At 36.0% G+C, this 72089-nt stretch overlaps 4 protein-coding genes across 4 annotated transcripts in view; 1 reads left to right on the forward strand and 3 right to left on the reverse strand.

The window, feature by feature from the left end:
• LOC123566273 (ATP-dependent Clp protease ATP-binding subunit ClpX-like) overlaps positions 1 to 3367 on the reverse strand; it is a 26718-nt gene extending 23351 nt beyond the window's left edge. Inside the window, exons 1-3 of the mRNA XM_053550066.1 lie at positions 3099 to 3367; positions 1930 to 2151; positions 1434 to 1546 (exon numbers count right to left, since the gene is read on the reverse strand). Of these exons, the coding sequence (XP_053406041.1) occupies positions 1434 to 1546; positions 1930 to 2151; positions 3099 to 3153 (390 nt within the window). The 5' untranslated portion in view covers positions 3154 to 3367. The remainder of the gene's footprint in view (positions 1 to 1433; positions 1547 to 1929; positions 2152 to 3098) is intronic.
• An 8288-nt stretch (positions 3368 to 11655) lies between these two features.
• LOC123566271 (ATP-dependent Clp protease ATP-binding subunit clpX-like, mitochondrial) lies at positions 11656 to 47435 on the reverse strand. The gene is made up of 12 exons (XM_053550067.1): positions 47315 to 47435; positions 43232 to 43309; positions 38949 to 39080; positions 38072 to 38191; positions 36034 to 36149; positions 32375 to 32534; positions 30038 to 30196; positions 24868 to 25032; positions 21732 to 21985; positions 17794 to 18093; positions 17196 to 17288; positions 11656 to 16668 (listed from the first exon to the last, which is right to left on the reverse strand). The coding sequence occupies exons 1-12, from the start codon at positions 47418 to 47420 to the stop codon at positions 16513 to 16515; spliced, it is 1839 nt and encodes a 612-aa protein (XP_053406042.1). The 5' UTR covers positions 47421 to 47435; the 3' UTR covers positions 11656 to 16512.
• Positions 47436 to 47572: 137 nt separating this feature from the next.
• LOC123566272 (DNA-directed RNA polymerase III subunit RPC7-like) lies at positions 47573 to 58054 on the forward strand. Its single transcript, XM_045360217.2, has 5 exons — positions 47573 to 47830; positions 49687 to 49882; positions 51267 to 51412; positions 53618 to 53755; positions 56617 to 58054. Exons 1-5 carry the CDS (start codon positions 47714 to 47716, stop codon positions 56701 to 56703), a joined length of 684 nt encoding a protein of 227 aa, XP_045216152.2. The 5' UTR covers positions 47573 to 47713; the 3' UTR covers positions 56704 to 58054.
• Positions 58055 to 70555: 12501 nt separating this feature from the next.
• The window catches only part of LOC123565314 (uncharacterized), a 2088-nt gene continuing 554 nt past the window's right edge, over positions 70556 to 72089 (reverse strand). The window contains exon 1 of the mRNA XM_045359182.2: positions 70556 to 72089. This exon is cut by the window's right edge and continues 554 nt beyond it. Coding sequence (XP_045215117.2) covers positions 70556 to 72089 — 1534 coding nt within the window.

Below are 72089 nucleotides of genomic sequence, written 5' to 3' on the forward strand. Positions count from 1 at the left end.
TCTCTGGTGAACACTGATAGCTGTTATCATTCATGTACATAATATTATACTTCTTGTCATGTTTAATTTATGTCTTTGTTTTAATGCTGAACTTAAAATGTTAATTAGTTTTATGCCATTACTATCATGTTGTAAATACCATGTACATATTTCAAGAGGCTCACAGGGAAGACTGGGCTTGCCCAACTGTGTCGCCTCTATAAATAAAGTCGTTATTATTATTATTATTATTATTATTAAACTGAGGTCAGGTGATGTTTGAAGATGAGGAATGGTCACAGGTTACATCTGTATTAGTATCAATTCATTCTTGTAAGCAGTATTATTGCTAGACGAAACGGTCCCATTTGGTTAACCAAGAGATGGCCCATATAAAGCAACCCAAGTCCAAAATGAGGTCAAGGTCAAACTAATGTCAGGTGATGTTTGAAGATGAGGAATGGTCACAGGTTACATCTGTATTAGTATCAATTCATTCTTGTAAGCGGTATTGATGCTAGACGAAATGGTCCCATTTGGTTAACCAAGAGATGGCCTATATAAAGCAACCTAAGTCCAAAATGAGGTCAAAGTCAAGGTCAAACTGAGGTCAGGCGATGTCTGAAGATGAGGAATGGTCACAGGTTACATCTGCATTAGTATCAAGTCATTCTAGTAAGGGGTATTGATGCTAGACGACATTTGGTTAACCTCGTACGGACGGACGAACAGGACGATCACTATATGCCTCCTGCATCAGTAGATGCCGGGGGCATAAAAACAAACAACCATTTTGTGGGGATGCAAATTTGTGGTCTTTGGTTTTTAAAGAGAAATTCATTCTTTATGAACTGAGCTTCCTTGTATTCATATAACATAAAGTTCTTTTATCATTAAATTAAAGTTTTAACTAACTTGTTTGTAATAGGACTGGGTATGTGTATATTACATACTCCTAAAGTCAGAATAATTTTGTGTGTGTGTGTGATGCTTTTCATATCTATTAAAGTCCAAACTTGATGATGTTCTGTGACCTTTGAAAATGCCAATTCATAATTTGTTTCATTAAATGAGCCAAACCAGCACTAATTCAATAGTTGTGATTTCTCTTGTTTAATAATGTTTAAACCAATTTCTATTTATTTACTATGGTCAATATAGTGGCATTGTATACTTGTCAGTGAATACTTTTTACACAATGTGTATGTATCCAATATTTTTTACAATGCGATTATACAACAAGCACAGTTAAGAACTGCATGAAAGTTCTCCTGACAAAATCCAAACATTTTTGTTCCAGAATTATTTATTATATAGAATGCTGCATGCAGATTTGCAAGTTAACATTCCTTTTCAGTTTATTTGTCAACATCATTCCAAAATAGATTGTAACAAACATTACTTTTTTACTGAAATTGTCACTTCTGGACCTAAAAATGAACATAATATCATACCTCTTTTGGTGATAGAAGTGCCTCTTCTTTTGGGGCTGGGGTTGATTTCGGAATTTCATTTGCCTTCAAGAAGAAGTAATGGCATTCCATGCATCGTAGAAATCTGGGATGACCTGTACAAATGAAACAATGAATGACTTCTAACACAACAGGGAAAACAAAGATTCAAATACATCATAACTTTCTCCCTGTTTCCAACAAGCAATATTTTTAATTTTCCAATAAGCAATATTTTTATTTTTGGTAAGTTTTTTTGTCATTGTACTCAAAATCCTACCAAGTTCGTCTAATAATCAGATACAAGAAATTCAATAAAACAGTTATGTTTCATTTAAATATCTCAACCAAAACTAAGTTTTTGAGCAGAAATGATCAGACTGACGCTGCTCGGACAATTACATACCCCATTCTTACAACCAGGCTCTTTTGAAAAACCTAGTTAGTATCAAATAAAATGTCTTGTTAATTTCTACTCAATATGCTAATTTTGCTATACCTTCAAACTGAGAAACTTCTGTAAATGGGGAGTTGCAGGATGGACAATGGATTAAGCCATCTTTATTGTTTCTCTTTCCACTCCCACCATGACCTCGATTCCGACCAGACCCCGATTTCCTGCTAGCGTGGTATGAGCTGCTTGTGTGGAGCGACAGTGACAAAACAGGAAATACAGACTCTAATGCTCTGCTTGCCAGTCTATAAGGCTCGTCAAATTTTCCTGCAATTAGTTTATTACTTTATAACTTAACTTAGAAAAAGTGACTCATTCTGTGAAAGTTTTTAATATATCATTCAAAATGACAGCAACACTTGTCTTCATTAATCAAAAGCCTTGTAATTAAAACCTAGATGTGTGTCTTCTGTGCCCCTATTTACTATCACTACGGTCATATTACCTTTTAAATTAATATTACCCTGGGTTGGAGGATCAGGAGAGCAGGGATGTATGGATACTACAAACTACTATCAAGAAACATAATTAAAAGGAAACTGTCAGAGAGATTTTTTTAAATCTAGAGTGGAGGGAGAGTAAATCCAAAATAAAACATAAGGTGTATAACATCACACACTTAAAGGCACTGACCTCCAGATTTTGGCTAAAAATGATCTTTTTTTAAACTTGGTGTTTGGTCATATTATGAACTTCAGAAGATGAGTTTTTGTTTCTAAACTATCTTAAAATTTTTATGCCAAATCAAGAAAAAAAAAGATGCCCGTATTGGGAATCAAACCTGGGCTGCTGCGGCAATAAAAACTTTCACGCTGTCTTTACCAGTACTGCCACAGAGGACTGTGTTCAATTATGCATTAAATATTATATATATCTATAATAAAGGCATTTTGCCTTGAGTAAAGCATTACAAACGCTTTTCAATTTATTTTCATTGTTTCCTGTGACTTACAATGTATTTAAAACAATGAGAAAAATACAATTTTTTTTTTTAATAGAAATTATTAGAATGGGAAATGTTTAATCTCAACAGACTGTGTGATGCAGGCGCGGTGAGAAAATGTTTATATGTTTCACCATAACCAATCAAGAATAAAATAATCATTTCATTTGCTTAACATTATTGTACATGTTTTGGAATTCCTGCCAAGTAGGCAGAGGTTTATTTCATATTATTTTTCCACTTTAAATACAATGATGCCTAACCAACTTACTTGTGCAACTCTGAAAGCTCCTCAGTACAGTTGGCATTAGCCTTACCGCAGCCATGTTTCCGACAATTTTGTTTGTTGCACAATAAACTTCCTGTAGATTTATATTTGCTGATTTAACTGTTACTGTATAAAAACGTAGTATTCAATCATGGACTGCATCAAACTGTTCATGTTATTTTCCCTGCATTGTAAGCTGTCACGTTGTAAAAATGAAAAATTATAAAAGTATTCCGCTGCTGTCAGCAAAGCAAAGGTCAAGGTCGTTCAGAGCAACGTGGAGAAGTTATTGCACATTTTTTATTGAATTTGCATCATTTGAAAAAAAGTAGCTTTTTGTGAGAAAAAATATAATGCAGATAAAAAAGAACATTAACCCATAACTATAAAGTGCAAGATAAGATTTCATTATTTCTTTTTTGCTAAGAATTCTTTTTGAATAATAATTGCTCCCTTCAGGGGCGGATCTAGGATTTTTCTGGACGTTATCATATGGTACCGCCAATTGCTGAACTGATATGTCCAACCTTATTCATAGTACGCAGGGTAGTGTAGGAGAGTACGGGGGTATCCTCCCCCGGGAATTTTTTTAAGTGAGAACGGCAAATCATGGTGCATTTTGGGGTCTACAAAGCAATGTCGGCAGTTACCGACACTTTAAGCATTAGCATAGGATAATAAACTGATTCATAGAGGTAGAGAGTTTCAGTTCCTGTCAGGCGCATAGCTACCTATACGCAAAAAACGCAGTTGCGTGCATATGGTTCTCAAGAATTAAAAATACAAAAAGTCTAAAAATGCAATGAAAACTGAAGGAGGAGGGGCATGAGGGTGTCGATATATTTCCTTTCTTAACAGCGATCTTTGTCGCGTTTTCAATGTAATGAAGTAGATCTACATTAGTTAAGTATAGGAAGATTTATCTTTCGTGAAAAGTTTCTTCACTATGAAGTTTAAATATGACCGAATGCCAGTCAGATGGTCTGCCTTATCCAGACGTTTTACATGGGAACCCGAGCCTGAATGATGAAGTTAGGTACAGCGTTCTCGGGGCATACACATCGCAATTACTTCCAATGAATACAATTCATGACGTGAAAGTCAACGTTCTTAATCTTAAAAAATGTCATTTGATTGCTACCAATATAGATCTCTAGTTTTCAGTCGATTTAATAAACATGTAAATTGTTATCATCATCTTTGGACATGTAAATATAAAAATTTCAACCACATAACGCGTGATGTTCTGTCTCATGAAACGATGCGTGTGTGTATTAAAATTATCAGCTTTAAAGCTTGTTTAAAGCTCGACTTTGCATATTTGAATATTCAAAAACCTCCAGTGTTTCAGTCACGTACTATCAGGATCCAATTTATTTTAAATTTGCAAGAAAATTTCTAATGAAAACCGTTAACACTGTAGCATAATTACTGGCTACATTTGCGACTTTGAAAAAACTAGGGTTTCATCGGATTAGTGATAAAATCGCTATTTTAGCCTTATTTCATCGTTCATTTTGTATCAAACGTTGTCTTATACATTGTTCTAAATTCCCTGGAAAATGTATTCAGTTTTTGTTTTTTTTGGTTTATGCTGTTCTTTAATTGTTTGATTTTTCTAGTGCGACGTAACCACTGTATTTTACATCCGTGACAATTCGATATTGTACCATCAGAATAATATGCATATAATATTATTACACGACTTTGTACAAATTAAAGTTATACTACTAAATTTAAGTTAACATTATTTAACAGGCCGAAATATCATTTTTTGTGAAATTAATTTTTTTTTGAGAAACGTCATTAGAAAAACATCGCAGAAGTGAGCATTTAAATGTTTTCTCTACATTTTGAAACGAAAAAGATTTAAGTGACAATCGCTTGTAATGTCCAAAAATCCACTTTGAAAAATAAATGTTATTACATGAAACCGTGGTATTTAACACGTTTTTTTTTTGAAACTATTTCTTGTGAAAATACTCACAGATTGCACCAAAAACGAGAAGGTTCTAGGAAACGAAAATTTTTCGGGGAAGCATGCCCCCAAACCCCCCTAGAATGCTTGCGTACACATTCCCCTGAAAACCAGTTCTTTTAGCAGTTGCTGGTCTACGGTCACCTGTTAGCAGTAACATTATCATCTAAATTTGAGAAGTTTCAGCGTCTCTTTTGCACATTTGACCCTATTGGCCCTTTGCTCCTCGGTTAACATGTGAGGCACCTATAGGGCACAAACCTTTCTTAAACCCAAGTGCTCGGTGAGAATCTCATGAGCTCTCCGGTATTATGTGTACCACTTTGGGTTATATTTATATTGATCACAAAGGCCAGACAATATAACAACACAGAGTTTAATTGCAAGGAGAAATTCACCAAATGTCACTTAGAAGTCTGCTATTGTCATAGGAGTAGTAAATACACCCACTGAAGCTTAGAAAGAACCAAGCAAAACTCTGAACCCAACATCCCAGCATTAATAAGGGGAAGTAACTCTGTAAGACACAGATACTGATAAACTGCTAAATATCCATGTTGACGTAAATGTTTCATAAATCAGCAAATAATGTTAATGACAAATAACTGTAAGCTGATAAATAATTATTATCTTTGGGAATGAAAGGAATATTCAGTCGATAAACTTGTACAGAGTCAAACTAAATTGGTTTAATGCATTTGCAATCTACCAAAAAGGGGCTTACAGTGAAAGAAAATAGTCAGATAGTGTGGGCAGTGTAACAGAACAGAAAGCTTTAGTAAATAAGCATACTTACATGAAAAGGTTTCTATAACATGCAGAAAAATGCCATGCTTTGTGGAATGGGATAAAATTATGTAAAAAAATAAGATATTTATTTGTAAACATTTCACCTGAGCCCAAAACCTACTATAAAACTTTTACGTCTTTAAAGTTTTTTCACTAATAACATAAATCCTAAATGGGCATCAAATTGAGCTAAAAAGACCCAGAAGTCGCATCATTTGCACATAATGTAAAGATGATTCCTGCATGTGTAACTTGAGAATTATTCTTAACTTATGAGTTTTCAGACTTACAATTAAGTTATACCGTTTTATTTACCACTTCTTTTGGTAAAAAAAGAATCTACTGTTGTACATTCTTTTAAGCAATATTTCATTATAATTATCTCCTTCAGTACAGACATGTCAGAATGTGTATTTTTAGCTCACCTGAGCACAAAGTGCTCAAGATGAGGTGTTGTGACCCGTCATTGTCCGGCGTCCGTCGTGCGTTGTCCGTCAACATTTGCCTTGTGAATACTCTAGAGGCCACAGTGGACCCAGTCTTTATGAGACTTGGTCAGAATGTTTGTCTTGATGATCTCTAGGTCAAGTTCGAACCTGGGTCATGTGGGGTCAAAAACTAGGTCAGTAGGCCAGATCATAGGAAAAGCTGTAGAGGCCAAAGTTGTGACTCAATCTTTATGAAGCTTATAGGTCAAGTTCGAATCTGGGTCATGTGGGGTCAAAAACTAGGTCACCAGGTCAAATCAAAGGTAAAGCTTGTGAACACTCTAGAGGCCAAGTTGTGAAACTTTATGAAACTTGGTCAGAATGTTTGTCTTGATAATCTCTAGGTCAAGTTCAAAACAAGGTCATGTTGGTTCAAAAACTAGGTCACTAGGCCAGATCTAAGGAAACTCTTGTTAACATTCTGGAGACCACAATTTAAGTTTGAAACTCATGAGAATTAGTCAGAATGTTTGTCTTGATGATCTCTAGGTCAAGTTCGAACCTGGGTCATGTGGGGTCAAAAACTAGGTCAGTAGGCCAGATCATAGGAAAAGCTGTAGAGGCCAAAGTTGTGACTCAATCTTTATGAAGCTTATAGGTCAAGTTCGAATCTGGGTCATGTGGGGTCAAAAACTAGGTCACCAGGTCAAATCAAAGGTAAAGCTTGTGAACACTCTAGAGGCCAAGTTGTGAAACTTTATGAAACTTGGTCAGAATGTTTGTCTTGATGATCTCTAGGTCAAATTCAAAACTGGGTCAGATCTAAGGAAATCTTGTTAACATTCTGGAGACCACAATTTAAGTTTGAAACTCATGAGAATTAGTCAGAATGTTTGTCTTGATGATCTCTAGGTCAAGTTCAAATCTGGGTCATATAGGGTCAAAAACTAGGTCACTAAGCCAGATCAAAGGAAAAGCTTGTGAACACTCTCTAGAGGCCACAGTTGTGACTCATCTTTATGAAACTTGGTCAGAATGTTTGTCTTGATGATCTCTGGGTCAAGTTCGAATCTGGGTCATGTAGGGTCAAAAACTAGGTCACCCGGACAAATCAAAGAAAAAGCTTGTGAACACTCTAGAGGTCACAGTTGTGACTCAATGTTTATGGATCTATGTCAAAATTTTTGTCTTGATGATCTCTAGGTCAAGTTCGAAACTGGGTCATGTTGGGTCAGAAACTAGGTCACTAGGCCAGATCAGTAGAAGATCTTGTTAACACTGTAGACCACAATTTAAGTTTGAAACTCATGAGAATTTGTCAGAATGCTTGTCTTCATGACCTCTAGGTCAAGTTCAAATCTGGGCAATATAGGGTCAAAAACTAGGTCACCTGGTCAAATCAAAGGAAAAGCTTGTGAACACTCTGGAGGCCACAGTTGTAACTCAGTCTTTATTAAACTTGGTCAGAATGTTTGTCTTGATGATCTCTAGGTCAAGTTCGAAACTTGGTCATGTGGGATCAAAAGCTAGGTTACTAGGCCAGATCAAAGGAAAATATTGTGAACACTCTAGAGGCCACAGTTGTTAAACAATCTATATGAAACTTGGTCAGAATGTTTGTCTTGATGATCTTATCTTGATGATCTCTAGCTCAAGTTCAGATCTGGGTCATGTGGGGTAAAAAACTAGGTCACCCAGTCAAATCAAAGGAAAAACTTGTTTACACTCAAGAGGCCACATTTTTTGGTCCAATCTTAATGAAAAATGGTCAGAATATTTGTCTCCATGAAATCACTAGGTAAAACTTGTTTACACTGTTATGGTGTGTTACTCAGGTGAGCGACCTAGGGACATCTTGGCCCTCTTGTTTGTTGTGTATAATAAAACATTCTGAATTAAAATACATCAATAAAGAAAACAACTGAGAACATCGACTATATGAAAAATTAATTTTGACAAATAATTTTCTCTTTTGAAATACTTGTTCATTTTCGAATAAAAAAGCGGGGGGGGGGGGGGGGGGGGGGGGAGCTTAGAACGCCTTTAATCTCACACTTGTTCTGGTGTTTACCCCAGAGGACCCAGTTTCCAATTTTGGGGCCTTCGTGGCAAAATGGTTAAAGTCGCTGGCTTCATATCACTTGCCCCACACCGATGTGGTTTAGAGCCTCACTTGAGGCGTTAAATTCTTCATGACTTTGTGAGAAAGCCATCCAGCTGGCTTACGGAAGGAAGGGGGTTCTACCAAGGTGCCCGCTCGTGAAGAAACAATGCACAGAGGGGCACTTGGGGGTCTTCCTCCACTATCAAAGCTGGAAAGTCGCCATATGACCTATAACAAAGTTTCCAATTTCACTTCAGTTTCATCAGAACATTCTGACATGGTTTCATGAAGATCGCGTAAATGTAAGGCCAATAGGTTGTAAACCTATTCCTATTACCTGACCTCTTGACCAGTTTTTCACCTCAGGTTACCGAGTTACAAATCATGACTGAGATTTGAGACAATCATTCTGACCAGGTTTTTTGAAGATCACAAGGTCTTTAAATTATTTGTCCTGGCTACCTAATGCACAACAAAACCCATTCTGACCATGTCTCATGAGAATGAGACTCAGCATAAATGTTTACCACATTCAAGTTTGGTACCAAAACCATTGTCTATATTTAGAGTGAGAGTTTACTGGTTCCTCTTTTTTTTTTCTCGAGTGGCATTTCCCAAGCATCACTTCAAATTGTGGAAAAATCTTTTTTTATCTAACCAAGGAGCAACACATTCTATAGGAAAAGCCTTCCTATAATTCCAATATTTGGTTTAGTATCTTTTGAGTATGTATTGTATACATATGGCTGTATAACTTACAAAAATAATGGTTTTCTTACTGAATCTGTTTTCCCAATGGTCAAACCAGAAATTCTGCCTATTTCTGCACATATCACAAGACACATTTATTCAAGTCAACATGTTTATTTTACTATCATATTTTCACAATTCAACATATCTATCATCAAAATTCATCAACACGTTTAATAGTAATATACAAAACATAATAAACATGGTCTATCTTATATAACAAACTTCATAAGTTCTTAAAACAAGGAATCGGTTAAACCGAATGATGCTCCTCGATGCAAGTGCTTGCCTCAATATGGGAAAATAACGTGTAAGACCGCCCCCCCCCCCCCCCCCCCCAAGAAAAATGGCCTCTATCATTTTGTGAAGTTTCAATGAAATGCCATTAATACTTTTTAATACTTTTCAAGTAATGCTCCGGACAAACCTAATTTTGTATAATAAAGGGCGATAATTCAAAAACTTAGTAAGATAGAGTTATGGTTCTTTAACATTGTACTTCCCATTAATCAATGGCCTCTATCATTTTGTGAAGTTTCAATGAAATGCCATTTAATTTAATACTTTTCAAGTAATGCTCTGGACAGGCCTGATTCTGTATAATGAAGAGAGATAATTCAAAAACTAGGTAAGGTAGAGTTATGATTCTTGGACACTGAACTTTGTCTCAATGGCCTTTATGATTATGTGAAGTTTCAATCAAATTCCGTTAATACTTTTCAAGTTATACTCCGGACAAGCCTTATTTTGTATAATAAAAGGAGATAATTCAAAAACTAGGTAAGGTAGAGTTATGATTCTTGGACACTGAACTTTGTCTCAATGGCCTTTATGATTATGTGAAGTTTCAATCAAATTCCGTTAATACTTTTCAAGTTATACTCCGGACAAGCCTTATTTTGTATAATAAAAGGAGATAATTCAAAAACTAGGTAAGGTAGAGTTATGATTCTTGGACACTGAACTTTGTCTCAATGGCCTTTATGATTATGTGAAGTTTCAATCAAATTCCGTTAATACTTTTCAAGTTATACTCCGGACAAGCTTATTTGTATAATAAAGGAGATAATTCAAAAACTAGTAAGGTAGAGTTATGATTTTGGACACTGAATTGTTCAATGGCCTTTATGTTATGTGAAGTTTCAATCAATTCCGTATACTTTCAAGTTATACTCGAAGCTATTTGTATATAAGGGGAATCAAACTAGTAGGAAGTATGATTCTGCACTGACTTTGTCTCAATGGCCTTTATGATAATGTGAAGTTTCAATCAAATTCCGTTAATACTTTTCAAGTTATACTCCGGACAAGCCTTATTTTGTATAATAAAAGGAGATAATTCAAAAACTAGGTAAGGTAGAGTTATGATTCTTTGACACTGCACTTTGTCTCAATGGCCTCTATGAATATGTGAAGTTTCAATCAAATGCCATTAATACTATTCAAGTTATACTCCAGACAAGAGCGTGACGGACGAACTGACAAACAGATGGAAGGACGAACAAAGCGGCAATTATATGTTCTCCCTTCGGGGAGCATAATAAACAAGAGGACCATGATGGTCCTGAATCGCTCACCTCTTCCCACATGACCCAGTTTTGAGTATGACATCGTTTTTTCTATTATTTGACATAGTGACCTAGTTTTTGAGCTCATGTGACCCAGTTTTGAACTTGACCTAGATATTATCAAGATAAAAATTCTGACCAATTTTCATGAAGATCCACTGAAAAATATGGTCTCTAGGTTTTTCTATTATTTCACCTATTGACCTAGTTTTCGAAGGTACGTGACCCTGTTTTGAACTTTACCTAGATATCATCAAGGTGAACATTCTCACTAATTTTCATGAAGATCTCATGAAAAATATGGCCTCTAGAGAGGTCACAAGGTTTTTCTATTTTTATACCTACTGGCCTAGTTTTTGACCGCACATGACCCAGTTTCGAAACTGACCTAGATATCATCAAGGTGAACATTCAGATCAATTTTCATGAAGATCCATTGAAAAATATGGCCTCTAGAGAGGTCAAAAGATTTTAATAATTTTAGACCTACTGACCTAGTTTTTGACCGCAGTTGATTCAGTTTCAAACTTGACTTGCTAGATATCATCAAGATGAACATTCAGACCAACTTTCATACAGATCCCATGAAAAGTATGGCCTCTAGAGAGGTCACAAGGTTTTTTATTATTTGACCTACTGACCTAGTTTTTTATGGCACATGACCCAGTTTCAAACTTAAACTAGATAACATCAAGGTGAACATTCTGGCCAATTTTTATGGAGATCCATTCATAAGTATGGCCTCTAGAGAGGTCACAAGGTTTTTCTATTTTTAGACCTACTGACCTAGTTTTTGACCGCACATGACCCTGTTTCGAACTTGACCTAGATATTATCAAGATGAACATTCAGACCAATTTTCATACAGATCCAATGAAAAATATGGCCTTTAGAGAGGTCACAAGGTTTTTCTATTATCTGACCTACTGACCTAGTTTTTAAAGGTACGTGACCCACTTTCGAACTTGATCTAGGTATCATCAAGATGAACATTCAGATTAACTTTCATACAGATCCCATGAAAAATATGGCCTCTAGAGTGGTCACAAGGTTTTTCTATTATTTGACCTACTGACCTAGTTTTTGAGGGCACGTGACCCACTTTCGAACTTGACCTAGATATCATCAAGGTGAACATTCAGACCAATTTTCATACAGATCCAATGAAAAATATGGCCTTTAGAGAGGTCACAAGGTTTTTCTATTTTTAGACCTACTGACCTAGTTTTTGACCGCACGTGACCCAGTTTCGAACTTGACCTAGATATCATCAAGATGAACATTCAGACCAACTTTCATACAGATCCCATGAAAAATATGGCCTTTAGAGAGGTCACAAGGTTTTTCTATTATTTGACCTACTGACCTAGTTTTTGATGGCACGTGACCAAGTTTCGAACTTGACCTAGATATCATCAAGGTGAACGTTCTGACCAATTTTCATGAAGATCTTTTGAAATATATGGCCTCTAGAGAGGTAACAAGGTTTTTCTATTTTTAGACCTACTGACCTAGTTTTTGAAGGCACGTGACCCAGTTTCGAACTTGACCTAGATATCATCAAGATGAACATTCTGACCAACTTCCATAAAGATCCCATGAAAAATGTGACCTCTAGAGTGATCACAAGGTTTTTCTATTTTTAGACCTACTGACCTAGTTTTTGACCGCACGTGACCCAGTTTCAAACTTGACCTAGATATCATCAAGATGAACATTCTGACCAACTTTCATGAAGATCCCATGAAAAATGTGACCTCTAGAGTGGTCACAAGGTTTTTCTATTTTTAGACCTACTGACCTAGTTTTTGACCGCACACGACCCAGTTTCGAACTTGACCTAGATATCATCAAGATGAACATTCTGACAAATTTTCATAAAGATCCCATGAAAAATGTGACCTCTAGAGTGGTCACAAGCAAAAAGTTTACGGACGCACACACGGACGGACGGACAGACGACGGACGACGGACACTGCGCAATCACAAAAGCTCACCTTGTCACTTTGTGACAGGTGAGCTAAAAATGACAGATTTCTTAAGTGTATGTATATGCACACAAAATCCTTATACGTTACAATTACTGTCTGCTTAAGTTAAAGCAACTGTCAATTTACATGAAATGCTTAATTACCTGAATAGAAAATCACCATTTTCAATATTACACCTGAACTTATTCAGTTAAAGCCATAAGGGGAGGTAATCATAAACAATGGATTCACTAATATTTTCTGCTATGTTTACTGATATTCAATTTTTTGACCTATTTTATGGTTATAACAAACTAGAAATGTGTCCATGGGACACAGATGCCCCCACTACATGACATTAAAATGACAATTTTTTCCTAGGTCAGGGGCCATAACTCCTACAATACTGAATGAATCCTAACCAGAAACCCGAGCTGCATAACTGCACATGCTGACCAACATTCCTGTAAACTGACTCTAGGTCAAACACTTTTGGAGCTACGTGCAACACAACATTAAAATGACCAATTTTTAGCTAAGTCAGGGGCAATAACTCCTATCTGACTGAATGAATCCAGACACAAAACCCAGGGTGCACAACTGCACATGCTGACCAACATTCCTGTAAACTTTTGTGACTCTAGGTCAAATACTTTTGGAGCTACGCACAACACAACATTAAATGACCAATTTTTAACTAAGTCAGGGGCCATAACTCCTACATGACTGGATGAATCCGGATGCGAAACCCCAGGTGCACAACTGCACATGCTGACCAACATTCCTGTAAAGTTTTGTGACTCTACGTCAAATACGTTTGGAGCTACGCACGACACAACATTAAAATGACCAATTTTTAACCAAGTCAGGGGCCATAACTCCTACATGACTGAATTAATCCAGACACAAAACCCAGGGTGCACAACTGCACATGCTGACCAACATTCCTGTAAACTTTGGTGACTTTACGTCAAATACTTTTGGAGCTAGGCGCGACACAACAATAAAATGACAATTTTTACAAAGTCAGGGGCCATAACTCCTACATGACTGAATGAATCCGGACGCAAAACCCCAGGTGCACAACTACACATGCTGACCAACGTTCCTGTAAAGTTTTGTGACTCTATGTCAAATACTTCTGGAGCTAGGTGCGACACAACCGAAGTGGAGGCATAAAAATGTGGCAGCCACATTACAAACAAAGGCATAATGAGCCATTAAGTTATCTTGTGCGTCAATGAAATCATTCACAATAAGTTTTTTCTACAAGTTTTTATAACATGTGTTCAAAATGTTCAGGTTTGCATTTACGAGTACAGTTGAATATGATGTTCTAAATTTTGACACCTAAAATGTTTACTGAAATATTTTTTTAGAAAGAAATCTTACAGGTATGCATACCTATACAAATACGAAATCATAACATTTCTAATATCTCCAACACCTGCACATATAGCATACATTTCTAAAATGCTGTTTGTAAAATTGAAAATCTACACCGACTACAAGGGAAAAGTATATCGTGATTTTTGAAATGAACTTCACTATTTAGGGATGTCTAAGTCATTACAAGTAATGGTAGATTCAAAATAATTTTAAATTTCTATGAACAGAAAAAATGACTTCCCCTGAAAAAAACTATTACAAATAGTAACAGAATTTTTAAATTTCTCTTTTAATTCAGAAAATTACTGCTACCTCAGGCTTCATCTTTAAAGTGAAAATATTGTTGTGAAAACACAAACTGTCAAGATTATAATAACAATAACAAAATAGCTTAACAAAATTATATACATACAAAAGTCTTAAATAGCCAAACACAAATATAATATCATCATGAAATAATTATCTAAAAACCTAGGTGCCATTCAATATATACGAAAATCATTACATTTTTTGAGTAGAAAAATTGTACTTCATAAAGTACTGATTCATTAGTTAACAAAACTGGGATACACTAGTGTGTGTAAAGTCTATTCCAATTTCTTGCCTTTGTTGTGTAATTAAACACTTCACAAATGATAATGTTTTGTCATTCATTTTTCTAAGTAGTGAACATGTAGACAAAAGTCTTTTTAAAAGAATTAGTAATAACTACAATATTGTGCTTTTAAATTATTATGTGCATATCATTAGCAGATTATCTCCTGAAAACCACACTGATTAAACACACTAAATGCATTGTCTCAAACGTAAAGCCTACCAGCATAACCTGCTGTCTTAGCTAACTTTGATAAGCAGCATTAAACATCACACATAATCCAGACTTTTGGATCATTAACCTTTACCCAGCTAAATTTCTAAAATGGACTGGTCTATCAGTCACTTTGGGTAGTACCATTTATTATTCAAAGGGGTGTTTACTGAAAATTTACTGACTGAATAGCGTTCAGTGCAGACCATGATCAGACTGCACGGACATGCAGGCTGATTGGTCTACAGTGGTCGCAAAGGCAAAATCACTTGCCACCAGCAGGCAAAAGGTTTAATTAAAAAAAATTTAAAATTTACAAAACGTCTCAGTATTACTCCTACTATGACCAGCATCATCAACTTAATGGAGTGTGTTTGAATGGAACCTTATAAAAATCTTTCACTGGTTGAAGATGTGGATTGAAATATCTGGTTCATCCAGTAACGTTGTTATGAGGCTCTGCCATGTTACCACATAAGTTACTCAAGAGCTGCATATTTCAATCAACAACTGCATCCAATGATAAGATTCTTTTTCTAGCATATTGTAGTCTTGAAATATTCAACAAAAAAAAATAAAACAAATGCCCGCAATTGATTATAGCAGCATATGAATTCAGGTATTCATTCACAAAATGCAGCATGTGAATATCTTACACCTTGGTGTGTAAGACAAGGTTTATGAGCACCAGCAAAAATATGGGAATACCAAGTCCAGTATTCAAGAATCTTAAAAATACACATATGGAATTACTCTATTTTTATGTACTTTTTTTTTCCAGATCCAAATGTCAATGTCTTACAGTGCTACCAAATATTAGACCTAATTTTGATAAAAAAATGTCATTGCACCACATCCCTTTTAGTCCAAAATGTATTAATAAAATCAAATGTCTGTACAACATGTCAAATTCATATTCAATTTAACACAAGAATATGACAGTTGAAGCTCTGAATTTCTTTCAAAAGCTGTGATAAATAACTAACAGATCCTCCAACGAATACAGTCAAAAGTCTGTATTATATCAGATTGTTTTGTTTTTTGTTTTGGGTTTAATGCCGTTTTGCAACAGTATTTCACTTATGTAATGGCGGGCAGTTAACTTAATCAGTGTTCCTGGATTCTGCACCAGTTCAAACCTGTTCTCCACATGTGACTGCCAACTTCCCCAAATGAATCAGAGGTGGGCAATGAATAATTTCAGACACAATGTCTTTTATCAAATTGTCATGGAGAACATACAGCCTGCCAGAGGACCTAAACTCAAAACCATGCGATATACAGATAAATCTCACAAATGTCTTTATCTTACATCTGACAGGATCTCCAGCTGCAGTTTAAAGCTATGTTGTAATCTTTGTTTTAATATATGTCTGGTTTCTAGTTATGTAGATTCAGTTCTACTGAGTTGCGGCAAAATCCAAACTGCAGAACTAGTCGAAAATACTGCAGAACAAAACTTTAAAGTCTTAGGAATCTTTCAAATAATCCTGTCAAATCAATTTCTGTTAAAAAATTTTCTGCAGTTGTCAAACCCACGAAATAACCAAAACCAGTCAAAATTCTGCTTTCTGCAGAGCCAGTCTAAACTTCTCTGGAACCAGTCCAAAATTCTGTTTTACCCATGCGCTCATCATACATTAGAGGACTGTGTTTGTCTTACATCATCATCATCTGTATCATGTATATAAATAGCTGGTGAGTTTTTCCTTACTACATCTTCATTAATAATCACAGTTTTGATATCTGATCCTGGCTGCTCGTACATCGGCATCAACAAACACTTCTCCTGAAAAATACAGAGAATCTGTAATGTGTAGTTGTCTTCTTTTCTTTTCTGGTAAATATGTAAACCAAGTGCATCTGCGCAATGCAACCAGTCCTGTTTTGAACTATTACATACATAAACATATTAGAGATGCACACATCATCAAATAACACATCATTTTTTTCCAAAATGGGCATAAAATTAGGCATGAAGTTCCAACAATATGCCCATCTCCTCTTCATGTTGATGATGTATACATTTTATTTCAACTGGATGAAAACTAGGAAAAACTGAGTGCACAATAAGGCAAAAACAGTTCAGCTTCACTGAGCAAATGTAATTTGTGACATACTTTTTAACTGATTATTAACAGAAAATTTGAGGTTAAGTAAAATATCTCTTAATTACCTTTTTATTAGCTCCTAAGTGTTTAGTGTTACAACTAATACCATTTTAGTTTATTTTCACCTCTCAAGAAGGGGCACAAAAATACCTATTAACAGAACAACACATAATTTGATTGTAACAGATTATTTAAATGTACAAACCACTTCAGATCTGAGGCCTCGAGCTCCTGTATGTTTCTCCATAGCAATGTGAGCTAAAGCTTTCAAAGCATCATCTGTAAACTCAAGCTGACACTGAAACAAACAGAATACATTAACTCCCTTTAGCTTCTTATATATGTTTAGTATGCGCAATAAATTCAAATCATGTCACTGAATGAATTCTGCCGTGGAAGAATTAAAATATGTCTGTTTAGTACAGATATCGGATTTCCTCTATGTACAGCCACAATTATACTTGATAAATATCATATTACACAACATTCAATATAAATTTTGCAACTAATATCATGGAGGTAGTATCTCTTATTTTACCTCCATGCTAATACACATGAAACATATTTATATTCTTATTACCTTCTTCAGGGATTTTTGGTCTATGCACAAATGTAAGTGCATATAATATGAATAAATGCACCGTAAATGTATTTTCACATCGTATTTATTATATGTGATGTAAAAATACCCAACTCTATAACATATACTAGATCTATACATAGAGCTCTGAATGCGGCCACTCCTATTGGGCTTCAGTCCACTGTTTAGACGGGATAGAAGCTGTGACTAAACATATACAAACCTCATCTAGAGAGAAGCACTGCTGAAACTGTTTGACAAGGGAGTTCTGTGGCTCCGTTAATATCCTAACTAGCATTTCCTCCGTCAATGAATGTAAGGGGACTATTACTGGCATGCGGCCTACAAACTCTGGAATGAGACCAAAGTCTATAAGATCGGAAGCTTCAACAGTTTCTAACAATCTATCTTTTTCCTCATTTTCATCTTTAACTGACGGTTTATCACTGTGTGCCTGGTGCAGAGTTTGTGGCTCTTTTTGTGAACTTCTCACTTTCTTGTGTGGTGCCCCAAAACCAAGTTGCTGTAAATAAAGTAGACTACAGTTTTGTAAGTCTTTTACAGTATGCATCAAATATGTATCATCTAAACATGTTTAAACACAGTTTAAGTATCTTTTAAGCAATTAGACAGAACCAATACAATAATAACAGAAATGGACTAAAAATTTTGTTTTCCATAGTAAATTCTTCATTAACTGAGGTTAAAGCAAAACATGTTATTTAAGACCAACACTGCAAACTTCAACATATGAGCCGCGCCATGAGAAAACCAACATAGTGGGTTTGCGACCAGCATGGATCCAGACCAGCCTGCGCATCCGCGCAGTCTGGTCAGGATCCATGCTGTTCGCTAACAGTTTCTCCAATTCCAATAGGCTTTAAAAGCCAACAGCATGGAGCCTGACCAGACTGCGCGGATGCGCAGGCTGGTCTGGATCCATACTGGTCGCAAACCCACTATGTTGGTTTTCTCATGGCGCGGCTCATATATTCATGTAAACTACCTTGTTTTAAAGATATCAGATGGGCATCATTCATTAAAATATTCTACATTTAGGTATTTACTTCAAATGTAGGAAATCCTCATCAAATGTCCCAACTTTACTAAAAATTCAAATTACCAGTAATTGTCTGTGTAGAGTTACATTCATAAATAAATTTCATGCAGTTACAGTAACTGTTGACTGTTAATACAAATTCAAGTTTTTTAGTGACTGTACGCATCCATAACATGTTTAGTTCAACATGTACACAGTGTGACCTATTTTAAACCTACTGCATAGTACTATCAATACATAATTATAATCTTGTTAATTTCATATATAACTATATGTAGTAAGTGTTCATGATTTAGGTCTAATATACCTTTAAAGAAATAATTCCATTTCAATGGGAAAAACATTTTGCAGCAAATTTTGTAAAGTGTTTTCTATAATGATTCTACAGTAATAGGGTATGACATTATGGTATAGCCTCTTTATTCCACTATCTGTAAATATGTAAGTGAGTCTGACCAGCCATATACATAACATGTAATGGTAAGCTTTAATAAAGATACAGAACTACTATTTAAAGTGGCATTATTCGCATCTTTCTGCACATAGTGTGTTTTTGGTGAATGTTTTATAAAAGCAATTTTCTGTTGCTGTGCATTTAAATGTGTTAAATTAATGATAATGCCACGTAAGTATTTGAAGCTGATGCTTTTGAAATAAAGAAATCGGACTACTAAAATGATAGTTCTTTTCTTAAATCTTCTAGGCACCTATAGGTAGATATGTCTGAAGCTGAAGGGAAGCAACTCCTGTGTGCAGTTTGACTTTTCTTAAAAAGACTGCCCCAGTCAAAATAAGAAGTCATATTTGGAAACTTATTATTTCGTACTGGTAACTGGAAGAGCTTGGTATATTGGGTTAAAAGCTATAATTTCCTCCATCCTTCTTATACACAAATCTATTTCATCTGGATTTTTACTTGAAAAATGTGCATAATTCCACTTTAACATAAAATATGAGCCATGCCATGAGAAAATCAACATAGTGGGTTTGCGACCAGCATGGATCCAGACCAGCCTGCGCATCCACGCAGTCTGGTCAGGCTCCATGCTGTTCACTTTTAAAGCCTATTGGAATTGGAGAAACTGTTAGCGAACAGCATGGATCCTGACCAGACTGCGCGGATGCGCAGGCTGGTCTGGATCCATGCTGGTCCCAAAGCCACTATGTTGGTTTTCTCATGGCACGGCTCATATTATTATTATCTTTAAAACAGGATTTCAAAAGTCATACCATACAAATGTCACAGTGAATTAATTCTAATATCTAAAACATTAAGTGGACACTGTCAATCATTGCAACTGTGACTATCTAAAGGGCCATGACTCTGGAGATAATTGTTTGGACTGGCTAGTTATTAAACTTGTCCTAAATCTTTCAGTAAATATTGTCTGTATAAGCATGGTTCAGGACAAAGGACAATACCAGAACTCTAGCTATTAAGCACGAATGTCAGTTTTCACAATTCATCTCAAAAACTGTGGTATTTATAATGAGTAATTTGAGGGGTGAGTGGGGTGGTAAATTGCAGTGCAGAGGGAAGATTTCCTATGAGATTGGGACAATTTTTAGGAGGGAATATTTACTATTACTTCAGTTCTAATAATATGAAGACTTATTTTCATGGATTTATTAGTAACATCTATCCATGCAATTAAATTCAAATGCAAATATTTTCCCATGCATTTCGTTTTTAAAATTCAAAATAGAACAAGAGGACCATGATGGTCCTGAATCGCTCACCTGTTCCCGCATGACCCAGTTTTGAGTATGACGTCGTTTTTTCTATTATTTGACAAAGTGACCTAGTTTTTGAGCTCGTGACCCAGTTTTGAGCTTGATCTAGATATCATCAAGATAAAAATTCTGACCAATTTTCATGAAGATCCATTGAAAAATATGGCCTCTAGAGAGGTCAAAAGATTTTTCAAATTTTAGACCTAATGACCTAGTTTTTGACCGCAGTTGACCCAGTTTCAAACTTGACCTAGATATCATCAAGATGAACATTCAGACCAACTTTCATACAGATCCCATGAAAAGTATGGCCTCTAGAGAGGTTACAAGGTTTTTTTATTATTTGACCTACTGACCTAGTTTTTGATGGCACGTGACCCAGTTTCAAACTTGACCTAGATATCACCAAGGTGAACATTCTGACCAATTTTCATGAAGATCCATTCAAGGGTATGGCCTCTAGAGAGATCACAAGGTTTTTCGATTTTAAGACCTACTGACCTAGTGTTTGATCGCAGTTGACCCAGTTTCAAACCTGACCTATATATCATCAAGATAAACATTCAGACCAACTTTCATACAGATCCCATAAAAAATATGACTTCTAGAGAGGTCAAAAGGCTTTTTCATTATTTGACCTACTGACCTACTTTTTGATGACATGTGACCCACTTTCGAACTTGACCTAGATATCATCAAGATGAACATTCTGAACAATTTTTATGAAGATCCATTCAAAAGTATGGCCTCTAGAGAGGTCACAAGGTTTTTCTATTTTTAGACCTACTAACCTAGTTTTTGACCGCACGTGATCCAGTTTCGAACTTGACCTAGATATCATCAAGGTGAATATTCTGACCAACTTTCATAAAGATCCCATGAAAAATATGGCCTCTAGAGAGGTCACAAGGTTTTTCTATTATTTGACCTACTGACCTAGTTTTTGACGGCATGTGACCCAGTTTCGAACTTGACCTAGATATCATCAAGGTGAACATTCTGAGCAATTTTCATGAAGATCTTGTGAAATATATGGCCTCTAGAGAGGTCACAAGGTTTTTCTATTTTTAGACCTACTGACCTAGTTTTCAAAAGCACGTGACCCAGTTTCGAACTTGACCTAGATATCATCAAGGTGAACATTCTGACCAACTTTCATAAAGATCCCATGAAAAATGTGACCTCTAGAGTGGTCACAAGCAAAAGTTTACGCACGCACGCACGCACGGACGGACGACGGACGCTGCGCGATCACAAAAGCTCACCTTGTCACTTTGTGACAGGTGAGCTAAAAAAAAAATCTGAAAAAAAAAAAACACATTTTTTTCGCCCTCAAAATTAAATCCTTATCTTGTTTGACTTCTTACCTTTACATCTTTTCGTTTCTTAACAAAATTTTCTAATCCATTAAATGCTCCAGCAGCAATAAACAGGATATTTGTAGTGTCCACTTGCACCTTCTCTCCGTGTAAATTTCTCCTGTTTTTCTCTGGAACATTAACGATTGTGCCCTCCAACATCTTTAACATTGCCTGCTGAACTCCCTCTCCTCCAACGTCTTTCAAGAGGTTCATACTTTTTTCTCTTGTTATTTTGTCAACTTCATCCAAAAACACAATACCTAAAGAAGATAGCATTACACATCAATCCCATAAATTTTTCTGTTGCAATTTTAATAGAAGTCTAGTTTAGTCCTATCTTATTTTCAGTTGATACAATAGAAGATTTTACAAGCACGTTCCCTGAGTGAACACAACAGTGACTTTGGACAACAACAAGAGCTGTCAGTGGACAGCGTGCTCGACTATTCTCAGTGCTTGATAGTATAATATAAGCAATGAGTAAAACTTTAACATTACAATAAGCATATTCTAAGTCGAAAAGGGGCCATAATTCAGTCAAAATGCTCGACAGAGTTGCCTCCTCCTTTTTTCAGACTGGGGTCATGATGGTAAACAAGTATGCAAAATATGAAAGCAATATCTCAATGGACTTTGAAAATATTTGGGGTGGTACGCAAACTTTAACATTTGTGTGACGCTCATGCCGATGCCAGGACGAGTAGGATAGCTCCCCTATTCTTCGAATAGTCAAGCTAAAAAATCATAGACCATGGACTGTCAAAATGGCCTATCCCTGAAAAATTCAGGCCTCTCTGAAACATGAAATACATGCAGAGCTGGTATCTAAAAATCTCAAATTTGCCTTTTCAGTTGTTTTTTTCAATGTTAAATGACAGCTTTGTGTGCTAATATATATTTCTTCATCTTATAAAAACAGAAATATCTGATAATTCAATAATGACCATCTAAAAATATCTTAAGCAAAATGGTCAACTCCTGTATTTTCATTGATTTAGGGATTACACCAGTTATAGTTTGTATCAAAAGTCTCCACGGGCACAAGTTATGTCAATTTAATACTAATAGTTGACAATTTGTGTGATTATCTAAAATTACTCCCTTACGTTGTTTGCAACAATAAAGGCATCATAAAAGTAGTTCAACTTGTTAAAATTATATTTCATGAAAATAACTCTTTATGTTTTCCAATCTGCAGTGAAGTACCTCTGAACAGTCAGAGAAATGCTTCAAAATGAGTAACGCATTGGAAATACTATTCATATGATGAAATGAAATGAATATAGCAACATTCTACTGTAACACAGGCTGCAACTTCCTTAAACCGCACACCCTCGGGACCAGAAGAAAAGTCTGGTTTTTGGAAGTTTCTGGTATTTGAAGTAAAGATTGATTTGGATAAATGCAACTGCATACCATAAGCCATTCTCTTTGATTCAGCGCAAGTTCAGACTGGCGAGTTATTTTTAGTTTTACGATGTTTCTACATTGTCAAAGTTATTTTAATTTTGGAAATGATGAAGACTGTGTAAAATGCTGTGATTTTAAAAGGATTACTCATTTTTTTACATTTCGCTTTGAAGTTTGGACAGTTTAGGAAACAGTCTGACCAATTACGACCAATTAATCAAACCACGGACTTAAGTTAAATCTTCACGCTGGCTAATTAATTTCTTCACTAAATTCTCGCTTTGTATGATACCACAATTAAAATTAAAAGTTCATGAATATGTCTGATGTAAATATCAAAATTTAAATTGCTAGATTAAGTCATTTCTTTAATGAAAGATCATTTTCTAATTATCACGATCTTCAGCGGTGTTTGATCCTTTCATTGACAGGTTGTGATTCTCATCCGTGTAAAAATAATCGGTCATCGCTAATTGGTAAACAATGGAATCACACATGAAATTTTCCTGGAGGCTCAGATTTGCATTCGAACAAATATCTACTTGCTCATGCCATGCAGTTTTTGGAAGTAAAACTGTACTGAAATAAGTCAAATTTTTCGAAAATATCGCCCGGTGTTCAGAATTTTGAAGTTCCAGTATTTAGAAGTAACTTTTTATTGTTGTTGGGTTTAATGTCGCACTGACACAATTATAGGTCATATGGCGACTTTCCAGCTTTGATGGTGGAGGAAGACCCCAGGTGCCCCTCCGTGCATTATTACATCACAAGCGTGCACCTGGGTAGAACCACCCACCTTCCGTAAGCCAGCTGGATGGCTTCCTCACATGAAGAATTCAACGCCCCGAGTGAAGCTCGAACCAACATCGATGAGGGGCAAGTGATTTGAAGTCAGCAACCTTAACCACTCAGCCATGGAGGCCCCTGTATTTAGAAGTATGGTCTATATAGAAAATAAAAGGAGGAAAATCGGGACAGAAAATCTTCCAATTGTTTCTGGTTTTTGGTAGGTTCTGTATTCAGAAGTTCCACTTTAATATGTAAGATCAGTTTTAATTTGTTTGTTATTTCTCACGGTCAGTTCCACTTTAATATGTAAGATCAGTTTTAATTTGTTTGTTATTTCTCACGGTCAGTTCCACTTTAATATGTAAGATCAGTTTTAATTTGTTTGTTATTTCTCACGGTCAGTTCCACTTTAATATGTAAGATCAGTTTTAATTTGTTTGTTATTTCTCACTGTCAGCTAAACAATTTATATCAAATGTTATCCTCACTGAGAGAAAGTAACTTGCTAAAATGCCAAAACTTAATATGTCTGCAGTTACCATCCTTTAAGGACATAAAATTTCTAGGACAAAATTTATGCATTTTTAAGTTTGATGCATTCTGATAGGGCCTCAGAACAACTTATAACACAACTGTTAACTGTAAGCCATAAAGAAAGTGTACATGTTCTATATCGATGATAAATAGTTTTTAACAAATGAAAGTCATATTTTGCCTGCCTTATCAGTTCTTGAGGAAACAGACAATTTAGTTTTTGTTTCACTTGTGTTCACTGCTTCTATGTTTGCTTCAGTTTATCAGTCAATTTGGGGTGTTCCCCTTAAATCTTCTTGGGTAGTTACCTTCTCTAATCTGATGTTATGTTATGACTTAAGTACAAATCCTTTATTATGAGTTTTCTCAAACTTAGAAATTATTTGCTTGTATTGTGAGAATCATGTACCTCGCTGGCATTTGTCCACATCGCCATTGACTTGCTGAAGAAGTTTAGATATCACAGATTCAATATCTTCACCAACGTAACCAGCCGATGTTAGAGTCGTACAATCACAGATCACAAACGGTACATCTAATACACGTGCTAAAGTCTGAGCTAGCAGAGTTTTTCCTGAAATATTTGTTCAAATACTGTTATAAAGCTAAATTACCCTAAGAGCATTTTAACCTAAAAAAGACCAATAAATATTATTTAAACAAGACAGCCCAAGATCTCTTACTTGAAATTCATAGCTGAAACGTGCATAAAAACGTATATGGAAACTAGCCCTGCCCAGTAGCAACCATGTTTGTAACAAATCACGTAATGTGAACAATCTTTGTAAAACGGTCCACTAAAGAGACCTTTCAGCAGCATTTTTCCTCAGGAAAAGTGACCATTACCATCTAATAGCAACGCTTTCTGACATCTGAATAAACTGAAAAATCCATGTAAAGGATAACCCTAGAAGCAATTATGTGAAATCATTACAAAATCTCATTAATGCTTAGCCTTTACCCTGCTAAATTTCTAAAATGGAATTTTCCATCATTCAATTTGGACAATGCCATTTGTTATTCAAAGGGATGTTCACTGAAAATTTACTGACTGAATAGCAAACAGTGCAGACCATGATTAGCCTGCACGTCTGTGCAAGCTGATCTTGGTCTGCACTGGTTGCAAAAGCAAAACGATTTGCCAGCAGCAGGCTAAAGGTTAAGGAGATGTTGTTTGAAGATTTACTATTTCTTTACTCTAGCAGCCATGTCTTTTGATGAATAAAAAATTAAGAGCACTCTTAGTAGAAGGTAACCCAGGAAATATTTTTTTATAATCATTTTCAAAAAGAAAGTCAGCAGTTTTGTTTCTTTTTTTTTTTAAATTTCCAATATACATTGTATATCACATCATATTGGGAAGAACCTAAATTCAGATGGCCTTATTTTCTTGCTCAATCAAAACAACTTGAACAAGGCAGTCTGAAAGACAGGTAAATCCCCCGCCACTGTTATGGATAGTGAAAGGGTAAACCTTTGACCTTTAGCTGTGACCTTGACCTTGAACTGACTCATGAATTCTGCACAACGTCTTGATAAGGTGATCATTTGACTCAAGTTTCATGAAAATCCTTCAAGGGGTTTAGGAGATACAGAGCTCAAACCTTTGACCTTGAGTTGTGACCTTGACCTTGAGTTGACATGGCTGACTCATGAGTTCTTGATGAGGTGGTCATTTGACCCAAGTTTGATGAAAATCCTTAAAGGGGTTTAGGAGATACAGAGTGGACACAAAATGGAAGGCTCAAACCTTTGACACTAAGTTGTGACCTTGACCTTGAGCCGGCAAGGCTGACTTATAAGTTCTGCACATCGTTTTATTGAGGTGATCATTTGTCCTGAGTTTTATAAAATTCCTTCAAGGGGTTTAGGAGATATAGAGCGGACACTAAATGGAAGGCTAAAACCTTTGACCTTGAGTTGTGACCTTGACCTTGAGCCGGCATGGCTGACTCATGAGTTCTTCACATCGCCTTGATGAGGTGATCATTTGACCTGAGTTTCATATGAATCCTTCAAGGGAATTAGGAGATACAGAGCAGACACAAAATGGAAGGCCTCAAACCTTTGACCTTCAGTTGTGACCTTCACCTTGAGCTGGCATGGCTGACTCATAAGTTCTGCACATTGCCTTGATGAGGTGATCATTTGACCCAAGTTTGATGAAAATCCTTCAATGGGTTTAGGAGATACAGAGTGGACACAAAATGGAAGGCTCAAACCTTTGACACTAAGTTGTGACCTTGACCTTGAGCCGGCAAGGCTGACTTATAAGTTCTGCACATCGTTTTATTGAGGTGATCATTTGTCCTGAGTTTTATAAAATTCCTTCAAGGGGTTTAGGGATATAGAGCGGACACTAAATGGAAGGCTAAAACCTTTGACCTTGAGTTGTGACCTTGACCTTGAGCCGGCATGGCTGACTCATGAGTTCTGCACATCGCCTTGATGAGGTGATCATTTGACCTGAGTTTCATATGAATCCTTCAAGGGAATTAGGAGATACAGAGCAGACACAAAATGGAAGGCCTCAAACCTTTGACCTTCAGTTGTGACCTTCACCTTGAGCTGGCATGGCTGACTCATAAGTTCTGCACATTGCCTTGATGAGGTGATCATTTGACCCAAGTTTGATGAAAATCCTTCAAGGGGTTTAGGAGATATAGAGCAGACACAAAATGGAAGGCTCAAACCTTTCACCCCAAATTGTGACCTTGACCTTGAGCCAGCATGGCTGACTCATGGGTTCTGCATATCGTCTTCATGTGGTGATCATTTAACCTAGTAGTTTTATAAAATTCCTTCAAGGGATTTAGGAGATATAGAGCGGACACAAAATGGAAGGCTCAAACCTTTGACCTTGAGTTGTGACCTTGACCTTGAGTCAACAAGGCTGACTCATGGGTTCTGCACATCGTCTTATTGAGGTGATCATTTGACCCAAGATTCATGAATATCCTTCAAGGGGTTTAGGAGATATGGAGCGGACACGAAAGTGTTACCGACAGACGGATGGAAGGATGGACGGAGACCATTCCTATAACCCCCCGCCACTTGTGGCGGGGGATTAAAAATGTTTTAAGAAGGTCATCCAATGTCACTACGTGACATTTTTTTGAAATCTGGCTAACTGTTTCTAACCAGATTTTTGAAGTCCCAACTATGTTGGTACAGGGAAAAGTGACCTTGTCCCCTACAGTCTTGTTTTTAACAATTGGAACAAGTGAATGAAGTATTGCCATGCAATACAAAGTCCCCTACTGGAAGGCACCTAATTTTCTCTACTGCAGTATAACATAATGAACTGATATCTGTCAATGTTGTATAAACAATATTGTACTATATATACAATATGCTATAACAAAACACTTGGATTAAAATTTATATATATAAAAACCTATAGTTGTTTTCATATTGAATTTTTTTGGCTGATTATAAAAATGTTATCATGTAAGTTATTTATAGTAACAACAAAGGGAAATTAATCTTTAAAAAAAAAAAAAAAAAAAAAAAAAAAAAAAAAAATCTATATAATATAAGTCCACAAGAAACTCTTTACCAGGTAGAGATAGGTCAAAATACACCTAAAAATTGGATGTAACATGCATGCTGTACCACAGAAAAGTGGTCTCGATTTTTCTCTACCGCCAGTAATAAAAAAGTTACAATAAAATCTATTTATAGTAACAACAAAGGGACGTAATTCTAAAAACAAGGGTGCCTCATGGTGGTGAACATTTGGTCCAAGTTACATCAAAATCCCTCCATGCATGAAGAAGAAATGTTCCGTACAAAGTCATTCTTGAATTTGACCTTTGACCTCTAAATATGACCTTGACCTTAGACCTAGGGACCTGGTTCTTGCACATGACATATTGTCTCATCCAGGGGAATATTTGTGCCAACTGATATCTAAATCCTGCTTTGCATGACAAAGTTATAGACCGGACAGGAAAAAAATCCTCTTGACCTTTGATCTCAAAGTGTGACCTTGACCTTTAAGCTAGGGTACTGGGTGTTGCGCATGACACGTTGTCTCATCATGGGAAACATTTATGCCAAGTAATATTGTAATCCCTTGATGGATGACAGAGTTCTGGATCGGACAGGGAAAAAACCTTATTGACCTTTGACCCCCAATTGTGACCTTGACCTTTGAGCTAGGGGTCTGGGATTTGCACACGACACGTCATCTCATCATGGGGAACACTTGTGCTAAGTGATATTAAAATTCCTTAATGAATGTCAGAGTTATGGACTGGACACGAAACAGACCCTGTTCATGCTATGTTAACATTTGACTGCTAAGTGTGACCTTGACCTTTGAGCTAGGGGTTTGAAAGTTGTGCATGACACATCGTCTTATTATGAGGTACATTTGTGCCAAGTAATATTAAAATCCCTTCATAGATGGGAGAGTTATGGACCGGACAGGAAAAAAGCCTTGTTGACCTTTGACCTTAAATTGTGACCTTGACCTTTAAGCTAGGTGTCTAGGTTTTGCGCATGACACGTCGTCTTCTCATGGGGAACATTTGTGCCAAGTAATATTAAAATCTCTTCATGGATGGGAGAGTTATGGACCGGACAGGAAAAAAGCCCTGTTGACCTTTGACCTCCAACTGTGACCTTGACCTTTGAGCTAGGGGTCCGGGTTTTGCGCATGACACGTCGTCTCATCATGGGGAACATTTATGCCAAGTAATATTAAAATCCCTTCATGGATGGGAGAGTTATGGACCGGACAGGAAAAAAGCCCTGTTGACCTTTGACCTCAAATTGTGACCTTGACCTTTGAGCTAGGGGTCCGGGTTTTGCGCATGACACGTCGTCTTCTCATGGGGAACATTTGTGCCAAGTAATATTAAAATCTCTTCATGGATGACAGAGTTATGGACCGGACAGGAAAAAAGCCCTGTTGACCTTTGACCTCCAACTGTGACCTTGACCTTTGAGCTAGGGGTCCGGGTTTTGCGCATGACACGTCGTCTCATCATGGGGAACATTTATGCCAAGTAATATTAAAATCCCTTCATGGATGGGAGAGTTATGGACCGGACAGGAAAAAAGCCCTGTTGACCTTTGACCTCAAACTGTGACCTTGACCTTTGAGCTAGGGGTCCGGGTTTTGCGCATGACACGTCGTCTCATCATGGGGAACATTTGTGCCAAGTAATATTAAAATCCCTTCATGGATGACAGAGTTATGGACCGGACACGAAATTGCGGACGGACGGACGGACGGACGGAATGACAGAAAAGCGCATTCCTATAGTCCCCGAAACTGGTTTTCAACCAGTAGGGGACTAATAACTTGAACAATCTTGGTAGATGGTTACGCTAGGACCAGTTGACAATGTATGAAATTATTTCAAAATTGGGCCTGCAGTTTTTGCTTTTACACACTGTACAAACAAATGCAGGCGCTGATCAGAGTATATATTAAACATATGAATTTACTGAAGACTATTTTCCGACTATGAACTGAAACACCCTTTCTTTTTCAATCTGATAATCCATTATGTTTAGAGTCTGATTTTGCAACAATAGGTAAATCAATACAAAACAGTAGTTCATACCTGAGCCAGTAGGTCCAAGCATCAGAATGTTACTTTTCTCTAAAACAATCTCGGCTTCGGACTCGTTGCTCATGGTTGTTACACTTTTCTTCACAGGTGGCTCAGCTCTTGGACCTAATGCATTATTTGCAGACATCTGTAGAATGTCCTGTAAAGCTTCTGAAACAAAAATGATGTAAATTTAACCCTTACCCTGCTAAATTTTTATAATGAACTTGTCTGTCTTTCAATTTGGACAGTACCATTAACTGTTAAAAGGGGTGCTTACCAAAAAGATACTGACTGAATGGCGAACAGTGCAGACCATGATCAGCCTGCATGGATGTGCAGGCTGATCTTGGTCTGCACTGGTTGCAAAGGCAGAATCACTTGCCACCAGCAGACTAAGGGTTAAGCAACATAAAAATGCTTCAAAGTTCTTCTACTGCTATACATGTGAGAAATATTTCAGAGATGCTGTTACAGAAACACATACTTATATCAAAACCTTATATAGAAATACTTATACCACAGTTCAATAACTTGCCACAATAGGCACAATTTAAGACATATAAGTGAGTCTCAACTGAAAGATACATTGTTTAATAAAAGTTTAATATAGGGTTCCTACAGCAGAGTTCTCACTAGCAATTTTAAGTTGCAGTCCTGGGACTCCCAATGCTGTAAAAGTTGCAGTCCTAAGTAGACCGACGGATAGACATACCGTGAAATCATTTAATTTCGTTGGCATAAAATTTCGTGGTTTTGGTCAAAACGGCAATTTCGTGGGGATATGAATTTGTGGATTTCAACTTTTGAACATAAAATAAATGGGAATTTTACTTGTCTGTTGGGATGAAATTTCGTGGATTGACTCAACCACGAAAATTAGTCCCCCACGAATATTAATGATTTCACAGTAAGCGTTTCGTCAAAACTTTGGTTTTTTTTGTACAGACAAGTAAAGTGACATTTAGTGATCACAATATTTCACCTAAACAATGCTCTGGTGAGCTAAAAAGGTACAGACAGAATAGGCGAAACGTAAAACTTTATTATTCATTAGTAACATTGCATTAAAACATTTGCTCTTTTCTGGCATACAATAATGCACAGTACATTACATCTCATTTTTGCATGTCACTATTGATCTCGGAGTCTGAGGATTCACTTGCATCATTTTTATTTCTTTTTACCCCTATACCAAACAATGTTTGCTGACCCGGTCGGCATTGTAACAAAATTTGAAACTAATTGAAATTTTGCAGAGAAATAATCACTGTAAGACCACATCAACAGCATTGTAAAATTACTCCAAGAGCTATATTTAAGACTAATTTTAACTTTTTCTAAAATGTTCTTTAATTCTGCCACAAAATTAGTACGTGAGAAAACAATCAAAATTACTTCAAACACTTTATAAACTATCGGTTTTCAATCAGCAATTGTCACGTATGCACGCAGACAATCACATGTAATTGTGTAGGTAATATACATGCCGTCATGTCTCACGGTGTAATGCCAACGGGCAACGCTGACTGGCTATACGCGGCAATCGATGACAAGCGAGTAACTCCGCCCACTAATACTGCTCAAAGTCAAACCTTGTGTATTCCACTGTAGAAACTTGCTTCCGGGGACCCCAAGCTTCAATAAAGACGTGTACATCGGGACCAATTATGCGTACTGGGACGCCAAATTCGGCGTTTCCGGGAACCCTGCTACAGGGATCCTTGAATGTCACAAAGCCAGACAAGCTTTACAGATATTCTTTTGTTGCTAGGAAACGATTATCAAAATGATTGCTCTCTATCTTAGTGTTTGATGAATGACATGGTGCTCTTCTCAAGATAAGTTATCTATGCTGTTATTCACACTGAAAACTGACCCTCTCTGTCCCCCTCTCCTGGTCACCTACTGATCCTTTCATTTCTATAAAATTATAGGACCACTGCTTTCAGCCATATACCAATGCAGGAACCAACCCTAGGTGGCCATGTTTTTGGATGTTTTAACGCTTAGCCTGCTGGCGGCAAGTGATTCTGCCTTTGCGACCAGTGCAGATCAAGATCAGCCTGCACATCCGTACAGTCTATTCATGGTCTGCACAGTCAGTATATTTTTGATAAGCATCCCTTTTTACCAGTTAATGGTACTGTCTAAATTGAATGATGGACCAGTTCATTATAGAAATTTAGCACGGTAAGGGTTAAGTAGCCTTCAGATAACAGTAAGTAATGCTAACCTCAATAGTTAAGTACAGTCTTTCACACAGGTGAGATACAAATTAAGATAGTCAATCTATCATAGACTACTACGATTTCAATGAAACAACATATATGATACAATATTGCATACCTCTAGATGTATAACCTGCCTGAGTATTTTGTTTATTTGTCTCAGGTTTAGAATTCTTCATGTTGTGGTTGACCTTCTTGTAGTGGTTAAACACAGCAACTGACAAAATCATCTTGGCAAGGTCCTGTCCTACCACATGACTGTCTAAATACTGCTTTATCTGTAATGCATTATACTATTAATTTACTAGTATTAAAGTCAGACCCAGATCCTGAAATATCTAATTGTGGGGGTATCCTCCTCCTTTAAGACCCCTTCCCCGCTTTTACACAGATTTTTTTTAATAAAGATACAAAATGGAGACCTCTGGTGCATTTTTGGATCCAAATTTTGAGTGCAACTTTGATGAGTATAGATCATTTCTCAGCTGACTGGAGAGGGGTGGGGGTTGTCCTTGGATCCGGGCTGGAAGGTTTATGAAATCATGTCATTTTGTATGTAAAATGCTTTGTGGTTTTGCCCACAGTGGTTATTTCAAAGGTACCTGACTGCATGGATTTCTACCTGCTAAATTAAAAGAATTGCTCACTGGACAGGTATGGATTTAATTTCATGGACTGAAATCAACAAAAATTGGTCCCTCATGAATATTAGTTTGTCATCAAATAAAGATTAAAGGCACAGACCTCCTATTTGTATGAAAAAAAAAAAAAAAAAAAAAGATAATTTTTTGATATCAGGAAATTATTGCTATATAGGGATAACACATGTTTTTTCATTTTATAACATCTGCAGAAACCCGGGGGATTCTGAAGATGGATTCTGAAGATGTTATATTAACAAGAAAAGAACATGTGCTAATGCTATTCTAGCATAACATGCGTAAAACCCAAGTAAATGAACATATTATCCCTCAAAGTCATTAAATTTCCATGAAATGTGCGTTAAAGTCTACGTGTTTTTTTCACGTTGACGTCATTTCCTTTTGAAATATCCGTTTTGGGGCCGTAATATGTTTACGCTTTGCCATTGAACGCGCATATATAACAAGAGCGCCGCCAAGCGGGGCAATATACGCCAGAAGGCTTACATCAAAGGATGGGAGCAAAATTTAAAGAACTTGACTGTTGTAGCCCCAATGGACTGGAACAACAAAAGGAAAACTTCAAAAAACAAATCTAAGTCCACAAAAAAAATATTCAAAGTCTACAAAAAATATCCTTATCAGGTACAGGTATGTAAAAATAAACCTTAAAATTGGAGGTACCATCCATGTTGTACCACAGAAAAGTGGTCTCGGTTTTTCCCTACAGCCAATAATAAAAAAGTTTCAAAATAAGCTATTTATAGTAACATAAAAGGGAAGTAATTCAAAAAAAAATTATTGTAAGTACAAAAAAGAGATCTGCCAAATAAAAACAAGAGCACTGCAATGCAGAGCAATGTACACAAAGCAAAGTCATATATGACCTTTGACCCTTAAGTGTGACCTTGACCTTGAAGCGAGTCATCCGGAACATGCGTTCTGCACATCGTTACAATGTGGTGAACATTTCTGCCAAGTTTCTCTGAAATCCTTCCAGCAGTTCAAGAGTTACAGAGCGGACACAAAACAAACTGATATGACTTTTGAACCCTAAGTGTGACCTTGACCTTGAAGCAAGTCATCCGGAACATGTGCTCCGATGTCGTCTTGGTGTGGTGAACATTTGTGTCAAGTTTCTTTGAAATCCTTCAAGGGGTTCAAGAGTTACAGAGCGGACACGAAACAAACTGATATGACCTTTGACTCCTAAGTGTGACCTTGACGCGAGACATCCAAAACATGCACTCTGCACATCGTCTCGGTGTGGTGAACAATAGGTGAACATTAAGGTGGCTTTGAAACTTAGTTACTGACAGATTATATATTATGGACACATAAGAGAATTTACTGTTATTAATTTTTTCATCCAAAATTGAAAAGCCTTTGTAACGTTGTACCAGAGGTTAACTGCCTTTACTATAAAGCTTTATACTAGTATTTAATGGTCGTTAAGTACAAATTCCTAGGTGGTGTATTGGTAAAGAAGGTATGAAAATGTTTACTGCCGCAGCAGCCCGGGTTTTATTCCCGACTCGGATATCTTTTTTCTTGATTTCGCATTTTTTAAAACGGTTTAGAAACAAAAACTCATGTTCTGATGTTCGTAATATGATTAAACTTAAATTTTAAAGAAAGATTATTTTCAATCATAAACTTACAAAAGTCATTTATGATTTATGGTTTAATATTATATACCCTTCTCAAATGCACTCGTTTGATTGGTCAAAAGGAGTGCACGCGTGGGTGCGCAAAAACCGATATTGACCCGCAGAAGTGATAATGACTCTTGTGATATTACTTTTTTCTTATGTGTATGAAATACAGGTCGGTCAAATGAGTGCATTTGAGAAGGGCATATAATATAACAATTATAGACTTATGTTTTGGTCAATATGTGTTTTTACGGACCTGTAAAGATGATATTGACCTCGGACAGCGTCCTCAGTTAATATCATTTTTACAGGTCTGTAAAAACACATATTGACCGAAACATAAGTCAATAACTGTATAATAAAACTTTAAACATAAAACCATCAGTATGCTTTAGACAGTATTATTGAAGTAAAACAGCACTATCTTTTACCACAATTAGCAAATGTTAGAAATTTCATTTGCCATTAAGGCTGCCAACAGTAAATTTCTGATTACCACTTGCCTGAATTTTAATACAGCTGAAACTTGGTATTTCGAATTTTAAGAGATTGAGCATTTTGCTTCAAGACAACTGAAATTCGACTTAAAATGATATTTTGTGCACATGTTTTTTTGGACGGGACTTGAAAATGTCTTTGAAACAGCCGGAATTTGGAGATAAGTGAGTCTGAGATACGGAGTTTCAACTGTAAATAGTAAATGTTTTGTGATAAAAGCTGATATCAGATGCATGATATTAATGCTGAAATGCATAGCTCTGCAATATTTTGGTAATAGCATAGCAGATTTGTCTGAAATGATTACCAACAAAACTACAATTCTAAGAATGCACATAAAATGACACAGGATATGACCTGGTGATCTATTTTTTTTTTTTTTTAAATTCCAGATGCCTCATTTTCAAAATTGAATTTCATGTAGATTAGCTAAAAATGTAGTCTTTCACGTGTTAGGCTTCTCCAAAATTTGACCGAGTTTCTGGTCCCATACGACAAAGTATAAAACTTGTAAAAGGTTTGACTGGGACAAGCATTCTGACCAAGTTTCATTAAGAATGGACCAAAACGATAAAGTATTTAATCATGGACTAAGGTATACAGACGACCGGCATCAGAACATCAACCTATATAAACATCTCATACTAAAAATCCTAAATCTTGACAGACCCTGTCCAGAAACCACTTAGCCCGCCCACGTAGCTCAATAGGGAGAGCACAGATCTACAGATCGTGAGTTGAGCCCTGGGCGAGGCGTATGTTCTCCGTGACGATTTGATAAAAGACATTGTGTCTGAAATCATTCACCCTCCACCTCTGATTCATGTGAGGAAGTTGGGAGTTACTTGCAGAGAACATGTTTGTACTGGTACAGAATCACGGAACACTGGTTAGGTTAACTGCCCGACATTATATAACTGAAATACTGTTGAAAAACAGCGTAAAACTTAAAACAACCAACCAACCAACCAGAAACCACTTACCTCTTTTGGTGTGGGAATTTTCTTTTCCTTTGGTACTCCCTCTCTCGAGTTAAATGCTGGATCCATTACAATATTGAATTGATTGCATTTACTACATTTGCTAAACTTCGGCTGACCTGGCAATGCAGAGGAAACAAAATTTAACGGAATTATTTACAATCTACTACATTCAAAACTAAGCCTGCCTGCTTTGCTAAATAGGGAGAGCATAGATATACTTGATATCAATGTGAGGCAATAGTTTTTCCATGATGATTTGATAAAAGAAATTGGGTCAAAAATCATTCATCCTTCAACTCTGCTTCATGTGTAGAAGTTGGCAGTTACTTGCAGCGTGTCTGAGACCAGTTTAATATTGATACAACATCCAGGAAAACTAGTTTGGTTAACTGCCCTGCATAACATAAAAGAAATACTTAGGAGTACTGAAATGCTTAAACTATCAAAATAAATATCTTAACCAACACATATATGAGCACTGAGGCATCAGGTATGAATTTAAATTCCTAAGCTAATGCGGTACATATCACTTTCACTCTTAAAGTTTTGAGTTAAAAATATCCAGGCAATGTTTATACCAGTATAAGTATCATGTTAATGACCTCAGGTTTTTACAGCCATCCAGGAAGTTTTTAATTCAGATACTGCAACAGAATATTATTACATTTGTATTAAGCCTTACCCTGCTAAATTTCTAAAATGGACTGGTCCATCATTCAATTTGAGCAATACCATTTATTATTCGAAGGAATGTTCACTGAAAATTTACTGACTGTATAGCGAACAGTGCAGACCAAAGCAGAACTAGAAGATGCTTTTGCAATAAAGCGCATGTCTCCCCCAATGCAAATTGGTATAGGCAAGAAGTCAGTAGGGGTCAGGAGCGAAAGTCAAAGAGACACTGATGGTTGGCTGCAATAGGGATCATCTACCTGGCATGTCCAGTCATCCCGCTAAGTTTCAACACTCTTGGCCTAGTGGTTTTTAAGTCACTGTTCAGGCTTCTGTGACCTTGACCTTTGATCAAGTGACCCCAAAATAAATAGGGGTCATCTACTCTGCATGTCCAATCATCCTATTAAGTTTCAACATTCTAGGTCAAGTGGTTCTCAAGTTATTTTCCGGAAATGATTGACCAGGCCCCTGTGACCTTGACCTTTAATAGACTGATCCAAAAATCAATAGGGGTCATCTACTCTGCATGTTCAATTATCCTATGAAGTTTCAACATTCTGGATCAAGAGGTTCTCAAGTTACTGATCGGAAATGGTTATCAATGTTCAGGCCCCTGTGACCTTGACCTTTAACGGAGTGACCCCAAAATCGATAGGGGTCATCTACTCTGCATGAGCAATCATCCTATGAAGTTTCAACATTCTGGGTTGAGTGGTTCTCAAGTTACTGACCGTAAATTCTTTTCCATGTTCAGGCCCCTGTGACCTTGACCTTTAATACAGTGAGACCCCAAAATTAATTGGGGTCATTTACTCTGCATGTCCAATTATCCTATAAAGTTTTAACATTCTGGGTCAAGAGGTTCTCAAGTTATTGATCAGAAACGGTTTTCTATGTTCAGGCCCCTGTGTCCTTGACCTTTGACAGAGTAATCCCAAAATCGATAGGGGTCATCTACTCTTCATGACCAATCATCCTATTAAGTTTCAACATTCTGGGTCAAGTTGTTCTCAAGTTACTGACCGGAAATGTTTTTCAATGTTCAGGCCCCTGTGACCTTGACCTTTGACAGAGTGACCCCAAAAACAATAGGGGTCGTCTACTCCAGCAGCCCTACAATCCTATCAAGTTTGAAGGTTCTAGGTCAAATGGTTCTCCAGTTATTGCTCGGAAATGAAGTGTGACGTACGGACGGATGGACGGACAGGGCAAAAACAATATGTCTCCCCCAGAGGGGGGGAGACATAATCACTTGGCACCAGCAGGCTAAAGGTTAATATTTTGTGGACTTTTCACCAAAATTATTGCTGCAGCATGATGTAATCTGTTAAAATTGCTGACCATTTTACAGCGTTCATCTTACCTGCAATAGTTTCTATGTGTGTAAGTGGGGCACCACACTTGGTACAGCAGTGAAAGACACCATCTCCACTACCATTTTCTCCACCTCCAGTCCCAGAAGAGACTCCACCTCCACCTTTTCCTACATAATTATGTAACAACAGAAGCACAATAGATCATTTCCAAACAATAGGTTAACCTTTCTTTTTTTTTTCAAAAATACAAGCTCTGTTATTACCATCTAAAACATTTTCATTAATTTCTTTTACATGAGAGAAGACCGACAATTATAAGTAAATCATAATACTTTCAGCTCTGGTCTAACTGATCAGAACTAAAAAGAAATCTAGTATTTAAGACTGAAATCATATAATTATACTGATATAAGAATATACTGAAATTCTGAAAGAAATAATTTGTTGGACTATCTGCTGTTACAATAAATGTACTCCTCACAAATAGATAAGAAGTCAATCATTATGATATACATTGGTATTAAAATGTAAGTCTAATATACACAGAACTGAATGGTATTAAATATGCTTGTGCAAATATAATCTTAACTCATTTCTCGTAATTCAGAAGTACCAAAAACTTGCTATCCACCCTTTCAAATGTGTGATAAATCTTAAATTAACAGGAAATTTTAACTGTGTGAGTTTATACAAATGACCACAAAATACACTTCATTTTATTCCTTTACCATTGAGAAACTCACATTCTTAAAACAGGACATTGTGAAATCACTATTAATCATGAAGGAATGAATTTTTGATCTCAAAATGCTTTTTGACCAAAACCATGATGATTCAGATTGGTGTCCGTGATATTGAATGATATCACAGTAATTATAATATATGATGTCTGTGGGGATGAAGGAAGAATATTTGAGGAAGTACCTGTAGTTATTTGATCACCTGACCCATTGTTATCATCTGGTGGCCCTTGACCTAAGGAAGCACACAATCTTGTACTTTTGTGTAGCATTCTCTGTCCAGTGTTTGGCTTGCACACAGTAAGTCGACCAAAAGCTGAAAAAATGTTATAAAACACTCAGTTAATGATAGGATTTTGTTGATGATTTGGGTTTTACAGTGCATCAATGCAGTACAGGTTATAAGATGCCAAACCGGATTAACCCTTATCATGCTGGACGCAGTTCATTCTGCCTTTGCGACCAGTGCAGATCAAGATCAGCCTGCACATCTGTTCAATCCAAATTGAAAGCTGGAAAATTTCATTATATAAATTTAGCAGGGTAAGGGTTAAAATTGTTGTTATCACATCTTATTAATATGAGGTATGGAATAAGACTTTTTATACATGCTAGAATCACAGAGATAAAGCAAAATCAAGTGTCCTGACCCCATTAGTCGCAGTTTACCATCATGCAAAGGTAAGACAGTGGTTTCAATTCTTTTCATACACCAGCTGTCCATTAACCAAACGGGTCAATAACAAATATAGAATTACAATGTAGATGGCTAAATCTGAATGTACGGTATGCTATAGAAAATATTAATTCAAGCACAGCCACTATATCTTTTTTCTTAGAGCCATCATTGCCTTTTTATCTTCAAAACTTTAAAATATCGCTACTAAATATCTAAACTACCAGACAGTAAGTTGTAACATCTATTTTAACCATTTCTTTAATTACAACCAATTAGCTTTACATTTGTTGCATTCTAAATTAAGTTTGCTTTCTGAATTTCTACTTTTAGCATTTCACAAATGGTCTAATTGTAGACTTCACACTCCAATTCCTATGCTGAAACAATCTATCTAACAACAAATCAATTCACCTCCACTTAATGTCCTTGGCCCTTATTCATTATCTTTCTAATCTGAAATTTAACCTATCTGCTCTGTCATTGTTATATGAACATATCTTGTAATGGAACTTTGTATGCATCTTCAATCAGATCTGCGGACAGCTCAGCAAAATTTCATCATTATAAATTTAGTTAAAGGGGAATTTGGCAACATTTCTTATTACATAAAAACTAGGTGAAACATAAACACCAACGAAAAAAGTATCAAAATTGGACAAGAAACAAAGAAGATATAGCCATTTGAATGCTATAGATCTATAAAATGAAATGGCAGCCAACATCAGCATTCTTTCCTTATACGGACATTACCAAATATGGTAAATCAGTGAATAACAACTATATATATGAACTAAGATAATCACATTTTGCTGGGCATAATATGTGAACATTTGTGTGTATAGCGTACAGCTTGAATTTAAGCTCTGTCATTACTTGTGTTTAATATAATTTTGCAATAAATACTGTATTTGGAAATGCCTATATATGGAAAGAATAATGAAGTCATTGTGACCAAAATGGCTGCCGTTTCATTGAATTGGTCATCCCTTTTTTGTTTGTAGTCCGATATCATAATTTTTTCACCAGTTTATATTTTTTCATTGAACTCTCTAAATAAATACATTCATTTCAAATGTTGAATATTCCCCTTTAAAACAAGACTATAAATTTTGCTGCAGACTGAAATGGTTGATGAATGTAGGCCCTGATCTAAACAAGAGGGCCATGATGGCCCTATATCGCTCACCTGTTATCATTGCACTTGAGGACACGAAGGTCCTCAGAAAAGATATCTCAGTCCAAAGGACAGAAACAACAAAAGGAAGAAATTTAACCAAAAAGAAAACAAAAATTCTTACAAGGTATAGATATGTCAAAATACACCTAAAAATTGGAGGTAGCATCCATGTTGTACCACAGAAAAGTGGTCTCGGTTTTTCCCTACGGCCAATAATAAAAAAGTTACTAAAATAAGCTATTTATAGTAACGTAAAAGGGAAGTAATAAAAAAAATATATTGTAAGTGAACAAAAGAAGGATCTGCCAAATAAATCTGCTGACATAAATGAAATTTCAGATCATATCTTCATTAGTTACGGAGATATACCCATTTTAATTTGAAATAAGGGAGGTAATTTGACATAAAATCAGTCCATAGTTATCTACCCTGATTGTCTCAGTCCAACTCATAACAATAATGAAATTTCAAATAAGTCCTATAAGAACTTACTGATATAAATCCATTTTGATTACAATCAGGGGAGGTAATCAATATAAAATAACTCTGGAACTACGATTGGATCTGATTTGTCATGGAATCCAAGATTTATTGTGTTGAAGATATTTTGGAAGTTTGTATCAGATAAAACCATAAATGAAGTCTCTATATGGCTGCAAAAGCCAAAATAGCCAATTTTGGACCTTTAAGGGGCCATAACTCTGGAACCCATGACAGTATCTGGCCAGTTCAAGAAAGGAAGCAAGATCTTGTGGTGATACAAGTTGTGTGCAAGTTTGGTTAAAATCAAATCATAAATGAAGCTGCTATTGTGCAGACAAGGTCAAAAAGCTAATTTTGGCCCTTTCAGGGCCATAACTCTGGAACCCATTAAGGATCTGGCCGGTTCAAGAAAAGAACCGAGATCTTATGGTGACACAAGTTTTGTGCAAGTTTGATTAAATTCAAATCATAAATAAAGCTGCTATTGTGCAGCAATGTCAAATAGCTAATTCTGGCCCTTTCAGGGCCATAACTCTGGAACCCATAATGGAATCTGGCCAGTTCAAGAAAGGAACCAAGATCTTATGGTGATACAAGTTGTGTGCAAGTTTGGTTAAATTCAAATCATAAATGAAGCTGCTATTGTGCAGACAAGGTCAAAATAGCTAATTTTGGCCTTTCAGGGCCACAACTCTGAACCCATAATGGAATCTGGCCAGTTCAAGAAAGGAACCAAGATCTTATGGTGATACAAGTTTTGTGTAATTTGGTAAAAATCAAATCATAAAAAGCTGCTATTGTGCAGACAAGTCAAATAGCTAATTTTGGCCTTTCAGGGCCATAACTCTAGAACCCATAATGGGATCTGGCCAGTTCAAGAAAGGAACCGTGATCTTATGGTGATACAAGTTGTGTGTAAGTTTGATTAAAATAAAATCATAAATGAAACCACTATCGTGCAGACAAGAAATTGTTGACGCACGGACTGACGACGGACGACGGACGAAGGGTGATCACAAAAGCTCACCTTGTCACTATGTGACAGGTGAGCTAAACAAGAGCACCGCCTTGCGGGTGCTGACGCTCATCTGATTTTTTTTGTGTAATAGAAATATTGTCCTACCCATGATTTTCTAAGTCTAAAAAGGTCCATCATTCTTGCAAAAAGCAGGATAGAGTTATGTTTCTTGATGTACAGTGTCCACTTATGATGGTGAAAAACTGTTGCAAGTTTTAAAGCAATAGCTTTGATAGTTTATGAGAAAAGTTGACTTAAACATAATACTCAACCAAGAAAATGATTTTCTAAGTCCAAAAGGGGCAATAATTATTGCAAAAAGCAGGATGGAGTTATGTTGCTTGCTGTACAGGGTCAGCTTATGATGGTGAACAAGTGTTGCAAGTTTCAAAGCAATAGCTTTGATAGTTTAAGAGAAAAAGTTGACCTAAACATAAAACTTAACCAAGAAATCTGATATTTTCTAAGTCCAAAAGGGGCCATAAATCTTGCAAAAAGCAGGACGGAGTTATGTTTCTTGCTGTACAGGGTCAACTTATGATGGTGAACAAGTGTTGCAAGTTTTAAAGCAATAGCTTTGATACTTTAGGATAAAAGCTGACCTAAACATAAGACTTAACCAAGAAAACTGATTTTCTAAGTCCAAAAGGGGCAATAAATCTTGCAAAAAGCAAGATGGAGTTATGTTTCTTGATGTACAGGGTCTGCTTATGATGGTGAACAAGTATTCCAAGTTTCAAAGCAATAGCTTTGATAGTTTAGGAGAAAAGTTGACCTAAACATAAAACTTAACCAAGAAATCTGATATTGTCTAAGTACAAAAGGGGCCATAAATCTTGCAAAAAGCAAGATGGAGTTATGTTTCTTGCTATACAGGGTCAGCTTATGATGGTGAACAAGTATTCCAAGTTTCAAAGCAATAGCTTTGATAGTTTAGGAGAAAAGCTGACCTAAACATAAAACTTAACCAGGCAACACCAACGCCGACGCCGACAACCGCTCAAGTGATGACAATAACTCATCATTTTTTTTCAAAAAATCAGATGAGCTAAAAAAGAACTAGCAACAACCAGCTAGGTGAACAGATTATAAACATTAGACAATACTTACAACATGTCTGTGACTGTAACTTTTTCACAGTTGACAAAAATCTCACTGGAACAGCACGGGACATGTTGGACAATTTCCCTGAAAACCAAAAAGTCTGGACTTGAAAATCTTTCATTCTTTGACAGATATTTGTTGCTAACCTGTATAATCCAAATGTTTCAGTACAGTGTTGGATTATGTAAACACTACATGTATGCACCAGAGGATATTTCTTTATTAGATTTCTTATTTGTGTGTATAATACAGAACCTGTATTTAAAATTTCAAAGTCTTAACTACTAACAGATCTTTTTATAGACTTGATTAACCTCCACAACAACATTGTTACAGATGTGGCAGGGATCCTAAATAATCCAGCAGTGAAACTGTCATGGCAGGGATCGTAAAAATGTCCACCACGCTGCAATGGTAGTGCTGTGGCAGAGGTCTTAGAAACTCAAAGTGTCACAGTGGCAGAGGGGGGAGGTGTGTAAAAAGTCCAGTAGTGTTAATGCCATGTCAGGGGTAATAAAAAAGTCCAGCAGTGTTAGTGCAATGCTGGGGGTCATAAAAAGACAAGCTTTGTCAGTGTCAGGGTGGGGCTCGAAAAAAAAATCCAGGACTGTTAACGCTGTGGTGTGGGTTGTAAAAAAAGTCAAGCAGCACAACATTCTGTTAACCTGATATATTCTGTAATTATACTCTCTGATTTTTCCTATTACAGTCAATGAAATATTTAAGTATATTTTTATATGTTTTCAAACTATAGAATGTTGATGCCAAAAGGGCAACTATGTAGAGCTTGTCATATGTTGACACACTGCCACAATGTCTCAAACATTTCAGCCAGTTAAAAATAAAAGCTCCAAACAAGTCAAAGTTATAGCAGCAACAAAATCAGACATGACCTTTGACCACTTAAAGTATTGTGACCTTGACCTTTGAGACAAGGACCAGTGCCCAGTGGCAATACCCTATTTAAATGAGGTATTTATTTTGGCCAAATATGCATACACAAGTCAAATTTGTTAGAAATTTTCAGAGCAACATTTAATTTTCTGTTGCAAATGGCTAAAGCGGCTATATGCAGCTTGAACTTTGTGTTTAAGATACACTTAAACATATGCTGCCCTTCTTTTTGCAGCTTTCTGACTGTTTCTTTTTTATTTGGTACATTAATATGCAACTTGCAGAACTTTGGAAATGAAACACTGCTTATCAAAAGTTTTCTCGATGTTAAAATTAATATCATCTATGATTCAATGAAACTAAACTCCAATTATTATCCAAGTAACTTAATTGACGTTTATTGATGGAGGCTGTTCTGCATGCTTACTATAAAAAAAGCCATGCTCATATGCCAAATGTTTACCAAAACAAAAAAGGACCCAATAGGACTCAGGAGAGATCTTGTCTGTATACAAATCCATTGTATTTTCTATTTTTAGAACTGATAAGACAGTGATCGGGTGGGCAGACGCCGAACGTCCATGTTTTTTGTAAACAGTGATGTTTATCTAATGGCCTAAACTTTCTCAAAACACAAATTATATCAATAATTTTTTGATCAATGGAAAGGTTATAAAACAAGCAATTTATTTATTACTTTTAATTATTATTTCAAAATAAAATGGATTAATTATGAATTATGCTTAACTTACAGCTTTTTTTTTCTAAAAGTTTTGAACATCACTACGCCGCTATTAAAATTATATGTCATTTAAAACGGTTATTCATTTAAAAAAGATATTTGAATACGAAAATATGAAAACTGTAAGTTATAATTTCAAAAGCTTTTGAATTTTTAAAATCCATAAATAAGCGAAAAAGTTATTAAGAATTAAATATTCCTATCCCATACACAAACAATGTAAAACCATTTTTTTGCCCACCACCAGATAAACAGATGTTAATGCGTAATGTCACGGCGATCTCTCCTATAAACGCTGTTAATAAACGCCACCAAAATCATGTTTCTAGTTATTAATCTAATGAACATCATCAAAACTAGGGATGTTTTATCAGTCCATTTTCATGATTGATCATCGAAAATAATGCAACTGGGGTTTTCAATCAATTTTCGATTTTTAATCAATTTCCTCGGAAGTTTTTAGCCTTATATAATTATGTTACTACCTTTCACACTTATTAATAGTACTGTTTTCAGTCATTTCTAACTAATGTAACTATATTGCAGCAGTAACCTTCCTTAGAGGCACTATAATATAACTTAAAAGATAGTTCATCTAGTTGTGTTAAAATGACGAAAAATTCCCCTTCCTGACTGAGGGTACTGTGAAATCATTATTATTCGTGGGGGATTAATTTTCGTGGATTTCGTGGTTGACCACGAATTTAAGCCCCAACGAACAAATTATGCCCACGATAATTTTTAATTGTACGCAAAGTCACCAAAAAAAGACACCACATCTGTTCGATCTGATCCATTGTTGTATGCATGCGGTAGTACTAACCTGTAGCTTTCGTGTAGTTTATGGAGACTCCATCAACGATAAACATTGGCATGCGTGGAAACAAAATCATCTATTTCATTTAGAAATGTACCCGTGGTGTGTTTATGACAAGTTTGTCAAAGTGAAAGTAGATACTAAGCACAGAAGTTTGACGTAGCGTCACGTGCCACCTGCACTATAATACGGCTGTTATATGATTTTCTCGGCCCCTCTATGCAATGTTATATACACTAGCCTTTATTTTTACTGAGATGTAGTAAAATACTAGTCTACGACTTTGGAACTATTAAATAGTACAAATTAATTGTAAGATTCGTATCCGATGCATTAATACCAAATTCACATTACACGTTTCTCGGCAGGAAATAACACATGCACAAGTTCAACAGCTTGTAATTTTAGATGCAGACGCGCATTCATTTTGAAAAAAAGGTCGGACCAGTTTATAATATAGCTTATGTAAGAATTATTATGGTTAACTAGCACTATTTAAATGTATAATAGTGTGTAATGATTTGCAGTACAATAAGTAGTTCTTGTTTTAAACACGATCAAATGATCAACTTTATATTTGTTTCGATTATGAATGCTAATTGTGCAAGGTGCAAGGTGCTATGGTTTTGACACTTTTAACTCAGGCGCCGACTTTTCTCATTGAATATTTCACAGTTTTAAAAAGTTTTGCAAATTAGGGGTCGTATAATTATAGATAACGCAGTCGTTAATAGGCACATGATCACACGCTAATCTCCCGCAGCGTCGATTGCAAATTCGGTAACCATGGTAGCGCTGTTTGACACGTGTAGGTTTCACATGTTAGTACAAAGTACTAGTAGATTTATTCCTGTGGAAATAATGATTTTTTTTTCTTCAAAAATTGAAAATCCAGCCATTTTGGTCAAAACCACGAAATTTCGTGCCGACGAAATTAAATGATTTCACAGTATTGGTAAGCACAGTATTCACAGCTGCCAAAAGCTGTCTTGTGCCCTGCATGTTTTCCACCACAGATTTGTTCCTGTAAACCAAAATATTTCCACACGAGACTGGGCATTGCCAGAACATGGAAAAACCCATCCGGCACTGTCAGATTTGCCGCCATTTTGAGAAACTTTATTACAACCAAAACAGTGAGTTACAGAGAGAGAAAAACAACAGAAAACATGTGTTCCAACTTATTTCAACATTTTCGGAAGGCTACTTATCCTGAAGGATTAGGCAAGCTTACTGTCGCTGTGTGGCTGCTTTTTAATTTCTGACATTTGCGGCCACCGCAGTTTACAGTTTGACTGTCACAATAAACCGGTAAACAAAGTGGATGTGTCAGATTAGTTCAACTACCTGAAGGATTATCAGTAAAAGCCTTATAATAACTATGTTCCAGACACAGAATCCCTAGCACAACCTGATCTATATGTCCTACAGGTTGTCTGCAACTTGTAACCTAACAAATTATATAAAAGTAGGCCCAACATGCATCTGTGCATTGCCTACATGCAAGGATTATGTAAATAAAAATTTTAAATGCTGAATTTAAGGCACTGGCATGAAGTTTGCTTGAACAAGGTATTGACGGCATAAAGAAATAAAAACTGCATAACTGCGTATGCTGGAATAAACTGAAATATACCTATAACGCAGATAAATTTTACGTTTGACAACAAACTTGTCCTACTTCCACCAGAATTAAGGTCAAGGTCGGTAATAGGGACAAGTTTTAGAATGATAGATTTCATGAACAAGACTTCAGAATGATACACTCATTTAATGGTTATGTATTAATTAAAAAAAGTATTTGTTATTTGATTTAAGAAATAAAAGAATTTGCTACAAACTCTTTGAACAAAATGTGCACAATTAAATAAAAATAAAATGCAATTAACCTATTCTCCCTATACAAGATGGCGCTCCCCATGCGAAATATGTAAATCGAGACGATCTGTTGCAATCAGCCAGCTCATTACATTTATCATGACATGATTGTATCTGAATACAGAATTGAAGAACTGTCTGTATTGAAACCAGTAAAATGGCTGGTAGAGGACGTGGTCGTGGGAAAACTGTTTCTTTTGATGTACAAGCTCTTGGGTTCGGTAGAGGAGAGGCACTTCCAGCAGCTAGTCTTCAGCCACCACCATTGTTCCCGGTTAGATTTTTACAGTTCATCAGGATAAGTAGTGTTTTCGATTTGATGTGTTTTAAAAACATAGCACTGACACAGCTTTGCTGGTGGAGGAAGACCCCCAGATGCCCCTCCGTGCATAATTTATTCACTGTCAGGCAGCTGGGTAGTCGAACTCATACGACGTATACAGTTTGTTTTATATTGTGACGGTCAAACGGTAACTGCGGTGGCTGCAAAAGTCAGAAATTAAAAAGCAGCCACTTAGCGACACTAAGCTTGTCTAGCAGCTGGGTAGAACCACCAACCTTTTCTAAGCCGGCTAGATGGCTGCATGCCTCACATGAAAAATTCAATGCCCGGAGTGAGGTTCAAACCCACGTAGATGAGGGGCTAGTCCAAATAATAGGACGTTTTGGGAGAGCGTGATAACTTTTGACCGTTGCTGTCTCCGTCACGTCCAAACTTATTCTGCATATATATTTCTGTTAAGAAATCCCCAATGAAATCCATTGGGAATGTTTTCTGGTACATGTACAAAGTAGTTATAATAATTAATTTACATCTCTGATAATGAATTTATGTTGACATTAAAGCATAAACTTGCCTCGCTGACTTAATTTTTATGAATGTCTATCTTGTGTTTTGTTTCTGCAATTTAGTACCATCACAGTCTGCTGTTTTATTAATTGAAACCGGTTTCAGGGTAGATATCTCCTCACCTCTTGCATAATATTTTCGAAGAATTAAGTCTCTTATTTAAAAATATGAATTAAATTCAAACCATTTGAAGTTTCTACATGAATACTAATTTTTAATTTATTAAAGCAAATAAGTCTGACCAGTACATTAATTATGAGTATGATTTTTTTTGGATTTTTTAATGTCTTCATTTTCCTAACAGTAAAATGCAGATACGGGTTAGGCTTAGAGGGATGACAACTATGAAGTATCAGATCATAAAATGAGTCATTCCAATAAGCCAAATGAGTAAGACTAATGAGGGGCAAGTGATTTGAAGTCAGCGACGTTAACCACTAAAGGCCATGGAGGGTTGGAGGCCCCTAGTGTTTTCGACTAAGAAATTCGTTTGATACGGCAATGCTACACTCGCTAGGTGGCGCTTTGCAGTGTGATGTGAAGTGATATAGAAACAGTGTTTTTATTTCTAGGGTCAATATGGACTGCAATGAAAATAGTGTTTTTTTCCCAATTTTACATCTAAAATTCCCCAATTGAAAGATGGAAAAAATGCCTAAAAATTTTTACTGCACAACACTAAAACTGGGTATGCTGATGCATATTACAGTTACATATAATGACGGATATTGTTTTTGTATAACAGGAAATTTTAATTACTTCCCCTCAAACCGCATCATTTAAAGGCATGATTTTGTAAATTTTGTCTGTTGATCATAAACATGCCGTAAAACATTTGTAAGTAATATTAGTATTATACTAAGAAAATCAGTAAAATATTAAAAATGCACAATAACAAAAGATGCAATCAACTACAACAGCACAGCCTAGAAGAGGGTTGTCAGTTAAAAAACAGTCACTAATAAAGCTGAGTTGATGATTCTTAGCTTCTGCCAGTTACATGCCTCAGTGGTTTTCACTTGGCTAGTTTTACCAATGTCAAAAATTGAGGCTAGCAATTTACAGGTGATCCATCTGTCTATCAAGAAAGTGAAATTATAGGGTCTGATAAGAAAAAACACTAGGTTGTTTTAGTTTTCTTGTCAGATTTTTTTTTTAACAATTGTCAATTATTTTTTTGATAAGACAATGATATTGAAATTCTGAAGTTTTTCTCATGTAACTTTAAGCTAAAATTATTTATCATGTTTATGCTAAATCTTATCGCAAATTGTTTACAGACACAGGAATTTAAACCTGTTCCTTTGGCTCACAGTGAAGATTATGAATACATGTTGGCCCTGAAACAGGAATTCATAGCTACGCTACACAAATCACCCTACTACCTTAAGCTTGATGACAAGAAAAGAGATATTGAGAGATATTCTGACAAGTACCAGTTGAATCAGCAAGATTGTACAGAATCTTTGAGCCCAGGTATGTCATTCTGCTGCATTACAAGCGGGGTGCCCGCTGCCCGGCGATATTTTGGCAGAATCTTTGAGCCCAGGTATGTCATTCACAAGCAGGGCTGCCCGATATTTTGGCTATGCACCTGCATTGCAGACAGCTTGTGGAATGAAATATATATATCAGACCTTATCATATACTGCAACTTGGACTGCTTAAAACATATCTGAAAAACTTGATTTTTGAAAAAAGAGATTTTGGTAATTTTAAAGCTGTATCAAGGTAGGTTGAGGTGGATTGAATGACACAGTAAGATAAATGCAGTCTGGGCTCATGTGTGTATCAATACAAATGTGGCACTTGTCATTACCAATCGGTTGAATCAACTTTCGTTTAAAATGACATTACAGCTTTACTACAAAAAAAATGAACACTTAAGAAAAACCACTCTTGATTTGGCTTCTAAAAAAACCAGTTCCTGTACCCTGTATGTGTTTGTTTTGTTAGGTTTTACGTTGCACCGATACAGTTATAGGTCATATGGCTGATTTTCCAGCTTTGATGGTGGAGGAAGAGCCCAGGTGCCCCTCCGTGCATTATTTCATCACAAGCGGGTACCTGGGTAGAACCTCTGACCTTCCATAAGCCAGATGAATGGCTTTTTCACATGAAGAATTCAGTGCCCCGAGTGAGCCTTGAACCCGTATCAGTGAGGGGCAAGTGATTTGAAGTCAGGGACGTTAACCTCTCGGCTACAAAGGCCCCTCTTGTACCTTTTATGGACTTGTAGTTGTGACTACAGAGGGATTCTTACCAGTAACCACCATGTTTGGCCTTCACTTTTTCCTTAACACTACTGCTCAGAAGTTAACCATAGTTATGGCTGTTTATACATTGCATTTAATGTAGTAAATAAAATTGAAAATAATAATTCCTTGGGAAGCTGTTTAATTTATAGTTGTGTGGTTTTCTGTCCGAATTACTTTTGGTAAATTAGCAAACTTAGGACTTGAAAATAAACTTCCAATTTAGATGCAGTACATGTTGCATGCACAGTATTTTTATACTTTATTAACCTTAGCATGCGGGTGGCAAGTGATTTTGAATTTGCGACCAGTGCAGACCAATATCAGCCTGCACGTCCTGCACTGTATGCTATTCAGTCAGTAAATTTTCAGTGGACACCCCTTTGAATAATAAGTGCCGCTGCCCAAATTGAATGATGGATCAGTCCATTTTAGAAATTTAATAGGGTAAAGGTTAAGGAGCGGAATAAAACTGCATGATGATAATTAAAAGAAATATTTCATGTACGAGTGTACTGCCTTGGTATCGTTTTTCAATACACAAAATGTGGTGAATATAGAAGACTGATGTTAATAATTTTTCATGTTGCAATTTATATTATTAGATTGGAGAAGACTACCAGCTGAGTTAAAGGTTAAAGAACGAAAAGTCAGAAAGGTCAAGTCCTCTGTAAAACCCAACTTTCCACCTCGTAAGAAATCTGCAACAGGTGTAGGGACAGATGCAAATGAAATTGTGAAAACTTTAGAGGTAAATTCTCCAACACGTTTTATTGTAAAACTGACAAAATAGATATTGTAAAACCCTTTTAAAAGATTAATGTGGTCTTTAATTTGCAAATTTGCCCTGATTTGTCCTGTTTTATTTATTCCCAAATTTTTGAATTTGTGATGTTGTGAAAAGTGAAATTGAAAATGTATTTGGATATATACCATGTACAACGTATATACTGATATGAACTTGTACAATTTTTTGCAAGAACTTTGAAATTGTAAGGGATGAAACTTGCAAATGTTAGCAAAAAAATGAAGATCTTGAGAAAAGAAGTGACTGGTATTCAGATATTTTTTGACCAAGTTTGTTCAATAAAAATGTGTACAAAGAAACCTGAGACTGATACACCACTATGATACAGATCACAGGTTCATGCTTTTGCACAGGAACTTAACAGAAGATGATTATATTGGTGTCATGGTAATAAAGAAGACCTTGTTTAAAGGTCCATAATGCTTTACATTTTTATCTTAAAAACAGATTAAACAGCTTTCACAATAGATGTTATGTATACTTACATGGTTAGAAAAGCACTACTTTTAATATTGCACATGAACTGTTATAGTTAGAGCTATAAAGGGAGGTAATAAAACAGACATCCCAACTTTTTCTGAATGCCAAATGGGAGTTTTTGCTTTCCAAAGTGGGAGATTGAGGTGTTCAAGTGGGAGATTTTATACAGCGGTAATTATGTTCATGATAACGAAGCTTTTAACAAATCTAATGATCATATAAACTTACTTGCCCTTATAAAATCACTAGTCTTAAAAAATTCACTTTTCTATATCTTATTATTCATGCATTTTTAATGTTTTGGAACAATAATACATGAAGCCTTCTGTACAAAATTAAATAGTTATGGCACTTTAAGCAGTATGTCTTAATTCAAAACACCACTGAGAATTAAACCTGCACTTTTATTTCTTTTGTTGGAAAGAAGACTCCCCAGGTGAATTTTACATGACAAACAGTGCAGCTGTTAGAACTGTAAAAACAAAATGTATATAGCTTAAAGAATAAAAGTTCAAGCAATGGATTTACTGTTTGATTCTCATCCCTGTCAACCAGTATTTAAAACCCCTCGCTCAAATACTTTTATTGATCAAAAGTCTGTTATCCAAAATTGAATGGCCGGGTATTGTTACACTTTCGTAGATTTGCCTAAATCTCCAGTAAAAGGATGTGTTTGACAAATTGTTATGATGCAAAGACAGTTTAACAGCATTTGATGGTAAGTGATACTAAAATTTACCATGACATTTCCTCTTATCAAAATGATTTTAAGAGAAATGTTTTTTAAAACCTAGCAGGTTGACTCGGCGACCATCTACTTTCGATTTCAAAAAGTTACAGAAAAAGGTAAAGCCAGTATAATTTCTAATCTAAATTTGATTGAATTTAATTACATATCTAATGTCTGGATTTTAATTTCAATTGTGACACATTAATCAACACCTGGCTTTGTTGAATCGTGTAATAAACAATAATCAGCAGGGGTAGAATAAGGTGCGAAAATATCTGAAAGGTGTTGTTTACAGACTCAGCAGTGATACGTACAGTATCAGATAGGCGCAAAGAAGTGGATTATTTCATAATTTTTGTTTTTTTATTGTTGTTTATGTTGTTTTGTTGTTGTTTGTTTTTTAATCGGGAGATTGAGACTTCTGATCGGGGTGGTCGGGTTTTACAACCAAAATCGGGAGAAACCCGATCGGATCGGGAGAGTTGGGATGTCTGATAAAAAAACAATAAAGGGAGGTAATAAAAAAACAATATATTCAATAAAACTTTCTAGTATATTCAGCAATATTCAAACCTTTGGCAAATGTTGAAGAAAGTAATTATCAGAAATAGGATTTAACAAGAAATTAATGGCTTTTATGTTCATAACGGAAAATGTGGCAGCCACATTTTAAACAAAGGCATTGTGAGCCTTTAACATCTGACAGCTCGGACAACTGTTAGTCTGAACTTTCAGTCTACATAGCTTCTTGGCTTCATTTTGTATATTCTTGCTCTAAATTTCCAAATGTAAAAATATTTTTAACATTCTTTTAGTTTAATGGAATGAAAATGATCAGTGTACAAATTCCAGCTTTTTTGTTTACTTTAATATTGAAATTCTTCTGAAATATTATTAAGATGTGGAATACTTATAAATTATTTGAATACGTGTTTCAGACATTAGAAAAGAAAGAGGAAACAAGTGTAGAAATGGAGGAAGGTGGCGGTGAGAAGGATGAAGATGAAGAAGAAAAAGAGGAAGATGCAGAAGAATTGGAAGGTGAAGAAATGTATGATGAGGATGACTTGGAAGAGGTAAGAATGGATAATGAAATAGGTTATTAAAAGGAAAAGATAATTTAGGGATAATAATAGGGTTAGAGATGAAGGAAGAAGGAAGAGTGGATGGTGCAGAAGATTCAGAGAGGGAAAAAAATATGAGACGGTAAGGATGGAATATAGATGTAATTTGGTGATGATAAATACAGATAATGATGTAGTCATTCTGTTCTGTCTTAACAGCTGATCGCATGATTTGACTTGCTGCAGTATGACTGAGGCCCAATATGGGTGGCAGAATTTGGATCTAATAATAATACTTTAAAAGACTAAAACTTGTTGGAGGAAAACAAGAGGAAGATGCATAAAATTAGTGGTAGAAATACATGATAAAGGTGATGGAGAGGATATAGAATTAATTGTAATATGTCATATATGTAGTAGGATTTTTAGGCCACTTTTAACAGCTTGCTGTTTGGTTTACCATAGAGTGCACTGATGTGGCTGAAGTCCCCACTTACAGGTCTGGAGTTTGATCCTAAGTGAGGACCTTGGAGTTTCTTACTCCGGTTTACTTAGTGTTTTAAATAAGTACACGATGGACATAATGTTCTTAGTGCTGTAGGGCTAGAGACTAAGGCAGATATTGAGGGAGAATGAGCAATTGATGAGGATGTCAGAAATTACTTTCCATCAGGGTATGAAACAGGTTAAAAGAATGGTTATGTAGTTCAGAAGGGGATTTAGACTGGAATTAAAATGTAGTTATGTGATGAGTGTTTGGTTAAAAACTGAATTTTTTAAGAAGGGAAAGAGAAAGTTGCTGAAGTAGGTTGACTAGGATGGCTTAGATGAAGTAAGTTTATAGTGCAATAGGTTTTATAGGTAAGGTAATTATTTGATGATAACGATGGTGTTTGCATTGGAGAAGGAATAGACTGGTATGCAGCAAATATGAATGATGAAAATTGATAAAGGTGACTGTGCGAAAAGATAATGGAATATGCATTTTTAGCTCAACTATTCAAAGAAAAGTCTGAGCTGTTCTGCTCATCCTGGCCTGGGTGTCGGCGTCACAATTGGTTAAAGTTTTGCATGCAAGTATGTATACCTATCATTTAAAGGCATATAGCTTTGAAACGTTTTTCATTTTCTAGGTAATTTACCAACCTCACCTGGTCAAGTCCCATAACTCTGACATGTATTTGGCCCAATTATGCCCCCTTTTGGACTTAGAAAATCCTGGTTAAAATTTTGCATGCAAGTTACTATTTCCAAAACTAATGCAGTTATTGAATTGAAACTTCACATGTGTCTTTAGGGTTATAAAACTAATTGATACAATCAAGTCCCATAACTCTGACCTGCATTTTGTCCAAATTATGCCTCCTTTTGGACTTAGAAAATCCTGGTTAAAGTTTTGCATGCAAGTTACTGCAGTACTATCTCAAAAACTAATATTGCAAATATTATACTGGAACTTCAAAGGTTTCTTCGGGTTTATAAAGCTAGGTCATAGCATCAAGTCCCATAACTCTGTCATGTATTTTGCAAAATTATGTCCCCTTTTGAACTTAAAACCTTCTGGTTAAAGTTTTGCATGCAAGTAACTTTTTTTTTTTTTTTTTTGTTGGGTTTAACGTCGCACCGACACAATTATAGGTCATATGGCGACTTGCATGCAAGTAACTATTTCCAAAACTAATGCAGATACTGGATTGAAACTCTTAAGATATGTTAACATTTAGGGTAATATTCCTGCTTCTGGGACACCAACTGGAATAGTCCAGGATTGGCTGTCTTACGGACAGCTCTTGTTTAATATATGATTAGGTTGGTAAGATAGGGTTATGTACGTAACAGTAAATTAGGTAAGGTTATATAATGAAAAACCTTATTATACTACTGCTGACTATAGTAGGAACTGATAGTGTTAATTTTGCCAAATGACAGATTACTAAGTTAGCGAAGTAAATAAAAACTTGATATGCTTTGGTAAAAATACAGCTTAGCAATGTTGCTTAGGTAAAAGCAGATCTTGATAAGAAAAATGAGGCAGGAACTGAAAATTGTAAGGTAACTCTAAGGTAAAGACATTGAGAAGATCAAAACATTGTGGAAGTAATTTAGTTTAAGCTAGGGAAAAACTGAATGAGGTAGGTGAAAATTTAGGATACTACTTTGTGTGAAATGCCAGCAAAAGATACAAGTGGTCGGTGAAATAACTTCTTAGTGTTAAGTATCATATAAGTTCATTTTATTTGATGGCCTTTGATTGTGAGCTATGAGTCCAAAGACATAAAAATCTGAATTGCCATTGGTCAATTTCAAATTTGTGCTCAGAAGCAACCAATCAGATGCTGGCATTTTGAGACTGGTATACAAATTCAGTATTGTAACCTATGGTCATGATAATAATATATTGTTTCTATCAGAGCTTGATTGTTTCCAGACTAAAATGTTTTATAAAATTAATGCAGAGTTGTGCATGCTTACTTATCACTATATTAGATAATGTAAATTAATCGATATACTACTTGATAGGAAGTAAAACGGGGCCTCCGCGGCCAAGTGGTTATGGTTGCTGACTTCAAATCACTTGCCCCTCACTGATTTGGGTTCTTGCCTCACTTGGGGCTTAGAATTCTTCAAGTAAGGAAGCTATCCAGCTGGTTTATGGAAGGTCAGTGGTTCTACCCAGATGTCCGCCTTTGATGAAATAATGCACGGAGGGGCACCTAGGGTCTTCCTCCACTATCAAAAGCTGGAAAGTCACCATATGACATATGATTGTGTTGGTGTGATATTAAACCCAACAAAAGAAGAAATGAAAGAAAATAAAGCAGGACAAACATTTTATTGAACTGTTTCCTGTATACAATTTTTTTTCCTTTAAGGAGACAGATTATGCATTCAGTTATTTTGACAATGGCGAAGGTTATGGTGACGATGATGGTGATGATGACGAGGGACCAATCTACTGATCCAAAGACTCCCTACAAGAGTTACTGTTGAGAATACAGACTAAGCTGTGTACAAAGCTCTGCAAACTACCATATGAGAAAGATGATAGGTTACCCATATCTACTTTGCCTTGGATTGTTATGAGGTCATATAATGTCAAGACTTAGTGGTGAAGATTTTGAAAATGTTACCTGCTTGAAGACAAGTGGATATATTAACATTGTATGTTTTTTGTTAAACCAGGTTAACTCTGTCTCTGATAGAAAACAAGGGGTAATTTTGTGTATTTATTAAAAGGCAGAGATATTAAACCGAATATTTGTCCTGTATGGTAAATTAAGACTGAGGAAATTTAGTGAAGAGTGTTAAGACTGCTGTTTGTGTTATGGGATAGTTTTATGGTGTATTTTATTCTATGAACTTTGATATGAAACTGTCTAATAAGGAAATGACAATTTGTGATGATTTGATCATGTATGCAATTAACTGAATGTTGTCTTGAATGACAGCAAGGAAAAAAAAACATGATGGTCCTCATACCGGACATATTTTTCTGTAATTCAATAATAAAAGTGAATATGTTTATGTGACTGTGGTTGCTGAGACTTTTGGGGATTATTTCATGTGCAGGTAGACATAGAAATTTATGTTGCAAGTAGACATAGAAATTTACGTTGCAAGTAGACATAGAAATTTACGTTCGTGTTCATGTGGAAGGCATATTTCATGTGCTGGAAATTGAGGAATAGGGTGGTATGTTACTATGACTTTGTTACTACTTGCAGTACCCCAGAAACTTTTAGGTAATGTAAGAACCTTGTACTGCATTATGAATTTTTATCTTGGATGACTTAAAGACATCAAGTTTATATTTTAAACTTTAATGTTTGAGTACAAGTATAGTGGTTTATATACTCAGCATCATGTTTAATTTTTATGCTTGTTAAATTTGAACACTTATGTATATATAGTATTTTATGTAGTGTCTTTAAGCCTTACCCTGCTAAATTTCTATAATGAATTTGTCCATCTTTCAATTTGGACAGTACCATTAACTGTTAAAAGGGGTGCTTACCAAAAAAGATACTGACTGATAAGGGATAAGTGGTTAACTGAAATATAGTGGTAGCAATTGCGTCGCTGTAAACCCAATGTTTTGAAAAATATGAATTTATATAGACTTAAACTTTAGTGGCAGGGAGTTTAGGTGTATAGTGCCAATGAAAAATCATGATATGAAAGGAATATTTGCTTATTTCACTGAAAGATTGAAAATTCTCTTGACATCTGAGCAATGTTTTGTCTGATGTTGGGTTGATGAAATAATTGTCAGTCTTTTATTGGAATAAACTAATATACTGTAAAATTGTTTACATGTGTGGTGTACTAATTTTTGTCGATTTCTTGGTTGCATCTATTCCAGAAAATGTACTTCCAACTAACATGTAAAATTTCAGTTCATCTTATTTTCAACAGATAAAATCCACAAAATTATGTCTCCACAAACAAATTTTTTTTGGCAAAAAAAGGACTAAATTTGATGCCCATTAAAATTAAATGATTTGACAGTAGTCCATGTAATTGAATCTGATCTGTATGCTATATACCACAATTGCTTTTGAACCAGTGTTACAAAAGCACTTTAGATATTGTATATTTGCTGATGTTAGTAAACATTTTGCCCTGTAAGGTGTGACTTGAATGACTTCTTCACTGGATTTGTTACTTGTTGTCATATAGTTAATGCTGTTATTTACATTTGTTGAGAATAAGTATTCTGTTCAGAGTTATCTGTACTTATTTCACACATATATGACACAGTAATTCTAATGAGTAGTAAGGATATATCTCTCCATACTGACACCAGTGAAAAGCTGACATTCCTGTAAATGGAATGATTGCCACTGTCCTGATATGTAGAAAATATATGTATGCCAAAGACTTCAGCAAAATCCGTTATAAAAAAATATGCGGTAAGAAGCCAAAATTTACAAAAACAAATATAAATATCCAATAGAAAAAGTTGTGTTTCAAGAACACAGCCTTTTCAAACCACAACTGTGTGGCAGTGTATGCACATATATATACATGAATGACATGCAGTACAACTTACAATAAGAGACTACCCAATGGAAGGACAAAAATAGGTCTCGCAATACAAATGGTCCATAATAAATACATCATAACTTGTTTTATAACAACACGAACAGGAACTGAAAAAAGTAGTCTTAATACGAGAGGTCGATAGATGTGGTCTCTCAAGCAAGCTGGGCTGTATACACAGAAATTACACAGACACAGTAAAGCATATAAAAAATGAGGACATAACAAGTAAATAAAAGAACACAGTTGAGCACTGCCTTGGAATGGTTATTGGCGAAAACACCACTGGGGAGATAAAATATCTTACCTCCTTGTTAAGCCCCTCTCTTGCCTGGTGAATCTGTAACATATACATTGGTATCTGAAGGCATGGTTTTGTAAAACTAAACAAGAGTGCAAGAATGTCACAATATACGCCCGTCACAGCAAATTTCTTTACTCTAGCACCTGTATTTGCAAATGGAATTTTAATTTTGTGGTTGTTTAGTAATAACTAAGTGTTTTGTTTTTCTAAGTCCACAAAAAAACTCCTTACCAGGTAGAGATACCTTAAAATACACCTAAAATTGGAAAGTAACATCTATGTTGTACCACAGAAAAGTGGTCTTGGTTTTTCCCTACGGTCAGTTATAAAAAAGTTACAATATAAGTTATTTATAGTAACAACTAAGGGAAGTTAAAAAAAAAAAAAAAAAAAAAAATCAAAAAAAAAAATTGTAAGTCCTCACAAAAATCTTTACCAGGTAGAGACTGGTCAAAATACACCTCAAAATTGGATGTAGCATGCATGTTGTACTACAGAAAAGTGGTCTCGATTTTTCCCTACGACTAGTAATGAAAAAGTTACAATATAAGCTATTTATAGTAACAACAAAGGGAAGTAATTCGAAAGAAGGGAACTGCGCATGACACTTCGTCTCATGATGGTGTATAATTGTGTCAAGTTACATCAAAATCTCTCCATGCATGAAGAAGAAATGCTTCGGACAAAGTCATTCTTGTATCTGACCTTTGGCCTCTAAGTGTGACCTTGACCTTAGACCTAGGGACCTGGTTCTTGCGCATGACACTACGTCTCGTGGTGGTGAACATTTGTGCCAAGTTATATCAAAATCCCTCTATGCATGAAGAAGAAATGCTCCGGACAAGGTTTTCATTCTTGTATCATTTGACCTCTAAGTGTGACCTTGACCTTAGACCTAGAGACCTGGTTCTTGCGCATGACACTCCGCCTCATGGTGGTGAACATTTGTGCCAAGTTATATCAAAATCCCTCTATGCATGAAGAAGAAATGCTCCGGACAAAGTTTTCATTCTTGTATCCTTTGACCTCTAAGTGTGACCTTGACCTTAGACCTAGGGATCTGGTTCTTGCGCATGACACTCCTTCTCATGATGATGAACAATTGTGCCAACTTTCATCAAAATCCCTCTATGCATGAAGAAGATATGGTCCGGACAAAGTCATTCTTGAATTTGACCTTTGACCTCTAAGTGTGACCTTGACCTTAGACCTAGGGACCTGGTTCTTGCGCATGACACTCCGTCTCATGATGGTGAACAACTGTGCCAAGTTTCATCAAAATCCCTTCATGCATGTAGAAGATATGCTCCGGACAAGGTCTGTGGACGCCGCCCGCCCGCCAGGGGCGTTCCCATAATACGTCCCGTTTTTCAAACGGGCGTATAAAAATGCTGTAAAAAGCATGCCTAAAGAAACACAAACGTAGCTCTACGTACTCCATGTAAGACATCATTTTACAGTTATCAGAATGGGTGTTATGTCCTCTGTTACTTACTCATATCAGACTAGTCCAGCTCGTGACATAATTATCCCTTCCATTTCATTCCAGTCTGATAACGGACCTTCAGGGGAGGTTACTAGAATCATGGATTGGCATTAATATCAGACAAGCATGAATTCTGTCACACCTGTTTGGCTTTTGAAGAATGTGTGCACTAAAATATTCTTTCAAAAACAGTTTTGAAAGGTATGATTTTTTTTTGCGGTACAATTCATTGTTGGGTTGAAAAAAGAAAAATGGGACATTAGGCCATATCATAGTTATATGTGTTAAAATTGTAAACAGCAATTCATTTCAGTTTGATTGTGGGCACAAGGAAACAGACTGTCATAAAATCTTTTTAAAGTAACCTGATCCAGTTTAAAAACGTATACAACTATTATATAACTTATTAAAACATTTCTTTCCAAGACAGTTTTAAGTTAATTATAAGAAGTCTATCTCATTACATTGATTTATGACATTAAAACAGGAGTATATCATTACTAATGAATTAAACTGACATGTAGACAGATATACAGAGGAGTTTCATTATAACAGTAGGATAATGTGCTTCATTGAAAATAAAAATAGATACAAACGTAAACAAAGTATTTCCCTTCATTAACTCAGACACACTTAATTTCTACATCTACCCACTCACTATCTAGTTTGTAATGGAGATAGAGGCGTCCTTAACTAATCATATGAGAAAGAAAGGAAGAAGCCAGCCCGCTTTACTCAATAGGGAGAGCGCAGATCTACGGATCTCGGGGTCGTGAGTTTGATCCCCGGGTGGGGCGTATGTTCTCCGTGACGATTTGATGAAAGACATCGTGTCTAAAATCATTCGTCCTCCACATCTGATTCATGTGGGGAAGTTGGCAGTTACTTGCGGTGAACAGGTTTGTACTGGCACAGAATCCAGGAACACTGGTAAGGTTAACTGCTTGCCGTTACATAACTGAAATACTGTTGAAAAATGGCGTTAAACCCAAAAGAAACAGAACAAGGAAGACTCAACGAACAAGGATGTAAAGTAAATTTCTTTTTCTCAAGGAACAGCAACATCGGTAAAAATGTAGGTATCAAATTAGAACAAAAAAAGAATTAAAACAAAAGTAATACACTTTACTGAATGGCTTACTAGTCATTACTGAGAACTATTGCCAGATGGCCGAAAGATTGAGGACCAATAGATTTGAATATTATTAGACAAGCTATTCAATAAGTATTTTATTACATGACATCAAACATCAATTTTCCCAGTTCCATTTTTAAATTTTTGGCAATTAAACTAAGTTATGCTGAATAAAGACTTTTCATATAGCGCAAACTATGGACCAATTATTTATATAAGGGATCGTGCAATAAGTATATCAATAATACAACCGTTTACAAGATGTGTACATCTATTCTGTCAAGAAATTTACAATATTTTTTAGAAGATTCGATCATGAAATTAGGCTGTTCTGACGGTCTGTTTAAAAGAAACATTTAGTTCCTTACACTAGAACCTTTTTTACTTACTCATCTAACTGCTCAAAGGTAAAGGTAAATTTTATTTACCGTCACCTTGTGAACAATCGACATAAGCTCTGTAGAGCTTTTTGACAACCCTATTTTAAGAACAGTTAAAACCAATTAAATAAATTAGGTGAGCTTTTAGGATCATTGGATGTCCATCGTGCGTCTGTCCATCTGTTGTCCACAGTTCTTTAAGAACATCTCCTCCCTAATCAATAAGTCAGTTTGGGAGGTCCCCTAGCTTTCAGATTTCTTCAATTTTAGGTAATCCATGCTGAATTCTGGTTGCAGTGGTAACCAAAAGGAAAAGCTTTAACCTTTGAAATTATATTGCAGATCTGTCGCTTTGGTAACCCTCTACCAAATGCCTTCAAATCATTCTCTTTCATTAAAAAATATGTCTGCAAGTGGGTTGGCCAGTTTTCATTATATGGTTATATTGAGAACTTTGAAAATCTTCTCTGAAACTGGTGGCCCGATTTTAAAATATTTTTACAGCAATGTACTTTAAGTGACTATCTTATTATAATAATTAAGTTCCTTCAAATAAAAAGCATGGCCACCAGGAGGTGGGGCTAGTTTTCCATATATGGCAATATGGAAAACTTTGAAAAACTTCTCTGAAACTGCAGGTTGGATTTGAAAGTAATTTTACAGAAATTATCCTTTGGTGACCGGCTACTAAATTCCTTCAAATTATTCTGCTTCGTTCTGCCAAAACTATTCAAGCAAGCTGTGTAACTCAGGCAAGCGATCTAAGGCAGTCATGGCATTCAGGTATAAAAAGTATAGAACTTATGATACAAACTTTGATTTAGTATTAATAATGTTGAAATCAATTGAATTAGCAAGATTTTTAGCTCATCTGATTTTTTGAAAAAAAATGATGAGTTATTGTCATCACTTGAGCGGTTGTCGGCGTCGGCGTCGGCGTCTGCGTCGGCGTTGCCTGGTTAAGTTTTATGTTTAGGTCAGCTTTTCTCCTTAACTATCAAAGCTATTGCTTTGAAACTTGGAATACTTGTTCACCATCATAAGCTGACCCTGTATAGCAAGAAACATAACTCCATCTTGCTTTTTGCAAGATTTTTGGCCCCTTTTGTACTTAGAAAATATCAGATTTCTTGGTTAAGTTTTATGTTTAGGTCAACTTTTCTCCTAAACTATCAAAGCTATTGCTTTGAAACTTGGAATACTTGTTCACCATCATAAGCAGACCCTGTACATCAAGAAACATAACTCCATCTTGCTTTTTGCAAGATTTATTGCCCCTTTTGGACTTAGAAAATCAGTTTTCTTGGTTAAGTTTTATGTTTAGGTCAGCTTTTATCCTAAACTATCAAAGCTATCGCTTTAAAACTTGCAACACTTGTTCACCATCATAAGTTGACCCTGTACAGCAAGAAACATAACTCCGTCCTGCTTTTTGCAAGATTTATGGCCCCTTTTGGACTTAGAAAATATCAGATTTCTTGGTTAAGTTTTATGTTTAGGTCAACTTTTTCTCTTAAACTATCAAAGCTATTGCTTTGAAACTTGCAACACTTGTTCACCATCATAAGCTGACCCTGTACAGCAAGCAACATAACTCCATCCTGCTTTTTGCAATAATTATTGCCCCTTTTGGACTTAGAAAATCATTTTCTTGGTTGAGTATTATGTTTAAGTCAACTTTTCTCATAAACTGTCAAAGCTATTGCTTTAAAACTTGCAACAGTTTTTCACCATCATAAGTGGACACTGTACATCAAGAAACATAATTCTATCCTGCTTTTTGCAAGAATGATGGCCCTTTTTAGACTTAGAAAATCATGGGTAGGACAATATTTCTATTGCACAAAAAAAATCAGATAAGCGTCAGCACCCGCAAGGCGGTGCTCTTGTTTTTATTGAAATTAATCAGTGTATTTAGTTACACTTTTTATATTAAATAAAGCAAACTCATAGATATATAATTTCCAGTTTTCCACCTGTTAAGTTGTTTGTTAGTGCTGTATATCACGTCTGTGGAAAATTTATGTTTTGATATGAAATTTAGAATTGTTTTGTTGTAGATATGGCAGATTTGACACCTGTTAAACCAGAAATTACAAAAGTTTCATTGTTAACAAGTGAAAGGTAGGATTTAGACATTAAACTGCATGATGTAGATGTAGTATTCATATAAATGTTTCATAGCTATTAAACACAATTTTCCACTTTAGATAAAAGACAGGACTAAAATTATTGACTGTATTTTGTTGCAGCATCTGTGAATGTTGGGACAGGAGAAAAGGATTTAGTAGGATAGGAAATGGTGGGAAGAATATCTGGATTGATATTTAAGCATCGTGACAAGAAATTGATGCTGTCACCTCCTGGTAGACTTGTCAAGGAAAAGTGTGTTTAGGGTTTAATGCAATTTTTAGCTCATCTGATTTTTTGAAAAAAAATGATGAGTTATTGTCATCACTTGAGCGGTTGTCGGCGTCGGCGTCTGCGTCGGCGTTGCCTGGTTAAGTTTTATGTTTAGGTCAGCTTTTCTCCTAAACTATCAAAGCTATTGCTTTGAAACTTGGAATACTTGTTCACCATCATAAGCTGACTCTGTATAGCAAGAAACATAACTCCATCTTGCTTTTTGCAAGATTTATGGCCCCTTTTGTACTTAGAAAATATCAGATTTCTTGGTTAAGTTTTATGTTTAGGTCAACTTTTCTCCTAAACTATCAAAGCTATTGCTTTGAAACTTGGAATACTTGTTCACCATCATAAGCAGACCCTGTACATCAAGAAAATTAACTCCATCTTGCTTTTTGCAAGATTTATTGCCCCTTTTGGACTTAGAAAATCAGTTTTCTTGGTTAAGTTTTATGTTTAGGTCAGCTTTTATCCTAAACTATCAAAGCTATCGCTTTAAAACTTGCAACACTTGTTCACCATCATAAGTTGACCTGTACAGCAAGAAACATAACTCCGTCCTGCTTTTTGCAAGATTTATGGCCCCTTTTGGACTTAGAAAATATCAGATTTCTTGGTTAAGTTTTATGTTTAGGTCAGCTTTTTCTCTTATTTTTAAAACTATCAAAGCTATTGCTTTGAAACTTGCAACACTTGTTCACCATCATAAGCTGACCCTGTACAGCAAGCAACATAACTCCATCCTGCTTTTTGCAATAATTATTGCCCTTTTTGGACTTAGAAAATCATTTTCTTGGTTGAGTATTATGTTTAAGTCAACTTTTCTCATAAACTATCAAAGCTATTGCTTTAAAACTTGCAACAGTTTTTCACCATCATAAGTGGGCACTGTACATCAAGAAACATAACTCTATCCTGCTTTTTGCAAGAATGATGGCCCTTTTTAGACTTAGAAAATCATGGGTAGGACAATATTTCTATTACACAAAAAAAATCAGATGAGCGTCAGCACTCGCAAGGCGGTGCTCTTGTTATATTTCTTATAGAACAGTTTGACCCGAAGACAGTCTTGGGTCAGCCTAAAAGTTTAGATGTTCTCCACACTATCTTTGATTAAAATATATCTTGTGGTATTTTGTAAGATCATCAGCTTAAGATCATTATGAGTTATAATGAAAATATTGTGATAATATAGAAAAAAATAATCGAGTAGATGACATAAATAAACAGAAGGCTGCAAATCAGTGACTACCCACAAATGGTTATGTCTCTAAAATCATACAAATATTTTTCAGTGTCTTTTTTGTTTAGAGGATGTTAGAGTAGTTAAAGTTGCTGTTCCCTTGCTGATGTGTGTTCAAAACATCACTTGGGGTGTAGAATACTAAAACTACATATGAAAAAACCCTCCATTTTTCTTACAAAAGGTTGGTTGTTCCTTCCCGGGTGGCTGTCAGTGATGAAATAATGCCATTAGAGTAGTCTAAAAAATAGGATTTTATGGGACACTTGGTAACTTTTGACTGTCACTGTCCTGTCAGGGCTTGGAGGGATGGCAACTATAGCATATCTGATCATAAAAAAGTCATCCCAGTAAGCTGTGATCATAAAACAAGTCACCCCAGTAAGCTGTGGTCATGAAACATGTCATCCCAGTAAGCTGTGGTCATAAAACATGTCATCCCAGTAAGCTGTGGTCATAAAACATGTCATCCCAGTAAGCTGTGATCATAAAACATGTCATCCCAGTAAGCTGTGATCATAAAACATGTCATCCCAGTAAGCTGTGATCATAAAACATGTCATCCCAGTAAGCTGTGATCATAAAACAAGTCATCCCAGTAAGCTGTGGTCATAAAACATGTCATCCCAGTAAGCTGTGGTCATAAAACAAGCCATCCCAGTAAGCTGTGGTCATAAAACATGTCATCCAAGTAAGCTGTGGTCATAAAACAAGTCATCCCAGTAAGCTGTGATCATAAAACAAGTCATCCAAGTAAGCTGTGCAAGTCATCCCAGTAAGCTGTGATCATAAAACAAGTCATCCCGGTAAGCTGTGATCATAAAACAAGTCATCCCAGTACATAGCTGTCAAGGCTCCGCAAAGGCCAGGAGTGTGATCGGGGTTCGAAGGGAAGGTTATCCCTCGTAGGGGTCCGGAGGGCAATGATCCATAAAAGCTGGAAACGCCCTCACATGGAAAATTTAGATTTTTAACACAGAATAGATCTGGTTTTGAATAGTCTCCCTCCATGTTTACTTTTTGTGACGTTTATTAATGCAGTAGAAATAACACGTTGCACCGGTGAATGTATTAAACGGTATGAAAACATCGTGTCAACATCGCCTCGCTTGTTTGTTTCAATACTTTTCTATGAAAAAACAATTGATTGCTTTATTTCTTTAAAATGCGTGTGACCTTGAAAAGTAGGCGTGTGAGCGTGATCTAGGGCTGAAATGCGTGTGTCTTGACAGGTATGCCAGTAAGCTGTGTTCATAAAACAAGTCATCCCAGTAAGATGTGATCATAAAACAAGTCATCCCAGTAAGCTGTGTTCATAAAACAAGTCATCCCAGTAAGCTGTGATCATAAAACAAGTCATCCCAGTAAGCTGTGTTCATAAAACAAGTCATCCCAGTAAGCTGTGATCATAAAACAAGTCATCCCAGTAAGCTGTGATAATAAAACAAGTCATCCCAGTAAGCTGTGATCATAAAACAAGTCATCCAAGTAAGCTGTGCAAGTCATCCCAGTAAGCTGTGATCATAAAACAAGTCATCCCAGTAAGCTGTGACCATAAAACAAGTCATCCCAGTAAGCTGTGTTCATATAAAAAGTCAATAAAACAAGTCATCCCAGTAAGCTGTGATCATAAAACAACTCATCCCAGTAAGCTGTGGTCATAAAACCAGTAAGCTGTGATCATAAAACAAGTCCTCCCAGTAAGCTGTGGTCATAAAACCAGTAAGCTGTGTTCATAAAACAAGTCATCCCAGTAAGCTGTGGTCATAAAACCAGTAAGCTGTGATCATAAAACATGTCATCCCAGTAAGCTGTGATCATAAAACAAGTCATCCCAGTAAGCTGTGTTCATAAAACAAGTCATCCCAGTAAGCTGTGGTCATAAAACCAGTAAGCTGTGTTCATAAAACATGTCATCCCAGTAAGCTGTGATCATAAAACAAGTCATCCCAGTAAGCTGTGATCATAAAACAAGTCATCCCAGTAAGCTGTGTTCATAAAACAAGTCATCCCAGTAAGCTGTGATCATAAAACAAGTCATCCCAGTAAGCTGTGATCATAAAACAAGTCATCCAAGTAAGCTGTGATCATAAAACAAGTCATCCCAGTAAGCTGTGGTCATAAAACAAGTCATCCCAGTAAGCTGTGATCATAAAACCAGTAAACTGTGATCATAAAACAAGTCATCCCAGTAAGCTGTGGTCATAAAACAAGTCATCCCAGTAAGCTGTGATCATAAAACAAGTCATCCCAGTAAGCTGTGGTCATAAAACAAGTCATCCCAGTAAGCTGTGATTTTAAAACCAGTAAGCTGTGATCATAAAACAAGTCATCCCAGTAAGCTGTGATCATAAAACAAGTCATCCCAGTAAGCTGTGGTCATAAAACAAGTCATCCCAGTAAGCTGTGATCATAAAACAAGTCACCCCAGTAAGCTGTGATAATAAAACAAGTCATCCCAGTAAGCTGTGATCATAAAACAAGTCATCCCAGTAAGCTGTGTTCATAAAACAAGTCATCCCAGTAAGCTGTGTGGTGATGACCCAAAAATGTGTTACAAGTAGAACAAATTTAAAGATAAGATGTCTTTTCTTTTTCTTTTTTTTTTCAACCCTGTAGTCCCATAGAGGGACCAAGCAGAACCATTTGAACATTTGGGAGATGATCTTACATTCATGCTACATACCAAGTTTAATGAAGATGGTTCACGAGATTACGTCATTTAAAGTTATTTTTATTTTTAGCTCTGGCAGTAAACCGCTAAATAAACTGTATAGAGGGCCATGCCAATGTTGTTCTGACCAGTAGTTTCAGATAAGATGTTTGAAAATGTTGACACATTAGACAATGAACACCAGAGAACCCACCTATGCTAATAGCTCAGCCAGAACAAAGTTCAGGAGAGCTGAAATAAATTAGAATTATATTTGACCTGGGGTAGGGGTCATGTTGACTTCCCTTGCACCTGGGAGACAATATGCTTGCACTGATCTACACCAGTTTTAATTTTACATATGATTTACTCCACACATATACAAAGTAACATTGTACATACACATATTGATGTTAATTTTGCATAAATAGTAAGCATAAGCAATATTATATTGGCATAATATTTATTCCATATATATATATATATATATTCATATTGTAAGCATAAGCATTTGACTGGTGTGTATGCTTTGAAATGGACAAAGTATATTTCCTTATACTTTATAGATAATAAATTTTGTAAAAATGTAATTATAACAAACATTTTGCATAGTAGGTTAATTATGTAATAGATTTCTTTGAAAAGAAAAAAAAAACGAGTACATAAAAAGCCAAATACACAAATGATATTTATGCCCATTAAGTAACACTTTGTGTATTACTGGCAAATAAGACTAAATATTTTCCTGTGTATTTATGTCATGAAAAAGGCAGGCTTATATCAGCACTAAGTACTTTCTAGCCAGGATTCCAGGCGACATTTAAGAAAGTCCTTGTTTGCTGTCTCCTGACCCTACTTATTAAAGTTGGGTAGGTAGGTAGGCAATTCTTTTTTTTTTTTTTTGGGGGGGGGGGGGTGGGGGTGGGGATTATACTTTTACCAGTAGAGGTATGATCGTTTCTTACAGAATATTTCGTCTGTAAAAATAAAAAACAAAGAAAATATCAAGACAAATCTGTATATAATATATAAAAGGATGAAATTAAATAATACAATTTAAACTTTCTTACTCATTATTTTGCTTACTTGAAATATATACAGCACTTGTCATATTGCAACTTAAAACAAAAAAATGACCAGCATTGTCCAATAAAAACTTTTGGGGCGTAGCATTTTAAGTGGGTAGGTAGGGAGACAGCAAACAAACATATCTTTAATTTTGGCCCAATGTGGAAATATGTTACCTCAAGTCAACAGTCCATTAAAACATGTCTTCTGCATCACTCCGGTTACTCTAAATCTGTGTGTCAGTAATTTCCTGTAAAATTTAACATGCTCCAGTTTTGAATTTTTGTAGCAGCTCGATTGATAAATTCATATAGAAACCACTTGATTAAAAGTTTTATTACACAATAATTGTGGTTCCATGAAGAAGCATTTTGGCCTAGTTCAATGATATTGTAAATTCATAAACCAACACAGTTTTGTAAAAAACATGTTTCGCTTTAATAAGCTTCTTCAGTTGACAATATATGAAATACACAATGTAGTTCAATCAAATCCATTGACAGGATCGATCCTTAATTCAGTATGTTCCACTAATGACGTTATATGACAAGAGAACACCTCTATTAGCAATGGCAAGCTCTAGGCTTGGCTCCACGTAGAAGCCTAAGTTCTGTTCAGTATGCATTGTGTTGTAGTAGAAGCCTATAGCTGCAAGTTACGTTCAATATACATTGAGCTGTAGCTGAGGAACATTGTAGAAGCATGTAGTAGCAAGTTACATTCAGCATACATTGTGCTTTTGTCGAGGACCAATCTAGAAGTTTTAAGTAGCAAGTCCCGGTCAATATTCATTGTGATATAGTTGGGACCCAAAATAGATCTACAAATTTTATGTCTCGAGTAGCAAGTTCTGTTCAGAATGCATTGTGTTTTAGTTAAGAACCAATTTAGAAGTCTTTTAGTAGCAAGTTCCGGTCAATATGCATTGTGCTCTAGTTGAGACCCAATGTACAAATTGTATGCGAGTTTTATTCGGTATGCGCAGGACACATTTAGTTTGGTATTCTGAATGCCTTAATTTTGAACACATACTAGTATACAAAAATTAAAATTGTCCAGTTTACATTTGAACTTAGAATGGTTTGGTTTAGTATTTAGCAAGCTTTAGATATGAATTCATGAACAAGCACATGGTTTTTGTAGGGCCCAGAGTCTGATGTAACAATAAACATGTTCCCTCTCTTGAGAGCAGAAACAGCCCTTGGTTGATAAAGGGACTGTACTAATAGCCTGTGTTGCCGTTCGGAACCGTTAGTAATCTGATGTACACTTCCCATTGAATTACAACAGACTAATATGTTTCCATCGACGTCCATGTCCAACCCTAGCGGAAAACCCATTTTATTGTGAATTAGTCTTTCTGTAGTCATCTGGCCTAGTATTCCCTCAAGTGATAAACACGTGACATTACATAAGCGGAAATCCGTGACGTAGAGTTTGACTTCTTCCCCACTTTGTTGTACGGTTACGTAACGCGGATCACAAAACAGCCTTTCTTTCAGGAAGTCGACACTGCAAGAAATACGTCTCACTTCAACACCGTTCATACTTAGGATTTTGACCGAAGATCTCGAATGATCTGTACAAGAGACAACAATGTTACTGCCAGCAAAGTCTACACCATAACACTGTTCTTTTGTCACGAGTTGTTGTGTCAGATATATCATACTATCTTCGATAAAAAACAATTGTATTGTTTTATCATGGGGAAGGGTTACACACCCTATATGACCCTGTTCAATGTTAACAGCTATACACTGTGGACCAGACTGTAACACGAGTTTGTTCACTTTTCTATCTTCCAGTATCCATTTAATGCATTTATTTGCATTGTCCACTGCAACGATGAAGCTGACATTTAAAAACAAGCAATCAGTTAGCCAGCAATCTTCAGTATCATCATCGGACTTCATATTAAACTTTTCAACCAACTTGACCTTTTGAGTGATGTCCACGATTTTGTCTTCTGTTTTGAATTTCAAAAGCTTTTCAAAGTCGACATTGTCTAGTTTTGCATCGTTTTTGTTACTTTTGTTTGGCAATTTCGCTTTCTTTCCATATTTGTTTTTGTTTTCGCGCTTTCTTGCATCTTCGTGCTTTTGTCTTTCCAAAGCATCTCTGAATTTTCTAAGTCTGACAGAATTGTCCATTTCAAGTTTCTTGTGATAATCAATTTCTTTTTCCAACTGCTGACATTCGATTCCGATTTGGATGATACCATGTGCGTTCGCTCCAGCGGGTGCAGCTATATAATTTTCTACTTGTTTCAAAGACCTCTGCACATGCTCATAATGCACTTCCCAGCGAGTTATTTGACAACGCAGATTGTTTATCATATCATCAAACTGAATATTCTTTGTCTCGTTGCCAGACTGAGCCAATTCTTGTACGTTATCTAAGAGGTCAAGGTCGTTTTTCAGTATCTCTGATGTCTGGTCTGAGACTTCCTTAAAACGGTCAACAAGTTTAGTCAAAGTACCATTCGTTTGATACTCCGTGTATTCACCAGCCAGTTTTGACACGTGTTGACATTCGCTGTGTATCGTCTGCTGGCACTTTTTACAGCATTTTTCATTGCAATCTGAGCAATACAGATGCATTTCAGAGAAAAGATGAATCTTGCAAGTC

This window comes from Mercenaria mercenaria, chromosome 8 (assembly GCF_021730395.1).
Source record: "Mercenaria mercenaria strain notata chromosome 8, MADL_Memer_1, whole genome shotgun sequence".
NCBI lineage: Eukaryota > Metazoa > Mollusca > Bivalvia > Venerida > Veneridae > Mercenaria > Mercenaria mercenaria.

What these genes read in the sequence shown, in the direction of transcription:
- LOC123566271 (XM_053550067.1), bottom strand. Translation starts at nt 47,420, where the DNA reads ATGAAATCTATCATTCTAAAACTTGTCCCTATTACCGACCTTGACCTT. An exon ending in AGGTGATCAAATAACTACAG is followed by an intron (nt 38,192 to 38,948) that starts GTACTTCCTCAA and finishes ATAATTATGTAG; the next exon opens with GAAAAGGTGGAGGTGGAGTC. An exon ending in TGTGGACAAATGCCAGCGAG is followed by an intron (nt 21,986 to 24,867) that starts GTACATGATTCT and finishes TATCTTCTTTAG; the next exon opens with GTATTGTGTTTTTGGATGAA.
- LOC123566272 (XM_045360217.2), top strand. Translation starts at nt 47,714, where the DNA reads ATGGCTGGTAGAGGACGTGGTCGTGGGAAAACTGTTTCTTTTGATGTA. An exon ending in AGCCACCACCATTGTTCCCG is followed by an intron (nt 47,831 to 49,686) that starts GTTAGATTTTTA and finishes AATTGTTTACAG; the next exon opens with ACACAGGAATTTAAACCTGT. An exon ending in AAATTGTGAAAACTTTAGAG is followed by an intron (nt 51,413 to 53,617) that starts GTAAATTCTCCA and finishes TACGTGTTTCAG; the next exon opens with ACATTAGAAAAGAAAGAGGA.